Raw genomic sequence first — 72,089 nt, 5'->3', positions numbered from 1 at the left:
ATAAAATAATGCCCCTGAAATGCTAATTTTTGTTTCACATACTCTAGATAGGCATCTGATCAAATATATTTCAAAAAAATTTCAAAATCACATTTATTTTCTTATGTATTCTATTGTTTTCTAAATTTCTTATGTATTTCTCTGTTTTTCGACTTTTTGTTTTATATTGTTTTTCAGTGGAAATTGTCGGGGACTTTATTTTGACCATAAAAAAGATAAAATTGATTGATTTTAAGCAGTAAAAGGAAAAATAATGATACATTTATGAATTTTGGCTAAAAACACTATTTGCATTGGATTTGTACACAAATTCACGTTTTTGAGTAATTTTGGGTCTGCATGCACTTACAAAATGTTGCGTAATTTCGGAACCGCGTACCCGGGGGTCACAATTTTGGTCTCAAAAGTTGCGCGAGACTTGAAAGTAAAACGTCAGTGAGCGACGCGGTCAAAACAATTCGTGCGGCGGATTTATCGCGAAAAATGTCGAGGGGGGAGGCTGAATCAGCCCCCCAGTCTTTTTAGGGTTAAATTTAGAAGGCAATATGTACAATTGTGCAATATACAAATTTATAGTATTGTATTATAACCACTGGATCAATAATATTTAAAAACATATATTCCTTTTACTTAATAAGGACAAAGACAATTTAAAAGAATGCAAGAGACCATGTTTACGATCATGAGCGATTACACTTGATTGGGGGAAGCTGCTCGCATAAAAGTCACGACTCAAATATTTTATTAACTCTAAATACTTTTAAATCTTTGATATATTTTCTTTAAATCTTCGGAATTATGCTATTGGGTAATGCATTTGGGCATACCATTCACCATTAACACAAATGGCATTCATTAGGCACACACCACTAAGCCACTATGGCGTTACAATTATCCAACAACTATCCAATGATTATACCACTAGGCACATACTACTAAGGCGGCTTGTCAAAGGTGTGCGTGCGTTTTTACCTTTATATTCTGCGGCGAACCCGCTCAGCGTGCCATTGTCCATTTTTCTTTCCTACGGGTCAGTGCTCTTGCCATTTAAGACGACAGCGTTCCCTTTTGCAGCGAAAACGGAAGCGTGCGCTTTTATCTTTTCTTTTGACACCCCCCCCCCCCCGGTTGGCTTTCCGATAAGATGTTTCTGCATGAGCGCCCTCTATGTCCACGATATCGACGTCTTAGGCAAACTATTAAACGAGCGATCTCTAGTCACTGATCTGGATATCGTTGTGTCCTAGCTTGTATCGGTGTGCGTAGTTCAGTGGGGTATACATTTTCAAAAGTTACGCTTTCACATTTTTTTGATAATTTTTCGTTTCGGGTTTCAGTATATGGCAAAATTCAATAAGATTTAGATTTCATTTCTTTAATAGAACAATTAAGCTTTAGCACGAGCATGTTGTTTTATTTTGAAGAACATACCGTTAAGAAATTGAATTTCTGAAAGTAAGTGTTCAGGCGAGGGTAAGATTTTTTTCATCACACTGAGCCCGCACAATCAGCATTGTCGGGAGAAAAGGAAAGATATGGAATTGACCTTAACATCTTTGTAAACGAAATGCAAAACCCCACGCAAAAGATGCAATATAAATCATACCTGGGTCCCAAAATGATGGCGTTTAAAGCAATACACTGAAACGCTACTGTGAAAAAAACACTAAAAACATAAAATGCAAACGTTTTTTGGTGGAAAAAAGGCTGAAAACTAAGGGCAGCGTTGAAATTCAAATTTGAGCTTAACATAGGTCTATGTTTAATTTAGCCTTCTTGTCAATTTGTTTTTGCTGTGAAATGTCCTTTTTTGAGGACTCTTTTTGGGCGATTTTGCCCCCCCCCCCTTGTGGAAAATCCTAGGTACGCCACTGCATTTGTTTAAACATTTGAATTCTAGAAACTTATATATTCACACATAATACAGTTGCCGTGCAAAACAAACGAATAAAATATAATTTATTTGAACTTTAACAAATAAATTGGATGCTCAAGCTGTCATATCGGTCATTGTAGCTTAAATGCACAATTCTTGAATTTCATTGCCCGAAATTCAGAACAAAAGGTACTTTTGTTACTTTTTAAAACCATTACAAACATCTTTACCTTCGAACGAAATCAAAAGCACTTAAAAATGAATATTGAAATTATCAAAGTTGAGGTAGTCTTGACCATGAATAGAGTTGAGTGTTTATAAAGGAATTATAGCGTCTTCTATTAATCACATTCTACACTTTAATGACCGATGAAAAATATCGCGTGAATGAAAATGCAAATTAACACATTTAAGTGACTCCGACATGATATTGGACAGGAAAAGCTATAAAATCTTTTTACCTGGGATCCGTCTTTATTCTCTTATATAAATTTCCCCTGTGATCTAGAGTGCTCTGTGACCTAGTGTTCTTGATTACCATCCTGGAGCCACATAACCGAAGGGGGGTCTGGGGCTGAGGCCTCAACAAGTACCATGATTTTATGCATGGTGACCCCACCCCTTCAAACCAGCCCACTGGGGGAGGGGACTTAATTATTTCTTTCAATTTTCCTGTTCTACTTATAATATTCAATTTTGTCAACTTACTTCTGATGGTTCCTTTTTCATCCAACTTTATTTCTTCCTTTGAATTTTTCTAAAACTTTTCTATACCTATTCTTTTTTAACCTTCACGTTTGACTTGAACAATACGTGTATATTGCCGTTGGTTTCTTCTTCCTATCAAATATTTAAATTAATCTGCAATGTGTGTATGTCAAATTATTGCGAATTAGATTCCCAGTGTCTAAGGTAAACATAATTTACCGACGTAAAGTTAGTAATACGAAAGCCTCTTTGGCCTAGTTTCCCTTCCAACTTTGTACTCCACCTGTTAATCGTATAGCTGCATTCTGTATAGAATATATATCTAAATATGCACCAAAAAATAAATTAACGTACAGAAAATGGTAATACCTCGATCACATTTGATCTACGGCGGCCATACAGCGAGTCAAAAACAGCCGTTTTATCCATTTTATTAAAAACTATATTTAGAAGGTCCAAAAACTGTTAAAATGACTGTTTTCGACTCGCCTTAGAACAAATGTGACCGAGGTATTTAGCATACTAGATCAACAAGAATGGAGTGCATGCTGGTGCGGATCCTGCCGGAGTAACACAATACAATCAGCGCCGCATTTATTTTGAACAACAGCTGGGCTCTCAAAAGTATTCTGTTCTATTTTTGTGACCTCTACTAAAAGAAGTCAGTGGGTCTATACGGGGGTCTATATTCTGCACATCAGAGGGTACAGTTATGTAGTGAATCCCGAGAGGGATCATCCGGTCCGTGTGCCCCTCCCCCCCCCTTTGAGAGCCTTTATCAAATTTGTTAATGTAAATATGCCATTTTTACACAAGTGTGCCCCCTTTATTTGAAACTCACAACATGTATTTTAATGAGAACATGTCGAGGACCTTCACTTTAGCCTGGTAAACAGAGAGTTGGTAGGCAATAAATATAACTAAAATGTTCACATTAAGAGTAGACCTATAAAGAGGGAAGTTACATGGTTAATCAAAAATGTGTTGATAAAATATCAGTCGAACGTTATGTTATAATCTGCTTCGCCAAATAGGTTTTATGTAATATTGCTCTTTATAAAGGCAAGCATTAAAGTACATTAAATGTCGAAATGTTAAGAAATATAATGGAAACCATATCAAAATGCACATTACGAAAAGAAACAAAATCAAGGTTCTAGTATGGGGACAAAACGAGAACAAGAAAACTACCCATTTGATGCTCATTTTAATTCCCCGAAAGCCGGACGTTGAAAATGACATGGGCCAGCGCATTGCAAGCTGTATTTAACGGCTTACCCCATTGACAAGGTAGATTTAAATTACCCCATTCTTGATTGGGGAGATTAACGTATATTCTTGAACATAGAGGTGGTCTGACGGGTTGCGGATTTCAATAGAAAGATGACCTCTTGATTGGTAGGGGTATGTCAAGGGGAGATTATCACTTTGTCAGCGCGGGTGACTGTCTTGATACTTTGATGTTCCCCGATGTGCCTTCTATTCGAAAACCGTGTTTGCAACTAATCCCAATTATGAGACTATTTGGAATCAAAATGAGAGCCTAACTGCACCCTCTTTATAGATTTCGTTTGAAAATAAAATACTTACGTTTAAGGTAAAATTGGAATATGAGAAGGCGCTTCATAATATGTAAACCAAATGTTGTCACTTTTAAGCTTTATTCTTTTAAATCAAATGTAAAAAATATATGTAAAATAATCTCACAAGCCTAATCTAAATAGTGCGAGCACGAAGTGCGCGCTAATTTGTAATTTTTTATTTCATGTATTTTGTCCTAAAATAGCATTATGGCAATGCTTGTGATCCTAAACGAGATGAATGAATTTAGTACGCATTGATCGTTCTGATAAAAAAGAATCTGTTAACGGCTACTTTTAATTATCTGTAAATGAAAACGTTACATATTTCAACAATCAAATAATGCGAGCGCGAAGCGTGAGCTGAAAATATTTACTTTTCTACCTGAAGAATGGAAGTTCTAAGCAATCTTTGTAATCATGAAAAAGGTAAATACATAACTAAGCAAGCGAAGCGAGCGCGAGGAAAATTTGAGATTTGTAGAATTGTGAATTGTGAGTGGATATGGATCACAGTTAAAAGGGATCATATATGATTCATTATTATTACTTTGAGTTTTGACGCAGGGCCGGGATATTCGAAGAACAATATTCCATCATGTGAAAATTATGACTGTCTTCCTATTTCTCTTCTTATCAAATCGCGAGATGAAACTTTTTGATATTCCATTCTGAAAAAGGGACAATTTATCAATAAATTAATTCATTAATCTAATAAGCCTAATCAGAGCGCGAAATCTGTCAATATTATATATTTAAAGCACTTTTGTAATTATGAATAAGATGCCTGAGTTGATATATTTTTAACAATCAATGTGCGCGCAAATCGCCAGCCGAAAATTGTTGATAAACTGTCATAAAATGGAGATTTTAATTAGTTTGTAATATAATTAATATTGAAATTTTCATAACTCACCAATCAATATGCGAGCGTGCAGCGCTAGCTATGTTTTACAATCTGACATGAATAGGGATATTCTGATAACTAAAATGGAATACAGGAAAATAATAGGTACCTGACAAATCAAATTTTGTGAGCGTGCAGCGGGAGCAGAAAATGTTGATATTCAGACAATAAAAAAATATTTTTTTACAGAACACTTTTTAAAAATGAAAGTTCGATTTCCGAGTTGAAATATGTTATGTATATTGACTTCAAAATTTGATATTTTGAGTTCCATATTATGTGTAAATGACCTAAAAGGCAATGCGAGCGTGAAGCAGTAGCAAAAATTTTATATAATGACATGACATAATTTTTTTTAATTGTTTTCCCCTCATCTTATTAATTCAATCGTTTTCCTCCTATGTTTTTTCTCCACTCTCTTCCTCTTTTTGTCTTTCTTTTCCCGTTTTGTTTTTGCTCTGCAAATAGAGGCAGGAGGGAGGGGCGGGCCCCATGCCCCCCCCCCTAGATCCAACTCTGGAACAATCTAACAGAAAGTATTAAACAAGCAGATGCAAGAGAGAAATTCAAGTCAATGTTAAAACTTTTTTTTTTGGGGGGGGGAGGGTTAAATAGCCTTTCCCTCCGCATGTGAAGCCCCCTATCGTTTACAGCCTATTGTGAATTGTGCAAATACTTTAAATTTTGGTGAAATTCATTCTCTCTTTCTATTTGTTCCGTAGCGTTTAGATACATATTTTGTGCTTCACTTGTAAGAGGTATACAAATAATGTAAATGTAATACTATTAATGGCGTGCGTTTCCCGATCTCCTTATCGAAATCAATATTAATGAGAGAGCACAATATTGTTCTCACTCTAATGGAGGGGGGGGGGGGGTCAGTGTTCTATCAAGCAAAAGACGTAGGCCTATATGTGCATAAGTTCATATCATTGTTGTAATGATAAAGAACCTGATGAATTCTGTTTTGGTATATCGACGTTATTATAAAGTTAATGACAAATGACAATCAATATGATTCAGGCGTACACCGCTTTAACTGATATAACATGCATCCAGAAATCGAAATATCTGATGAATTCAACACGTACGTAGCAGGAATGGCATGCAGTTCGGATGTTACAGCACTCTAAATTAGAATAATCTCTTATTACAAATGTCAATTTTGCTAAAATGCACACAAACTCATAACTTGATATACTCTGGGGGATGATATCGTTGATATAAAAATCGCATCTACCTCGATATGCAATCATTTTTATACTGCATCGGACCTGACATCCCGCAAAATCCTCTATAATTAGATGACCATCCATTCTCTTTCTTTTTAATCTAAATATAATCTATGTCTTTCAGGATCATGATATGAAAACCCTTTTATAACAAACATGATAAATGAAAAACGCGTCTCAAGTTATACATGGTTCATTGCCGGAAATATACCAATCATCTTCGTTTGTTAATGTGTAATCATCAACATTATCACTGATATTATTATTCGTATTATCATGTCCATTAATATCACTTCAAAGTTCTAATTACCACCATCATCATCACTGTTATCATCATCATTCATTCATTATCTATTTCCAATCGTTCTCCAGTATCAAGTTTATAGTTTATATAATCCCAGTTGAGGTGAACGGGTACCCGGCAGGAAGAAATTCCTCGAATGCTCGAGCGCCCGATCAAGGTAGCCGTGCTAAAGCCGGGGTAATAATAGCAGGGCCCTCTGGGAGAACAGTTTTCGGAACTGAAGTGGCTACCCTGGGTAAATATGCCGCTATTATTATTATTATTATTAAAAAAATGAAAGATAATGGTAATGATTATGGTGATGTTGGTAATCATGAACATTAGATCCGTTTTGTGAGATAATTTATGCGATTTTACACGCTAATCGCTACTCGATGATGGTGAAAGAAATCTTTTAATTAGCACAACAGAAGTCGGGGCGGTAGTTACTGCATACACATACTTTAATACACTACATTATTACAAAAGATTCCCCATCGGGCGGGCCAACGGTCTTTTGAAGTAGGTTTATCTATTGAAATTACGACAATAATCACGGCAGCGGATATGGGGAATTCAAGACTGTGAGCTTCTAGCTCTCCTATTGTTTTCTGTGGCGAACACGCTGAGCATGCTATTGTCAATGATTCTCTACTATACGGGTGACTGATCTTGCTTTTTCATGATCATAGGCCAGGGCAATGACTAAGAACAGTTCGATGAGTGTCAATGCCAAGCAATCCTGAAAGGTCAATAATGTTCAATTCTCTATATGGAGAAGCTTATATCATGGCCCTATTTGCTTTTGCTTTTAGGCCAGTAAGTGTACTAACTAATATTAATAATAAATAATCACATTCCATCTATTTTAGAGCAATGACCTAATGCTAATATCACTCTACATATCTCCCTGCAGCTTACGGCCCCATAATTTATCTTCACCCGTGAATTACCGAATTTTGAAGCTTAAATTATTGAACATAATGGCATCCTAGTATTGTAATGATGTAATCACTGCAAGTGCAATATAAATAAAAACATTAATTTAATTCTACTCACATTGATTTTACTTTAGAACAAACTCACCCCCCTCTTCTACTTCTTCTGTTTCTCCGTCGTTATTCTTCTTTTCCACCTTATCATTCTTCTTGTTCTCATCCTTCACTCCCTTCTTCATATACTCTTCTTACGCCTCCTTTTTTTTTTTTAATCTTTTTTTTCTTCTTCTTCATATCCTTTGTCGTCTTTCATTATTCTTTTTCTCCACCTCATCCTTTCCTGCTGCTTCTTTCTTTTCCTTCCTCCCTCTCTTCTTGTTGTTCTTCTACCCACCTGCCCTTCTTATACATCTCCTACTGCTTTTCCTTCGTCCTTCTTCTTTTTCTTCTTGCGTCTCCTTTTTTTCTCTATCTTCCTTTTCCTCTCCGTATCCTTTCTCATCTCTCATTATTAATCTCATCCCTTTTTACTGCTCCTCCATTCTACATGTACGTCTGCTTCTCCTTGGTAATTCTTCTCCTCCTCCTCCCACCCCATCGATATGATGATAAAATTATAATGAAATAATAGAAATGTTAACGAAGATAATACTTATAATAGAGAAATGAAGATGATTGCGATAGTAACAGCGGTGATGACGATATCGATAACTATGGGAGGATATAGACCATGTACAGCACAACGTATCAGGCGCAATTTCAAATATAATTACATGACGATTTCGATCCGAAATATTGATCATAAATCTAGACCTAGTACATTAATATACACTTATCTTTGTAGAATAATGAAATCGCCGCTCAATATTGATAATTCTGATGATCACTAAAACAGAAAAGCATACGTGGGACAGTGTATTATAACATTGCCTCGAAAAATACCTGACATTTGATGGAATTCTGTGCTTATATCGCTCATTTCTCAGCACTTTTACGACTTTCTTTCACAGGGCTATTTGGCAAATATTTTTCATTTATACAAACACTTCGTTGGTAAATTTCATTGGATTCTGATCGAACAAATTTTCAGATCGTTACCACAGTTGGTATTTATCTTCAATTCCGAACATTACGTTTAATACGTTAAGCCAATTAAATGAAGTTATACTTTAGTCTGTTATATGTTGTTTTTATGTTGTACTCTCATACCCCGAGAGGGGATCGATAGGGTGAATAAAATGTAAATCTAAATCAGGGGCGGATCCAGCCTCCGCCAATATGGGGGGGGGGTGATTTTTTCACCCATATTTTCCCCGATCGGCCGCCCAAGGTTGATATTTAATTATTTCTTTGAATTGGTTGTCCCAGTGGCGTAGTGATTATTAAAATTATTTAATAAGTCTTCGCATCATCTTATTCACTCGCCTTCCTCCTCTTATGTTTTCCTCTTCTTTTTTTCTCCTCTCTTTTTTCTTTCTTTCCCTTTTTTTTGCTCCGCCAATAGGGGGGGGGGGGCCTTTGTAAATGTAAATCCAACCAAGAATCGGATCTATACAACATAATGTCTAAAGGTCAGGGGAGGATCCATGACAGGGGGAAAAAAGGTTCCGCTTTTAGGGGGGCACTTTTCTGTTTTGGCTGCATTTTGCATTACAAATTCTAATTGTGCCTCTCATAATGGAAGGGGGCAAGGGCGGCTCCCCCCCCCCCCTAAATCCCCAGTGATAGAAGGGTACAGGAAGTTTGAGGATGCTGATTCATTCATGGCATACAATTTTCGAAATAGACGACCACAATTTCGTAAATATCGAGTCCACGCGCATGCGTACTCTCATTCCGAAGACACAAGTCATAAAATAATTTCACCCCCACCTGATCACGGTTTCTGCGAGGACACAACTCTGCTTTCTCATGAATATTGATTTCGATGCAGAGGCAGAAATCGGGAGAACCCCTCTCAAATTTCCGAGTTTTTTCCACTCTTTCAACTGTATTTCCTCCATTTTTTTCACCCTTCCTCTTATTCCATCCCAATATTATTTTCTTATTTCTCTCTGTTTCCCCTCCCTTTTCTCTCCCTTTGACCTCTTAGTTTCTTTTTCCTCTTTTCACAATCCCTTTTGGTCCCGTTTCTTTAAAACATGGAGATAAAGAAAATAACGAGACAATATGTTATCCTGGGGAAATGGTTGCCCGTCAAAAATATGAAAAAACTATTTAAAACAGTTTCTAATAAATCTTTGTAAATCTTTTATCTTTCTATGCCTAATAGCGCTAAGCTGTTCCGGTCATATTTATTTTATCATTCTATTTCCTTCTGTTTTTTTTTTTTTTTTTTGGGGGGGGGCGTTCTTGACACCTGTTTGAGATGCGAGTAATAATCAATATTCCAAATCGACGTGAATTCTACGAATGGCTTGGGCCTACGAAACGAAAATATGTGGAATCTTATTTTCCCACCTAAAACATGAATTGACTGTCTTCCAATTGCAAAAAAAGAGGTTTTCATGGTTATTGCAACAAATTCGAAAGATCAGTAACGATTTTCGACATATGCGTGATTTTTTTTAAGCTACCGTGGCTTTATGAATGCACCCGATAGATGCGAACCACAGTTCAGAACAGTGACCCGAACTCTCGATCCGACAGTCAATATGAACATGATGAAGGCACACATTTGTTTTGGTCGTAGAGGGAGCTATTTAGAATAGATTCTTTGGCCTTTCGACAGAAATTAAGACTTGCAGGAAAGACGAACAAAAGAACGGTGGCATTAAAGGGTCTTTGATGGCGGCCGTTCCTTTGAAGACAAGGGAACGTTGGGCGGGAAAGCCGAAGCGAAAACCCGGATGCGGGAAGAACGATGAAGAACGGTGCATGGACTTTTGACAAGCTACCTAAGACACAATATTGGGCATATGGAATACCATTGATACCAATCATACCATTAGGCATATGCCACTGAGACTATTGGATATCACTGGGACACCATTGGGTATATGGTATACCATTCACCATACCAATCATACCATTATAGCGGCACATACTACTGAGACACCATTGAATACCTCTGAGACACCTTTGTATACCACTAAGACACCATTGGGTGTATGGTATACCATTCATCATACCATTACAGGCACATACTACTGAGACACCATTGAATACCACTGAGACACCATTGTATACCACTGAGACACCATTGTATACCACTGAGACACCATTGGGTGTATGGTATACCATTCATCATACCAATCATACCATTATAAAGGCACATACTACTGAGACACCATTGAATACCACTGAGACACCATTGTGTACCACTGAGACACCATTGGGTATATGGTATACCATTCATCATACCAGTCATACCATTATGGAGGCACATGCTACTGAGACATCATTGAATACCACTGAGACACCATTGTATACCACTGTGACACCATTCTTTACCACTGAGACACCATTAGGTGTATGGTATACCATTCATCATACCAATCATACCATTACAGGCACATACTACTGATACACCATTGAATACCACTGAGACACCATTGTATACCACTGAGACACCATTGGGTGTATGGTATACTATTCATCATACCAATCATACCATTACAAGCACATACCACTGAGACACCATTGAATACCACTGAGACACCATTGGGTAAATGGTATACCATTCATCATACAAATTATACCATTACAAGCACATACCACTGAGACACCATTGTATACCACTGAGACTCCATTGGGTGTATGGTATACCATTCATCATACTAATCATACCATTAGACACATACCACTGAGACACCATTGGGTATATGGTATACCATTTACCATTAAATAAACTACCAATTACCATTAAGAACTTACCATTGAAACATCACCATTCGCGTACCATTTCCCATTCAGATCACCATTCAACTACCATTCGGCACCATTCAAATACCATTGGCGATTTTTATAAGGGATTCCTTGAAATGAATCCCTAAACAAGTAAAGGAATGTTTAATTGTTATGGGTCCTTCGGCCGTCGGCTTTACCTTTACTATTTGGTTTAGTACAACCCCACCTTCTACACCTCGCGCAAATCGGACTTACATGTATAAAACACGAAGTGTTGGGGCAAAAAGGACATCCTTTATAAAACATTTTAATTTTGTTTTATCATCCCCGCAAATTCGACCCTAAATACGTTTTTTCCTAGCGAAGTAAATACCCTTTTTACATTATTTTTGTGTTTTTGACACCTTATCACGTTATGGCCATATCGTGAAAAAGACATCCTTTTACATGTACGTGTTTTTCGGTCGTGCATGGTATCCACTCGTCAATGTAAGTGCCCCCCGGGCATATCATCAATGTGCACTGCCTGAAGTTCTGATTCTTTCATCAGATACCTGGGACTGATCCTTTATTCCGATCTCTCCTGGAAAACCCTCATTGACTCAGTTGTATCACTTGCTTATCCTCTATTGGGATTCATAAGACTGGTGGCACGTGGTGCTTCTGCATCCTCCATATTCTGTCTATACAAATCAATAGTATTGCCGATCTAAAGGCCTGGTCTCACCGCTAAAGCGTTGTTGGAGCGGTCGTAGAGCGGTAGGGAGAAAAGGGGCGAATTTCGCTCACAAAATTGGGGAAAAAAGTCGAAAACAAAAAAGACAAACACTCGAAATCGAAAATGGTAAACGGTAGCGAGCGGTGATGATTTTTTTCTCTCCGCTCCACGACCGCTCCAACAACAATCGCGCGGCGTGACCATGCCTTTAGAGTATGGTGCCTTCATGGCATCCCACAACCTCAATACAGGTGGAAAAACCTGAGCGTGCAGAGAACAGCGTTGTTGGGAGATGTCCTACGAAGATAGGCTTAAACTTCTGGACTGGTCCTCACTTGCCTCCTGACGACATAACCTCCTATGTTCCTTTGCATTTCAGTTTCTTCATGGAATTTGCAAGTGTAAAGAGCTTAGTGCAAATACATGTATCGTTATCAACCCCGCCATCCTGAAACACTTTCTTTCGGTCATCTGCCCTCTAGAACTCAGGTCTACACGCCTTCCAAGAATTTGGGACACTTCCTTTAAGTGCACGAGATTATGCTTTTTCAACTTCCCCTTTTCTTTTCTCCCTTCTTTAAAGGGAGCACTCCTGTCCAACTCATCAATGCCATCATTTTCTTTCCATTACATTTTTTATTACTTTGTTTTTTATCACCTCATTATTTGTGGTATGATTTCTATAATGACAATGTTTTAAAGATTATTTTGTCTGGTGCAATACACAGTGCATGAATCCGTCCCTTTTTTTGTTGGGTTGTACCTCCAGAACATCTATACCAAATTTCAAATATTTGCCATTACACTTTTTTTTATTCAGATTTGATATGCCCACCATATAACTTAAATAATTTCATGTACTTTGCTTATTTCATTCTAAGATGCGCATCCAACAATTGTGTTTCCTGTTTGCTAATTTAATTCAATTATCTATCAGTAAACATTTGTTACGTAACTAGATTTCTATTTTTTTTTATCTAATTGATATTCAAAAATAATGTTTAATAGTATTCATTGAGTTGTTATGACCGTATCGGTCCAGTTTAAGTTTTTTTTTTAATCTTTCTTTTAACAAAACTGATGGGTGCACATAAAAATCTAAATATCATTACTATTCTTTGTCTTTTACGTCCTTAATTTCCTTTCTTTTCCTTCATCGAAGGGGGCGAGGTTCCTGTAAGTTGGGTGGGTGCTGGAGCCTTGTGAGTACACATTTAAGAATGTGGAGGCATGCTTTTGCTGTTATCTAGCCCATTTTTCTTAAGCTTCCTTGGTGCTTTTCAGGCTCCAGTACCTTACATAAATTTCATGCTATGTTTGTTAAGCATTAATCAGTCCGGCATGGGTATATAATTCCCCCTCTTTTATTTTGCCCGGCATTACACATTTGTCAATAATTTTTGTATAAATGTGTTTTTATTGAAATTTAATTACATGTAATTGTATATACCGGAATGTGCAATACTTTCTCAATGGTTTTTTCTGTGAGGGCTCGCATGCCTCTGAGCAATAGTACTCTTAATTTTACTTTTGCGATCATTTTCCCATGGACAAAACCAACATTTTCTTACTCTCTTCCTTCTTTTCCTTCAATTTCACTTATTTATGTTGAATTATTCAATTTCAGATTGTATTTTTGTCTTTACATTGTAACATTTTGTGTGTTTTTTGTGGCCAAATGAATAATAAGAAGAATAGAACGGCGTAACCTATTTGATGGAGTGAAATACTCGAGAATAGGTGAGGCATGAATCACGTTGAAATTGTTATACAATTTTAATTTAATAAAACAAGCAAAAAACGACTAGTGCTTGTTTTTTTTGCGACGGAGTCAACCTAGATAAAACCTCGGTCAAACATGATCATATGCAATCGTCGCGTTTTATATAGATTTGTTCCATACGCCATGTCTACTCAACTCAAAATTTGTGGCTCATTTTGTACTCTGCTGTCAATTTGAATTATTTCATTTTTGCTACACGCAATGTGAGGTACCTATGGCATTCAGAATAGATAAAGTGCATAATGACAATGATAAAAAAAGAGAACCGGTATTCATAACTATTCTCGATTTCCCTGTCGGTTTGCAATACAATTCAAGTTCAAATTTAAGTCGAGGGTAAAGTTAGTTTTAAGAATTGTTTTCCGATATGAAAATAGCTAGGTTCATATGTTTTGTATGATTGTTTTTGTTTCAGATTTTCCTGTGGGTGAGGTACTCATGGATGACAGGCCTGTCATTCTACGAGGATATGACGGGATACTGCATTGTCGATTTAGAGGTGAACCATTGGCTGTCTACTGGGAAAAGGGTAAGGGCATGGTACTGTCTTTGAATGATTGTTTAAGTTATTGATTGTTTGATTGCATTTAATGCTTTTTCAAATTCACTTCATATCAAAATTTATAATAAGCTAAATATAAAACACATCAATGAAACAAGGGAACCCATTTAAAAGCGAGGAACTAATTAAAATATATATTTCTTCCTTGAAATTTAAATCGTGATTAACAGAGTTCAATAGAGTAATGAAAATAATACTATTTAGGTCAAGCGTTTTATGCATATACACTAAATTTCAAATACTCCTAGTATTGTCATACAAATCTTGCAGGGTCGCTGGCGACATGAAACATCAGTCCTGGGGGGCGTTTCATGAAAGGACTTGTCAGACGTTTTATCCGACAAGTCCCATTTTATCCGACATTTACCATAGGAACAGTGCCTCTCAGCCAATCAAAATCATGGAAAGATGTCAGATCTGACAACTTGTCGGATGAAAATATTGATGAAACGCTCCCCAGATCTTAGTAACCGGGGTGCGATTCATCGCATCCGTTGTTATAATGAACCTCTGACTGATTACTAATGTTGTTGCTGATTGGGCGTATGCAGAGCATCAGTAAAAAAACCCCAACAAGTCCAGGAAAACTGTTCCTTTGTAAATGAGATACGCCTTGGTATATAGTTGCTATTTTCAATATGCTTGTATTTTCTCTTTAAGGTGCATCCCAACGTGATCAAATGAATAGTTTACAAACTCCACCAATGCTCCTATCGTTCAACGAAATTTAAGCCGCTATTTTGATTCACATGTGTTCACAAAGAAAGGTTAACAGAATGATGACTCTTCATTATTATATAACATAAATGTTCTTTATCTTTTCAGTAGGAAACTCTGCAGATGATTCTCTCAAACTGCTAATTAACTTTTATCTTTCCTTCTTTCTTTCTTTACATGACAACGAATTCTAGGGCCAGATTTGGCATCAGCAACAAAACTAGTCTCGTGGCATCCACCTACGGGAGGAATTCGTGTGCAGTCGTATGGGATCGGAAAGTACAACCTTACGGAAGACTTTTCCTTGGTGATCCATGACGTCGAGGATAATGACGCAGGACGGTACATATGTATAGTATCTGACTTCAGAGGTTACGAACTCAGCAATCACACTGTGGCCACAGTTAAAGGTAGAAACCGATGCTAATTGTGTCTCTATTAAAGGTCAAGTCCACCCCAGGAAAATGCTTACTTGAATAAATAGAGAAAAATCAAACTAGCATAGTGCTGAAAATTTTATCAAAATCAGATGTAAAATAATGATGATGTCAATTATGTCAATCACTCACTATTTATTTTGTTTTTATTGTTTGAATTATACAATATGTCATTTTTTTATAGATTTGACAATTAGGAGCAACTTGACTGAAACATGGTATTAATGCTTTTGTCACATGTTCATGGAGGAATTAATCGTTGTATCACTTGCCAATGAGGAGAAAATTAGAATATTTCATATTTGACATAATAATATACAAAGAAATAGTGAGGGAATGATGTCATAGTCTCCTCATTTGCATACCAGCCAGGATGCGCATATCTATTTTGTGAAATTAAGCGAAACTTTAAAATGTCATAACTTTTTTATTTTACATCCGGTTTTAATGAAATTTTTAGTGTTATGCTTGTTGGATTTTTCTCTTTTTATTTAAATCAACTTTTTTTGGGGGTGGACTTGTCCTTTAATAAACATACATGTAATATAAATTATCAATAACAGTACAAAATCACATTGAAACTGTGCTATTAAAATGCGAACTCCAGGGGGTTGCACTTAAAGGGGTACTCCAGGCTGAAAATAATATGAATTGAACAGATATAGAAAAATCATTCAAACAAACCTGAAAATTTCATCAAAATGGGATAAAGAATAACAACTGTACGCTTTAAATACACAATACATATTCTATCTACTTGTACACTCATTCATGTATTACGTTTAGGACGGTCAGAGAGTGGATTGGGCACCTGGTAGTCAGGGAAACTCTTTTATCTACCACATACCTCTTCTATGTTTTGCTTCCTTTGATACTTTTTCTCACCTAGCAACTATCAATTTTTTTTCTTTTCCTCGTCTGCCAGGTGCTCAATCCCATCATTATGTCCGTATGTTTGTCATTGTAAATAAAGTACACGTATTCATATTTACAGCTGCAGATAGCCTTACAAAGGACCCGTCTACTATTTTTTATTTCATTGGCATACGACCAATTCTGTCAAATATTTCATGTCATCCTTAAACGTCGCAATCGTAAAAAGCAATATAATAGACGGGTCTTCTGTCCTTCTTTCTTTCTTTTATGATTTGCTTTGTCTTCCTTGTCTTGTCTAGTAACCAGTGTGTCCCTGTTCTTGTAACGTTCTCTGTTTTCGTCCTTGTCCAGTTTCTGTAACCTTCTCCGAGCTCAGCTTTATTTTTTCTGTAACTATTTTTAGCTATCAATGATTACAGATTAATTATCTGTTAAGGGCCTATCCACAACAAGTTTTTGCTTTACTTCAGGTCCATCAACTTTGAATCAGCATTTATATTGTAATTATGCATACTATTTCGGAATGAGTTATATGTTTTTTTTGTATTTTGATTGATTTGTGGAAAATAAAATGAAATGAAACTTGTGGCATTTTAAAGCTTTGCATTATTCCGGTGAAAAATGCAAGGCATGTCTGCATGAATATTCAATGAGCAAACTGATGATGTCATATCCCCACTTGTTGTCTTGTATTTGTTATATAAAATTACTTTTATTCAAGTTTTCCCCCAAAGAACTAAAAAAAAAATAGATTGAAACGGAATTTAATGCATTAGATATCCATTCAGCTGCAACTTATTTCATATTTAGAGAGACGTATTATTCAGACTAGTGTGAAAAAATGAATTAATTTTGATTCCCTAATAACATAAAAATCAAAGTGAGGCTATTGCATCGTCAGTTCAGCTAATGAATATTCATGACGACCTGCATATCCATATTGATGGGACATTCCAGATAAACCCCCATTCCACAGAGAGCAAGACCTCTGAAAGAATACTGTAAGACCATGAAACTTGCTTGATCATTCAAAGGTCTTTTAACGAAATTTTTTAGATATCTGAGGTCTTTTACGATTTCTGATGGATCTTAAAGTGTCTTCACGGCCTTCTAAACTTTTTTAAACGGTTCAAAACAGCCTTTCTGCAGTCTTTCAGGAAAATGGTCTTTTGATGGTCTTTCGATGGTCTTTCAGTGCCTTTCAATGAATTTCAATGTTCTTATTAATTCTTTCCATGATCTTTCGGCAGTCTCTCAAGATTTTTGCGGAGGTCACTGTAAGACTCATGAGAGATCATTGAAAGATCATTCAGAAATCACTGAAAGATTAGGCAAAGTCCATGGACAGAATTCTGAAAGATCACTTGTTGCATAAAAGATCTCTAACATTGAAAAATCTCTATAAGACTAGTCTAAGCCCAGTAAGACAAAAAGTACCAATCACTTTATTAAAGTTCCTTGAGGGGTCTTTCTGAGTCATTCCACAGGGATGACAAATTTCAGTGATCTTGGAGAATGCTGTATAAAGACCTTGCAAATATTTGGTCTTTGAAAGGTCATTCGAAGGTCTCCCTTCAGTGGAATGGGGGACTTAGCGATTAATCGCTAACCTGTGTTCAACGTGGCCCATGAGTATGTTTCACCGATGTAACTATGCCATGATAGATAGTGTTACAGTTTATGTGATCTTCACTTGTTAATCGTAGTTCCACCCCAGGAACCCTTCCCAACAATTGACCAATGCCCATCAGGATCAACCGGAAGTAAGGCCAACTCGTGTACGTTGACCACCGAGATAGGTGATGACACGACAGCACTAACATGTCGTGCTCGCGGTGCGCCGAGAGGCGTCGTCTCGCTCTCCTGGACCCTCAGTAACGGAACTCTCTCCCAACAAGGTCTGCAAAGATCTGCCAACCCTGACGGCGAGACAGAAAATCTGATGCTTACAATTGACGCAACGCCAAGCGATGATTCTTACGTCTGTACTGCCATTCTGCCGGTGACAACCCATGGAGATGCGACTATCAGCGTCATTGTGAATCTACCATCAACTAGAAATGCAACAGATCCGTTCACTGGAGATCCCGGTAGTAGATCTTTAGGGAAAGGTATGGTATGAATGGCCCTTCGTTTCTCTTTATGCTAAAAATGGTTATTTATGCATGAAACCTTTGATACGAAATATTAATATCACTATAAATTTTGTTGTAGGTCATTTTAAGAAAACTGAATATGCAGCATTATTTTTTTATCAAATGACACGATGGTGTCATGTTCTTCTTGATATTGACTTCTATCTGCAAAATGGTTAACAAACGATAAATATTTTATCCATTGGTCAACGAATTTCGGAAACCGATTTTCATTCCTGTAATGAAAGAAGAAACAAATATTACAAGAGAGCACAATGACCATATGCGGCTCCATAGTACCGTGCCTTTCTAATTCCGTTATGATGATATATTTATGACGTAAATCAAAAATGCCTGGACGAATCTCTTGACTTAAGCGCGTAGAGGATATTTTGAATAAGAAATCTAGTGATCATACGATTTTTTTTTGTTTCAGTTGATTTACCTCAGTTTCTATTATGTGAAGTAATCATTAAAATTATTATTTTTGAATTGCAGTTGGCATCGCCATTATCGTCGCCATCTTACTACTCATCACCTTAATCATCATCTCCAGTAAGTTGAAATAACTTGACTAATAGGCTTTCCCGATCCAAACGTTTTTAAGAATAGTATCACAACGAACGACAAAGTAATTCATGGAGATTCCATTTTCTAAAGAAGTAAAAGAAACATGATGTACATCGACGCGTGCACTTTAACCTTTGATGGCGATCTGTGATGTCGCCACTTTCATGGGGGGGGGGGGGGGGGGGTAAACGGAAAGTGGTTTGTTTTAAAACACATCAACTTGTGCTATATACTGTTATAGACATGAACCAGAATAGCCTAGTGGTTAAGTCGCTGCCCGGAAAGCAATAGATGGCAGGTTCGAATCCCACTTGTTCCAATTTTTCTGACTTATGATTTTCATTACAGATTGACAATGCGATCTTAATTAGAGGTCAAGTCCACCTCAGAAAAATGTTGGTTCGAATCAAAAGAAAAAATCAGACAAGCACAATGCTGAAGATTTCAACAAAATCGGATGTAAAATAAAGTTATGACATTTCAAAGTTTCGCTTATTTTTAACAAAATAGTTATATGAACGAGCCAGTTACATCCAAATGAGAGAGTCGATGATGTCACTCACTCACTATTTCTTTTGTGTTTTTATTGTTTGAATTATACAATATATCAATTTTTACGAATTTGATGATTAGGACCTTCTTGCCTGAAGCACAAAATGTTAGAATAATGGAATTCCACATGTCCGGGGAGGAATGAAACTTCATTTCACATTACAATGACGAGAAAATAAAAATATTTAATATTTCAAACAATAAAAAACAATAGAAATAGTGAGTGAGTGACATCATCGACTCTCTCATTTGGATGTAACTGGCTCGTTCATATAACTGTTTTGTGAAATGAAGCGAAACATTAAAATGTCATAACTTTCTTATTTCACATCCGATCTTGATGAAATTCAGTGTTATGCTTGTTGAATTTTTCTCGTTTTATTCAAATCAATTTTTTTCTTGGGTGGACTTGTCCTTAAAACACATAAGAGTAGTGCCGAAAATGTGTCTACAAATTATAATTTCCTCCTATTAAAGCCTCTTTATTTACTATCTATTGTCCACGGCGGACTGCATTTGCATATTAATGAGTCAGAAAAAGAGGATCGAGGGTATTTGAATTCCAGTTTATCGTGATTTAGCCATGAACCAGAAAAGCCTGGTGGTTAAGTCGCTGCCCGGAAAGCAGTAGATGGCTGGTTCGAATCCCACTGGTACCATTTTTTTTCTGACTTGTGATTTTCATTAAAGATCGAGCATGCGATCTTAAACACATAGGTGTAATGCCGAAAATGTATTTAGAAATTATTATTTGCTCCTACTAAACATGCTAAAGCTTATTTATTTACTATTGTACTATATCATTTAGCACATTACTAAGTCAAAGCTTAATATTGTATAATGGCAGCTAAAAAATTGAAACTTTAAGAGCAATTAACTTTCGGATTTGCTTTGTTGTCACTGCATGTGAAACTGAGACGTTTAAAACTTTAATAGTATTTATTTATCCTTTTACAATGTCCTGTCCATATCATACGAAATAATAGCATAAGCACTCATATTTGTGTTTTTTTATCTCGAAGTAATCATCGTCTTCATTTGGAGGAGAAGAATAAAGAAGAGTTATGAACCGTTAAATGGAGATATGAAATTCATTAAAGGTAATATATTATACTAGTATCCGTTATACATTCTAGTTTGTCTCATTATTTATGTAAATGGTAATCAATCATAGACGTCCAGTTTACCCCGTGGATATACTCTTGATATATACGGAATGGAAGTTTAGAATGATATATTTTACCCGGGCATTTTACTATCCAGTACCCATCATATTTCTTATTTGTGACCTACTATAGTGAATGAATCCTGCTCATGTTTTAACAGACAACCATTTCAGTGAAATAATAATTTCATGAATTTGATTGAGCATGCTTTTTTAATTTAAGAGTTTCCATACAAATACCACGAATCCATATGGTACCATTAGTGGTAGCATTAATTTTTTGTAGGCAAGATTATTCTGTTTTTTTTGGTCAAATATTAAAATAAAACGGTTTTACTAGATAAAGGAACTTGCAACGGGACTTGCTTTTCATTTCAGGCCCTGTTTCGTATTTGGAGCTTTGGGAGCTTGTCGGAAAGTGTAACCCTGTGGCCAGGGAGAATATTGTAAACAGGTTGGTGAATAAAACTCAGACAGACTCAGGATTCGACGTCGTACGCTCTAACATGTCTAAAGCTGAGTTCTACTATGAACTCTGTAGATGGAAGGAAACAACAACAGGAGATCACAGTATTCTCTCCAGAGCCATAAAAAAAGTTTGGCTGAACGCCGAAATACATATGCAAGGTAAATTTATTCATTATATTATTGTGACCAATTTGATATGTATGAATATGCTCTGTGGACTTCAATTTGTTGAAAATGTGTCAAACGTTATTTCATAATCTATAGCCTTGCTTTTTTCAACGCGTTAATGTCAACTACTCAATTTTAAACACGACCAATGGGGTTGTTGAGGGAGCTGTGTATGTGCAAAGTTAGATGGTCCAAACTTGTCTTTAATTCAACTTGCAACATTTTTGGTAATGAGAATCTGAATTGATCAACGTCTCTGTTCAATCGAATAAGAAAATAAGTGGGTGAATGCACAATTAAAGTTCATGCAAACTTCGCAGAATGGCGATCCGTAATGGACAATCTACAACTCACCACCGTTAAAAGAACAATCTAACCGCCCTTTCACTCGGTTTAAAAAAGGAATTTGAACAATGATCCCAGAGAAAAAAATAAGGCTAATGACGATTTTGTTATGTACATGTGAAACCAAACTAGAATGACGAACGCTAAACAAAACCACGAATTCATATTCTACTCCGGAGGTGAATTCCAGTAAGTTTTACTCGAATTACGGTACAAATTTTACGTGTGAAAAGCTTGACCTCCAAAAAAATCAATTCATTCGAGAATTTCTAATTGCGTGGAGTCGTTTAACATTTTCTCCTAATTTATCTGATTTGAATATAAAGAATCAAGTGTTATGGAATAATTCATTGATCAGAGTAGATGGGAAAGTTATATATATATACAAAACAAAAAAGTGAGTCCTCCTGAATCAAAATGCTGTAACTTTTGAACGGAATAATTTTGAGATATAATATTTCGTAGGTGTTTTTTTACACTAACTAAGCAATTCCTGGGAGGGAATGAGATTAGTCGGTTGGGTAATGCATGAGTTATCAATAATTGAATTAAAAATGACCATTTTTGAAAGTCACAAGAGTCGTTTTTTTCAGATTGTGTAAATACAAAGTTGGGCAAAGGTTCTTTTTTTGGTGAATTTTATTTTGTTAACGTTGTTTTACTTTCCATCATTGAGCCACTCTACACTAAATTTTGATAACGTATTTTCATGCTTGAGTGAGCACATTTTTGTGACGTATCATCTCATAGGGGTTTATGGTAGTATCCTCTGTAACTTGTTAAAATATGTTAAAATTGGAAAATGTTAGTGGCTTTCCTCCCCCAATATCTCGGCACCTCCCCACTTTCAAATTCTGGATCCACCACTGATTTGTCCATAAACTTAACTGATACTGAGATTTATTTGGAAAAGAATGCATTTATGCAGTATTTAAAAGAGTATTAATTCCTAAGTTTTCGAGTGTGTTCGCTCAACCATGACAGTAGACAATTTCCGTTACCAAATTGAAGCATTACTTGCCAATGATATTTGAAAAGCGTATTTTTTTCATGAAATGTTCATTGAGCCGTGAAATGATGAATATTGTTGAATATACTCTTCAAAAAAAATAATTGTCATCATATTCGATAATTTTATCGATAAAAATGTGTAAACAATTCTAATAACAAACTTTGACTGTGTTTATTCAACCGTAAAATTTAGCCAAAAAGTTGTAGTCTTTTAGAAAGTACCTTTTACAAGCCTTCTGACTATTTTTCATGGTGAGAATGTGGAAGTCGTTCCAATAAACTGGAATAAAAGTCATGATATTTTGCTTGTGACTTTTAAAAAGTAAGTTTTGCATTCTGCCGGTGCTCACTGAAGCATGACATATACGTCCGTAACATTCACTAAAAGGATACCTTCTAAAATTCCCTACACGCTCATGTAAAAATATATTAAAAACTCCTAGTGGTTCGGAAATTATGGATGTTTGTTAAAGGGGATTACTTTTTTTGTGCATATAAACAACTTTGGCTAAAAAATTGGATCATCATTATTACACATTTAATGGATGAACAAAACAATTTTCTCTCACATACAACTTTTTTTTTTACAAAAGTACAAAATTAATTGTAATTTTCTTGACTATTACTCATTGATTTCTGCAATACCCAATGAATGGAAACATTTTCGTGAACATCTTGTTGAGAGTAGAAAAACTCAAGAAGATTTGTTGTATATTTTAAATAATGTTTTTAAGGTATGCAAGTTTATCCATAGAATTTCTGTTGATGAAATTCCCCGACTTTACAAACGAAATGGGCATCCATTTTATATGAACCGGTTAATAACTGGAATAAAGTATATATGATTCCCTTTAAATGCTGTCTTTCAACAAAACTCCGCTCCTTTCAATATAAAATTTTCAATCGGATAATGGGATGAACAAACATCTTTACGATATTGGCTTTTCTGAATCTAATTTATGTACATTTTGTTCTTCCTCTGTTGAAAGTATTTCACATCTGTTTTGGGGCTGCCCTGTAACTCAACAATTAATTCAAAACTTCCAAACCTCTTATTTGAACAATGACGTGTATATGAATAAGAATTTATGTTTGTTTGGTTGCCCTGACGCTCAATACTCTACTGTAAACCGTTATATTCTTTGCGCTAAATATTTTATTTTTCGACACATTGTAAGGGTGAACGGTTTTGTTTAAGCTCTTTTAAGAAGCGTATTGAAACGCTATTGTGAAATTGAAAGGGTTCTCAGTCAAAAACATCATAATATTGTTTTATCATTAGATAATAGTACGCATGTACAGATGTAAACATGTTCGCTTCATGATATTTCTGTAAATTGAATTGCTTTCGTGTTTGATTTTTAATAAAATCTTTTTTTGAAAGATTTGTTTTGGAGGCAGAGCTTACGTGTCCTTTCAAGCACTTCCGTCGATAAAACAATCGCCATAGACTCATCGTATCGATGCAGCGCTTTGATTGACAAGTCGCCAAGGACACATACCGCTTTCGTTCGGGAATTCGAATTCAAATCACAGTTTTCGAGTGAGCGTATGAAAGGTCCGATGATTTTGAGGACGAATTGCAATCATCAATACAATGATGAAAAGGCCCTAAAGCACATTAACATCTGCACTGGACCGTGTTTCGGAATTTTCTTAATCACTGCACAGATGTTTTAAATAACGAAGAGAGTCTTGGTCAAAACCCCTTTATAAATCGGTGAATCAAAACAGCAGTGCCGTCGTGGACTCTATAGATAAACGACATATTTGCAATATAACGTTCGGTTCGAATCATACAACGATGCGGTCTCCCGGTCATCCAACTTTCGACCATGGCATCTGATCTGTTCATTGTGGTTTGACGGGTATTTTCAAAGCCATTGGTGCGTTTTAAAAAAAACTTCTGCGTCGTGTTGCAAAACTACGCCAGCAGTGGCGTAACTACGGGGGCATGGGGGGCACGTGCCCCCCCCCCCCCCCCAATCGGCTGGCAAAAAAAAAACGGTGAAAAGGAGAAAAAGAGGGAAAAAGGAAGAGAAACGTAGTGGGGGAAGAATAAATTGTTGTTTATTATAGTGTTATATTATATTATGTTATATAACATAAGAAGCATTTTTTCATAACTTTATGAAACATTATTTGCTTAATTGTGTCTTCATTGTTCCTGGTGCTCGCATAGACTGTTTAACGAGATATATAAACCTGCTGTACTAAACCCTCCGGTTTTCAAATCAATATACAACAAAATAATATATTTCCTCGCAATTAGAGATATTATTGTTTTAGGTGATATATATATATATATTCTTCTTTTTCATGACTACTGAAAGTTATTGCCCTATTTTAAGGTCTTAATATAAAACATTTCCTGTCCGTGCTAACGTTCGCATTAGTGGATTGGTGAGATTTCTGCTCTTCATGAACTCCTAAAATCAGTCCTTAAAATGTCAATTTTTCTGATCTGAATATCAAAAAATTTTAGCTCACGCTTCGCGCTCGCATCATTTGGTTATTGCAATATATTGGGTCTTAATGAATTCCTACAAACAAGCCTTAGAATGCCCCTCTTCATGTCTGAATTTCCTAGATTTTCAGCTCGCGCTTCGCGCTCGCAGTATTTCATTAGTGAGATGCGTATGATAATCATGATTACAATGACTTCAAAAAGTGCTCCATGTGTTTAGATGTAATTCTAACAAAATCAGCAAGCGCTTGGCACTCGCATTAGATGACTATGGTGAGATATGTATACTCTGACTTAATGGATTCCTAACTATAGTCCTTAATATATACATGTTTGGGATCAATATATACAAAATTTTCAGCTCGCGCTTCGCGCTTGCATCATTTGGTTAGTCAAATACGTAGGGTCTTAGAGAATTCCTACAAACAACCCTTAAAATGCCCCTCTTCAGGTCTATATTTCCTAAATTTTAAGCTCGCGCTTTTGGGCTTGTAGTATTTGATTAGTAAGATGCGTATGATAATCATGATTACATGACTACAAAAGGTGCTTCATGACTGTGTTTAGATGTAATTCTAACAAAATCAGCAAAGGATGGCACTAGCATTAGATGAATATGGTGAGATACTGTATCTATACTCTTAATGGATTATAAAAAATAATCCTTAAAATTTCCTTGTTTAGGGTCAGTATATACAAAGTTTTTAGCTGGCGCTTCGTGCAATGTCGTGCTCGCATTGTTTGTTTAGCGAGACAGTTAAGTATCATGATTACAAATCAATTTGCTTATAATTTCCATTTTTAGCCCTCAATATCAACAATTTTCAGCTCGCGCTTCGCGCTCGCATTATTTAATCAGTGAGATACATATCCGTTTAATGCCACTGCGTATCCTTAAAATATCTCTATTAGGTCAGTATACCTGACAACTGAGTGCGCTTAGCGCGCTTCCTAAGTGACCCAAAATTTTGGCTGGTGCCCCCCCCCCCCCCCAATGCCGTGACCCAAGGTACGCCACTGTACGCGAGTGTGAAAACCAACAAACAAGAGGATAACTTATTCTAAAAAGTATAAGATACGTACTCATTTTGTGATTGTGCTGTTTGGCGACAGTAATTCAATAATCTTAATGGACCATTGCACCGGATCATTCTGGTTAGGCAAAGCTTTACTAAGGGGCCGAACTATCGTAACTTAAACTACGGTCCGGCCACCTCAAACTCTTGATCAGAATGTTCTGGTGCAGCAAACGTCCCCGAGTGTTGTGCTTTCTGTTTCAGATGTCCGTGATCGTACGTCAAAGGAAATCTCTCTTGATGATCTCAAGCACATTTGCTGGCACGTCCACGGTTGCAGGGAGAGAGTCAAGCCCATTCTGCGAGCATTGTACCCTCGGCATGAAGGAATCCCCAACTGCAAAGGTGATTCCTGCGATCATGGTAAACCAAGAAACGCCGAAATCAAGAATGACCTGCAGTTAATGAAGGCATGGAAAGAACATTCTATGACAACGAAACCTGGATACCAGGAACCTGAGGAGGATCACAATGAAGGGGAAAGAGTGCAGATGAGGTAAGAACTATAATCATGATAATCGCGTGGTTACATGTATAGTTTGTATATGTGAAATCATGGACATAGTACTTCTTTGCAGCCAAATTTCCAACAAAATAAACATTCCATAGATTGACAGGGCCTTCGTAATGTAGAAAGTGTTAGAGTTTAAAAGATAAATTGCGAATTTCTGCATCCATACGACTATTTGAGTTGAGGTATCTTTACTATTCATTTACTAATTTTGATTATACTTACAAGACAACCAACTTCCAGAGGGATTTGCTGCTGCCATAAACAACCTAAATATCGGCATGGTGATGACAAGAATGAGCAACAGCCAATGTTTTCTGCACAGTCCGAAGAGGTAGAATTGGGAGTAGAAAGATCATCACCAAACCAAATGATTCAACTTTGCTTAGCGTTAGAAAGAGCAGGAAAGGACGCACATGGACCTGATAAGGGAGTCTATATTCAACTGGCCAAAACTTTCTTCCGAAGTATGTTTAATTGTGCACCAGCGATGTTGTAAGGGGGGGGGGTGTTGTTAAATGGGTATCGGCATTACCGCTATAAAATGGATTTATTGTTGGAATCTTGAAAGAATAGCAAAACCAAAATTACATTGCAATGATTTTGGATGCATTTGAATTACTTGGAAACTATAGTTTTCAAACATTTAACCATTTAGAAATCCCTTGAAGGGTAGTATTTAAATCTGTCTGTATCACCGAAGTGAAAAGATTGGAATGTATCGGGGGAAATGATTAACTTAATTATTATGTACTGTTATGTAATGACCAGTTCTTGTAATATCAAACTATAACAGATTCATTTTCGTTTTTCTATTCAAATGCACAGTTGAAGATGAGTACAAGAGGGAATTGGACAATGAGGTCATCAAGGAGTTTGCTCTGAGTATCACCAAACAACACTACCAGAATCTTGCAAAAGCCAAGAGAATTTCAGCGGACTCCATTGCCAAAAGAAATGCTGAAGACCTCAAAGCGGTGTTCAAAACAGACGTTATGCTTGAGGAATGGGTACAGGAGCAAAAATGCAGTAATTATGAAGTCAGGTGCAGACTGAGGCAAGCAGCAGAACAATGCAATCGTCAAGACATCGCAGGTACAATCACCAGCGAAAGTTCTATTTATATAGCTAAAAATCGCTATTTGGTCTCAAGAAGTAAAAATAAGAATATAAGCTAATCTGAAAGCATAAATATATTTCATGTTGTCAAAATTTGATGGTGTAAATCTATTAAAGGGCCAAAAAAAAAAAACTTTCTCAGACACCGTTTTTCCTGACTGTTTGGACGTTTTTCTGAGATTGTACAGTGCCCACATCTCATGAGCCAAGTTCGTAGTTTTTTTTTCCTTATTAATTGAATCTCTCCATGGATTTAATATAGAAGCTCAAGTCCATTCAATTCAATTCAAGTAAAAATGGTTTCTTCAGATAAAAACTTCCATCGCAGCACAGAGCCGAATTACAAAAAGTTTTTACAATATAAAAGATTGAAATCATAAGGAATAAGCATAGTGTGGAATATAACAACGAAAAGGTCAAGTAGGTCAAGTATGATCTCGCCTCTATTACTCTCAGGGGCAGAACTAACACAGTTGGACTTAGTTAATCAAAAATAAAGAAGCAAGAAAAAACGACAAAGAAAAAATAAATAAGAGATTCAGAAATCCCTGCATAACAATATACCCCCTCCCTCGCTCTTCAAATTAGAAAATGACTTCACCTTTTGGTGACTGACCTTCATCCACATGGATCGAAATTGACGCCGTCACTTCTTTTGCGGTATTACTATTGCTTTCGTATTTTGATTATGATAAAGTTGTAAATAGACCTTATGTACTGACGTCACCACGCCCCCATCTTAGATTATGAAGCTATTGGCTTCTATGCATTAGTGATCTACCATTTGTGACTGCCGCTGGCTCATCTCTGACAACTCCCTTCACGTGTATTCCTATTTCCTCTGGGTGAGGGCGCTTTGAAAATTTGACATCATATGCATAAGGTCTAATGATTATGATTTGATTTTATTATTTACTTCTGCAATTACATCATTCGTATATAATACATTTTCCATAACATAACAAACATAGTATATTGAGAACTTTTTTGGCATGAATCATAACTAAGTGTACTAAAATTATCATTACAAACAAAACTGATATCATATCAAATTAGTTAACGTTTACAAGTTGCAGGAGAAGGATAGTCATCATAAGCAGATTGCTTGAAAAATGACAACCCCCGGTTAGAACTCATTGATTGATATAATACATTAATACAGCAGACTCGATATACAGTACATTTCATGAAAATCAGCAGTAATGTAATTTGAGCAATGAAGATGGAGATGATAAGGATGAAGATGATGGTGAAATGGTGAAGATGAAGGCGATGGAGAGGATGATGATGGTGATGATGCTTTAATGATGACACATCGACACAGAAATTTTACTTCAAATATTCTGATATCAACATAGATTTAACGTTTGCCTTAAATGAGTAAAGAGACGTGGATCTCTTTATAGATTCTTGTAGAGAGTTCCACAAATCAGGACCATGGTGTCTTATAGATCTCTGCGCAATAAGCAATTTGGGGTTGATTAAATGGAAATTAGAAGAGTTCCGCGTAGGGTATGAATGGATAGATGTGTTCATAGTATAAAAATTGTGAAATGAAGGTGGGAGCATGTTATTTACGTATTTGAACATAAGCAGTAAGCTTTGAAATGAATTTATGTCAAAAATAGTTAGAGTCTTTAGTTTATCGAATAATGGATTTGTGTGTGATAAATATTGCGAGTTAGTACAAATTCGAATTGCTTTTTTCTGTAATAACTATATTGTATGAATTTTAGTTTTTGCACACGTTGCCCAAACTATATTGCAATACGATATATACGGCAATATTGATGAATTGTATAGTAAAACAAGTGTAGTATGAGGAATTATGTTTTTCATTCTGTAAAGTACACCTGCTTTGACAATTCATGCATCCTCTACTAGCAAGGGCGTTCATTTAACTCCCTTGCCAGGTTATAATTCTACGTAGATTTATTATGTTTGAATGTCCGTTATCTTCTTTTTGATTACGTGACATCGACTCTTTACGGAACATCCCCTTGGATGATCTGGATAAATAGATTATTTTTTTTCCTTCAGAAGAAATTTATTTTCGGAACTTTCCCTATAACAGCTAATGACCTTGGTGAATGATTGATTCAGATTCAGATATTTTTAATGTCCATAGTGCAATCAAGTGCAAAGAGAAATTCACTTACTTCGTAGAAAACCTTTGAGAGTGTCTTATGATACACACAAAATTACATTGATGCATATAAAATACAAGTGAAATAAAAATAAAGGCCGGAGGGGTTAATACCATTTAAGGTTTGGCTATCAAATATACGAATTGAAAGAGGAACAAAACAGTTTACGAGTGCCGTTCTGCCGGGAGGTGATCTCAAAAGTTTGCCTGACTTCATCAAATCATATTTATAGAGAGCATGTTCCTTATTGGTCAGGATCTCTTTTGCTTTTTATAGGACTCTACCACAATTCTCGTCAAGAAAACACTTTTTAAAATTATTTCAGAGGCTTGCTTCTTTCCTACTTGCATGTGTCCAAAGAATTGAATTAAAACGAAGTGCACTTTTCACCCGTGCCTTATAAATGAATTTTCATTTTTTCCTAATACGAATCGGGACACCACGAACAAAAATAAATCATTGATAAATCAAAAAACGTAAAAAATAATATTTAGGTTCTTTGAGTTCCAAGGACATTGCCAAAGCTTCCCTCAAAATGGATTATGTAATTGAATAAAGTTATTGATTTCCACAGATATTTTCATAACCAGAGAACAGAGTGAATTCCTGATTCCCATTACAACACATCAAGCTTCCGTGACAATTACCAATGAGCGACGTCAGGGAGTTAGTGAATCAAGACAAGGTAAGTACGGACACTTATTTTCGCAACTCCTTTTTCAAAAGTTTCATCCTGCCCTCGATCTCGTTCGTTCCTAAACCTTTTTGTATTACGGATGACCCGTTTCGAAGACTTTGCACCAGGCTACAGTTATTGGATTTGTCAATATTCGATTTGACAGTCTCATCGACTCTTTACACAAACCTAGAAATGTTCTTTCTGATGAAGTTGTCCTTGATTCATATGCCTATGGGGTTCTAGAACAAATTTAGCTTGGTTGCACAAACGACAACTTTGGGCAATTTGCTAATTTACATAAATCCAAAATGGCCGCCAGATGCCGTCTTGAATTAAAACATAACTTTTGAAGCCCTAGCCCCAGAAAGATAAGGACTAACCCTTTTTTAAGGGTGTGTATAATTCATTTCTTTTATCATTTTCGCAATGTTATATATGTATAAGAATGAATATGTATTATGTGCACGCCGATATTTTATATTTTTGCTCCTTGATTATGCACATTTTCTTTATGTGTTGTAATTTGTATGTTTGCACGTAAACAAAATAAATTCCCATTAAGTTGGACAATAAAACTACAATATAATATAAGATTATCTTCAAGTCAAATACAAGATGGCCGCCAGATGCCATCTTGAAAATAAAAAAAAATGAACCCCTTGCCCAAGAATAAAGGAAAATCAAAGCAGAATCAATTTTCTGTTGATTTATTATGCAATGTAAGGGCACCTTCAGGTCAAACCCTAGGGGGCCGCCAGACGCCATCTTGAAAAAAATCACCTTCCTTCCGAGCTCATGTAAGGAGATTTCAGTAAGAATAATTCATTTCTTTTAATTTCTCCCGTTTTAGTTCGAAGTCAAGTCACATTATTCATGCGGTATAATATTTACGGAATACATCTCATTCGAACCCAGGAATAAAATTATTCAGAGTTCAAATTCTAGAGGAAATAACAGAAGGCGATCTAAACAAACCACAGACTTTACTTAAAATTTATATTGGATTAATATAAACCAGCATGGGAACTAGTTAAGAGAGATCGGACGAGAGCTCTGTAAAAACATTGAACAATGAAAATTATCCCCGATTCCGGTGTGTGCATTTTCCTTTTTGTACAGTTACAGGTATTTCCCAAGATGAACTCGAGCGTATTTGTCGCTATGGGGGACGAGAAGCTCTTTCGACATATTGGCATGAGCGGTACGGAGATAGAAAACATAAGAATCTGGACTTTACGATACTTTCCGACCACGAAATCATTTGTATGCTGAAACCGGTCATTGACAGTCAACATCACGATATCGTTATACAACAAAGAGATACACGTGGTAATACTATATTGTTTATGAAACAGCTTCTACAGGATAGGCAAAGCCCAAGATATATTCTAAGACAGAATCTGCAAAATGAAGCACCACACTATGGTAAGGAACATTTGATTTTTTTTTCAAAGATACTGCAATCACCAAGGTTACATGTGTGCCATTTTGTATCAGATATCACACTGAGTTGATTGAGCTCAACAAATTTTAAACTTGATTTACCGATATCACTTAAAGTAATTTTAACTTTATAACACGCTTTTTCATGTAATTTGATAGTCCATTATATCACACACAATACATGAACGGAATCCTGTATAGTGATTGTTTCAATTAGCATCATACAACTATCAGACTATAGTATAGAATATCAGGTGATTTGTTTTTCGACAATCGTTCTATTACCAAACTTATGTCATTTTCTATCAGATATTATAATAATTTGATATTAGTTTTGATTTACAGGTACAACTTAGAGTAATTCAAACTTTATAACACGCACGCCTTTTCGTGTGATCTGACGGTCTATAACATGAATGGAATCCTGTATAGAGATTATTTCGAATAGCATCATATTAGGTATAATGCAAAAATATCAAATTTTGCTTTGCCGTGATGTCAGTGTTGGACTGTTGCACTATTCCACCATTGACGTCACTGATCATGCAAGAGAGAGTCTTCGCTTCGCGACGCAGAACCAATTCAAGAACCCATGAAACAGATTGAAAATGCAGGTCACATCACAATGATCAGCCGGGAAGTCTAAGTTTCGGAACCGACAAAAAATACAAATATGCCGTTTTCCAGGGTCCAGGACGGAACTGTTATATTGATTCAACAATTGCCGTGAAAGACTTCTTGGTACCTCTTTGTCGTGAAGAACATTTAATAATACAATTCTATGCTCTTGAAAGCGTTCTGCATCGCGACGCCAAAACTCAGTAATCTCTCCGCACGTCAAACAGACCGGCGACTCTACCGAGAAAACCTTGCATTGCAATGGCGTACATGTAGCTATATATCATGTATATTAATCAGATTCCGCCTAACGTGGTGGCTTAACACCTCAGCGTGATATGTAGATCACGTGCCATTTACATTCAGTATTTTAGGTTAGTAGTTATACGTCATTCCTGAGATTAGAAAAAAAGAGATAGTACTGTGTATATTTCAGAACGCTTTTGATAAAGTAAGAAATAGACGAAAGTATTGATTATTTTGATTATTATTTACTTTATAGCGTGTCTTATTGCAAAAGTGAGAGAAGACAAAATATTCGATGTAGAACTCGTTGAATTAGCTCATCGCCTAGTCCTATCAGACGTTTATCCCATTGCCAAATCACTCAACATAAGTGATGCAGAGCTTACTTGTAACAGACATGAACTTGGACCAAACGTTCTGAGGGAAGGTACAGGAAAATTGCTACTCGAGATGAATCATACAGGCACACACGCAATGGGCATTGAAGAGAGGCTGGTAATGGTGAATGCTTTGAAGGTAGCGGGGTATCTTGAAGAGGCAAGGTCGATAGTGTTTGGTGAGTCACGAATTTCTCTTAAAGGTAAAGAAACTTAGTAGTTGCAAGAAACAATTATTTCATGAAAAATTCTTTAAAATCAAGGTTAAATGCCACCATATTATCATAGATCTAGTTCTGGTGCATTGAAATAAACTTATCCTTTCTGAAACTGACACAAGAGGGCATATTAAATGGGACAATGTTTTAATATAATTTATTTTGGAAAAAAAACAATTTATGGAATTCCGTTCTTATTTTGCTCATATCTCAACAATTGCACATTTTTTTGCAAAGTCATTTAGCACATAAATTCTAGGCACTTTTTTGTAGTCATGAAAAGGATAGGTTTATAACTAAATAATTGATGCGAACACGAAGTGCGAGTGGGAACAAATTGGCAGACCTAAAATGGGACACTGTATTCATGTTTTGCAAATCATGAAAAAGGATGAGTAATTGTGTATCTTCCATGAATAATGCGACCTGGATTCTAAGCATTCTAAATACGTTTCTTTTATTATGAAAGTCAATCATGCGAGTGCGGAGCGCGAGCTGAAAAAAAATGATAATCCGATGTGAAGAATGGTCAATTTATGAACTATTTCAAGCACTGTGTAGGGAAATTGTGAAGTGGATATGGATCGCAAAGAATAAATGTAGCGAGCGCAAAGCGCGAGCTGATATATCGATTGTGTTATTGTGATTTAGTACGGGGATATTTAATGACATAATGTCATCACATATGAAAATGATAAATATCTTCCAATTCTTCTTCCTAAGCTCAAGATGAAATTTGTCGAAATTCCAATCTGAGAAAGGTACAATTTGATAATTAGGAATAATGTCGTAAGGTATATTATTATCTTATTTATAAATCTAATAAGCCTAATGAGAGCGCAAAATTTGTTGATGTTGATATAACTGTGAATAGGATGCATGGGTTAATATCATTTTAAAAATGGATGCGAGCGCAAGTATCGAATCGAAAATTTTGATCAACTGTCATTGAAAGGGTTTTTTTTATTGTAGTTTGTTAAAATTAATTACTTGCACTCGCATGCATTTTTAAAATTATATTGACCCATGCATCCTATTCCCAGTTACAAAAGTTTATTTGCAAGTATTTTGGATCGACCTATGGAAAAGGGGTTTACAATTTTCTTGTTTATTCATTGGCAGAAAGGAATTATATGCCTATATGATGAGATTCCTGCCTAAATGCAGGGCCTACCTTAAAAAAGGTTGCAATAATAGATGGAACCATTTCCCGCGCGGAGAAATCTTGATTTTATGCTGTACTGTAACAGTAGATGTTAAAACTAAATTTTATGTTGTTTGGTTAATTTACTGATTTCTGTGTAACATTACAACTTTATCCTGGCACTTACGGAATAATGGAGGGGGGCAAAATGATATGCTTGCCACCCCAATGTTTTCATCGTCCCCCTTCCCCCCCCCCCCCCCGATCGACGCCTCTGCATGCACACACACACAAACCTGTATACAGCACACCCCCATATCACGCACTCCATGATGCTACTCATTTACCTTTATGTAATGAAATGCTTCTAACTCTTGCAATTTCTCCTATTTCTATCATCATATCTCAATTTATAACAACAACTTCTGAAGGTTTCCATGGCGAAAAAGAATAGTGTAGTAGGTTTCACCGAACACCGTGTATCTTTCTTTGGCAAATGTTAAATCTGAAAAAAAAGATCAGCCAAATGTTTCGACAAGTGTGTTCTTGTCGTCTTAAGGAGAATCACAACAAAAGTTTTATGAAGAAAAATAAAAGTAACTTATGTGTACAATTTTGATTTGATAGATTCATTGGGTGATGCATGATTGAGTGCATGTCAAAGATAAACGTACAACTTTTTTCAAAAGTCACTATACTGCAAAAATAGCATTTTACAGGGATTTTTATTAGTTTTACAGTGAAACTGTTATTTCGCTAAAATGTGTTCCGAAAAACCTGTAGTATATTGATGGGAGAATACTTGTTTTATGTGTAGCCTATGTATCTGAATGCGAAAGGATAGATCTTGTGTGGTTATATCAAGGGGCAGGTCATCCCCAACAATAGGTGTATCATTAAACGAGAAAAATCTTTTTTTTAGTAATAGCATAGAACGATTTTGCTTAATTTTCACAAAACTTTGCGGATTAGCATGTGCGTATAACTGTTTCTACTCAACTATTATTTAACCTCCTTTAACGAAATTCGAAAAGATATCGATATCTTCTACATGTTCTAGCTAGCATTAAACAATTGAAAATTGTATTGCACTTGCATCAAATAGGATTTGAAATAAGCCTAGCGGATGAAGCAGAAATAGAAGAGAAGCGAGTTGATCCAGCGAAATTAGCAAAGGAACTCGGTGTTTCTGATGATTCCAAGCCAGTGGGTCCTGATGGCAGAGAGGAGAGCTGTCAATCTGTACTTCAAAGATGGAGAAACATTGTCCGCCACTCATCATTCAATCATCGCATGGTTTTGGCTGATGCTATGTACAGTCTGGGCGAGAAGGAGCTTGCACTCGGTATTATCTCAGGTAACAGAGAATCAAAATCATGATTATGGGTTTTTACTAAGTTTTTACTCATTATTTGCTTATTCTTAATTGAGATGTTAACTGTTGTATTCCCTGCAGTGTACATGGTGTATCGCCAAAATAGTCCCCCCTTAAATGAATAGAACTTAGTTAATATACTTTGATAGTAAAGTTTGACTCATGTCATAGTCATTATTGTTATGATTAGATTGTCCTATAGATGAATGCCACTCCTAACGATTTCAAAGTGAGTTCGTACATAAATCAATCAAATAAGAACATTATTAAAAAGTAATGTTGTAGAAATTGTGTGATTGTTGACAAATTTGGAAAATAAGCACAATATTCGAGCGATGTGCTTATCTGTTTTTTTTTTTCAGATTTACAGTGCCTTTTCTCCAGCTTTGCTTTCATGATTTGACCAAGTTTAGTTTAATACACTTAATATATAAAGATCTAGATGATATCGTGGATGATATTGGGACAATTCATTTTAATTTTACAGACCTTCTTGTGAAATCAGTGTTTACTGGAAATTCGTTCTTTCATCTATAAACCTGTGATTAATTCAGGAAATAAACGAACATTCTCTTTCATTCAAACCATATTTCTCACTATGTATTTCTTTCTGTCTTTTACTATAAATATTTCTTCATTTCTAACGTATTCCTCTGTATTCCAAGGCATTTTAGTGGATTTGTATTTTCATATTTGACATATTTGTTTATACTCTTACTACTTTACTTTGCTGATTATTTCTTGTTTGTTACTTATAGCAAGGAGATATCACTTCTTACAGATGATCTCCTTTCTCATAGCGAGCCCTACCTACAAGTTCTTATCTTTTCACTCCCTTACCATTTCTTTCAGATATAATATTCTGTTGAATAGTAACTTCGAATATCGTCAATTTTTACTGTTTTTAATACCGGTTTAAATAACAAAATGAATAAAACTGATTAAATATAGGACTTGTATTGGACATGTTGACATTAGCCATTTATTCCATTGTCTTTGTAAATGAAATCCATGCATTCAGTTAATGAATTAAACGGTCCGTTAATGCATTAATTACTCAAGTTATCGCACACAAAAATGAATCAATAACTCACTCAATCACTCGTAATATAGGCATTTTTTAAACCACTATCCTCATTCTTCTTTGTCAGGAAAGTTTCGGAACAACGTCATAAACAGCCAAGTATCAAAAATGCTAGCAAAAACCATTCCAGAGGGAGTACAGGATACACTGACTAGAGGCCTTGGCAAGAAGTTGGAAACAGATTTAAACCCTCATGATATTATAACCGCCTGGGTGGCTGAAAAGAAGTTTTTTGGGTTTCTTCAAAAAAGTCCAATAACATTGAGCAACGATCTTCTCAAAGAAGGATTCTATCCATTTGCTCATGAGATAATGGCAGGTAAGTTGAAAGGATCTTATGGAATCTTAATTTAATGTCAGGGACCATGAAATGCTTTTAAAAGTTATAAGGGGGTGCGAGATGAACATGCATAGAATGACAAAGTGATGGTAATTTTCTTACGTTTTGGGGGAATGTTTACTAAAAAAAAATGCAGGGGTGAGGACTGGAGCTCCTTGCAGCTCAATCCCCATTTCAGCTGCCGTAAGCGTTATTGAATTTTTGCGACGTTTAGTGAAAAACGGTTATATGCACGTCGTAATGACTATAGGCTAATGATGTCATGTTCCCACTTTACCTTACGTTATTACATGATATCAATATTTATTTAATATTTCCATACATTTTTTAATGATATTTCTCCATTATGATAAATTATGTTAAAGCAATTAATAATTCAAGTAATTCCAAATAATGAAAATCTTTAAAATGGCATAACATTTGTATTCCTTGTCTAATTTACAATGTTTTGTTTATTTGTTTTTTCTTTATCAAATCTAATCACATTGTTATTCACCTTGGAGTACTTCTTAAACGCAAATAATTGTGTCACCAATAGACATTCTGATTATACCAGCTCTTCAAATGCATATATAATAACTATGTCATTTTTCATTGACTGTTAATTTAAATTATTAAATTATTCTAAAAATACTTTTACAGTAACACGCCCAAGAATAAAAACAAAACACGGAAGAAGAAACTGAAAATCATGATCCAAACAGTTATTTCTTAATGACACGACGAGAATGATGATGAGGCTGCAAAGGCTGAACTTTATGATTTTTTTTTCTTTATAAATCTGATATTATAATCCTTATAGGTGGATGGAAAGGAAAGGATGCGATCATAAGAGTAGAATCTCCAGCAGAGGAGGCCGGTGATGAGAACTATGACGCCAGCATGAGTTGTGATCTGGAAGATCAAGGTATACGTGAATTGATTTATTTCATTTTTTTTCTTTATATTCAGGGACGATAAATTAATTCTTATGCTGTCCTGCTTAAACGGAAATGGTGTAAAGTTTACTTAGGAATTAAACTGACTCTATGTTTGTTAACAGATCAGGATTTAGATGGCAGAGTATGTCAAAATGCAGTATTGCTAATGGATCTCTTTGCTGGCTTCATCTTACAAATAGTTCTGATTGATCTGTCCAGTCACACCTATAGCAAACCAGTATCACCCACATTTACAATGCATATATCTGTTAAAATATCTTGGAACTGGGAATGATAGTCTTGCATGCATAGTTTTCTCAACAAATGTGTTTTTGTATATCTTAATTAAGAGACAATTTCAAATTTCAATTAGATGGGAAATATGACATTGTTGGATTTCAATAGTCAAAATCCAACAATGTCATATTTCCCATCTAATTGAAATTTGAAATTGACCGGGCATGGTGGCTCAGCGGTAGAGCGTCCGCCTCATGAACGGGAGGTCGTGGGTTCGATCTTCGGCCGAGTCATACCAAAGACTTATAAAAATGGGACCTTCTGCCTTCTTGCTAGGCGCTCAGCATTTAGATTGGAGAAGGGTAATGATAACATGTTATGTTATGCAGGGCCCGCTGGTAGAGCAGTTTCCTAACTGAAGTGGCTACCCTGGGTAAATAAGACGTTATTATTATTATTATTAAAATTTAGTGGATTAAATACAATTCTTTGTCAGACGAGGCCCAGATATTTATTGCTAGTTTTTTCCAGCATTTATAGTGTTTTTTTTGGCAAATGAAAATATAATTGGAAATTGTGTCATAATTTTCCAGCATGAAACAAATAAGAGAACTGAAAAGTGATACCTTAAGATCGGAATAAGGAAGCCAATTTGGATCCAACTTAATTTATTGCCAAACGCTCCTGTATATATTCCAAATTATATAACTACAGTAGACTAATGAGGCGGGAGTTGACATTTTTTTTTTAATTTGTATTTCATTGGTGGATCCCCCAAAAAAGAGGAAAGAAAAAAAGGGTTAAAGAACATGAAAAAGGAGAAAGACGAGTGAAAAATATAAAGTGAGGGGAAGACATGGAAAATAAAAAAAAAATATTTCATGTCACTACATAAAATTTTGGATCGCGATGTTGTGAGTTGGAATCCCTACTCTGCCATTGTCTCCACTTTGACAAAAAGGCCCGAGAGTAATATCTTTCGTCTATAAGGTCAGCCACTCTGACTGATTCGGGAGTTACCATAAAACGAATTGTAATGTAAACACTACACTGGAATAGACGAGTTCGGGATTTCTTCGAACCATTTGCATAACTTGGATAACAGAAAAATAACAACTCGCAATACTTTGGAAAACCGAGCATATGGACCCCATATTTTAAATGTCTTAACTTCTTCAAAATATGTTCCTCTACAAATCTAGAGAGTATGATGAATATGACATGGATTTTGAATGTTTAGGACAAAACTACGGAACCATTCGCATTTTAGACGCTATATAATTAAATACATGTATATTAATTTTCACGGAATATCACATTAAAGTCTATCACGAAATTTGATTTTTGTAATGAACAAATCGAAATTTTAACTCGCTCGCAACTTTTTGATAAATTTTACACGGTATTCCATATCTGGCCGCTCATAAATTTTTGCTCATTACGCCACTGGTGACAACTCAAGGCACATTACGACGTAGTAATAAACTGTAATAATGATTTCCTTTGGGGGGCGCTATGACTTCAACTAGATTTAGGATGTTTGTATATTTTGTGATTATTTGCCAAGTGTGATAATAATGACAATGATATGTCCAGTCTCGCATCAAAATATATCGCCCCTATTTAAGCTTTATGGTTTTCATTGAACAGGTGATGAACAAAATGAAACAAATGATAATGGGATAAAGGAGAATTCGCAACCATCTCTCTCGTATTCGGAAACGCTAGACCTTTTCGGAGGCCCAGATGATGATAGGATTGCCTTTCAGGCCAGAGCTATGGTTCACTTTTAACTATTAAAGTTGACCAAAGATGCTGGACATGTTGGATGACCAGGTACATGCTCCGAAACTAATGGGAATTGCCCTTGAGCACTGTGACCACGTGGTATACGTAGCTTGGTGTGGCCTTTAATCGGCCATTAGCAAGTTTTCACACCGGTAAGCAGAACAGATTCAAGAACACGGTAAATGTATTGAAAACGCCCGCTAAATAACAATGAACAACTGGGATGTCTTCGTCGAGATCGATGAACCAGAACAGCAATTCCTCCCTAAGTTTCGGATCTTACGAAAAACGGCAAATCTGTCGCTTGACATGTCCAGGACGAAACGGCTGTTTGGATTCACCAATTTTCGACAACTTGATGGTTTCTCTTTGTTATGAAGGGCATTTGACAGTACATGTACATTGTTAATCTTCTTGAGCGCTCTGCTTCGTGGTGTGAAAACTCTTTACTGTTATTTTAGCAGCACGTCGAGAAAGTGAGGTGTACGCCAGGGGGCCACCTATATTATTATTTTTATTATTGTATTATTACATTGACGAGTTGATACCATGCGCGAACAAAAAAACGTAAAAGGATGTCTTTTTCAAGATATGGCACGTTACGTACGTAACGTAATGAGGGTGTCAAAAGGGGTATCTGTTTCGCTAGGAAAGCTACGTGTTAAGGGTCAAATTTGAGAGGGTATAAAGAAGAAAATGTTCTAAAAAGGGTGTACTTTTTGCTCCAACAGTTAATACTACGTGTTTAGAGTACGATTTGCGCGAGGTTTGGAAGGTGGGGCCGTACCAACCCAATGATTTGGGTAGAGGTAAAACCGACGACCGTGACATAACAATTAAACATGTCGCTGTACTTGTTTAGGGGTTCAATTCAGGGAATACTTGCTAAGAGTATCTTTTTGTTCCAATACTTGTTAAGGGTAGGGTTTCACACGCCGATAGTCAAGGGTGCATTTTCAGCATACGGAAAATACTTGTTTAGGGTGTTTTTTGATACCTAATATCGCGCATTGTATCCACTCGTCAATGGTAGTTCATCCTGGCATGACTGGAGAGCCAGTGCATGAACACTTACGGCACTTGCATTGTGCTTAGCTGTTCTGCTGCAGAATGCCCTGATGTTGTTCTTGTTGGATTCCAGGGGAAACCAGCATAACAGTGTCAGTCAAGCTGAATGTGGGAAATCTACCGTACTTCATCGGCCTACAGACCTTCTTATATACAGAATAATGCGACATGACCTTGCCTGGCAGAGATCCCAACTTAAACCAGAGAAAGGTTGGCTAAGGTCAACGAAAATGGATAATCTGTCCTTTATCAGGCATTCGAACCTTTCGCATCTACAACGGAAACACTCTCTAAAACGCACCAATTCCTCTGAAAATGCAAGTCAAATCACAATGGAGAGCTGAGGGACGTTTTGTCGAAAGTAGGCAGACGGGGACAGCATGGGAATCTCTTGACGCTGGACAGCGACATTTGCAATTGTTCGTCCGATCTTCTAATGATCTGCTGCTCCAGTTCACCAATTGTCTACAAAAGCCTCTCGCCTCTCCATTGTAATTTTAATTTCCATTTTCAAAGGAGTCGATGCGTTGTAGAGAGTATCCCCGTACATGTAGTAAATGCGAAGTCACCTTTGCCCTTCCTTTTATACGTAGATCAGTAAATGGCAGCCTGTTGCGATATGCAACCGAATGAAAAATATAAATCTAGATTTTGTTTACAGGTGCCGCTTTTCCTACGGCATCGGTGGCGTCAACCTCAAATATTAACTTAAGGTTAAGTTTTTAAATGACATCATAACTTATAGTAGTATATGGGCCTAGTTCATGAAACTTGGACATAAAAGTAATGAAGTATTACTGAACATCCTGCCTTGCTTTACGGTCACATGACTAAGGTCAAAGGTCATTTAGGGTCATGAACTTAGACCGTGTTGGGGGATCAGTATCAAAGTCTTAACATAGGGTTCAGTGTTTGAAATTTCATAACTTTTAAAGTATATAGTCCTAATTCATGAAACTTACACATTAAGGATAACATTCTGCCATAGTTTCAGACCAAATGCCCAAGGTCAAAGGTCATTTAGGTTTAATGAACTTTGAACACGTTAGGAGAATTTGTTTAATTTCCATTGTAACTTTAACTTTTTATTAAGCTAGTGATTTGGACAGAGTAATCAAGTATCACCGAACATCCTTTGCGAGTTTCAGGTCACATGACCAAAGTCAAAGGTCATTTAGGGTCAATGAACTTTAGCAATGGTCTTGGTATTTGTTCAATTACCATTACAACTTTGAAATTTTATGAATCTAGTTCATACAACTTAGACATAAGAGTAATCAAGTAACACTTAACATCCTGTGCGAGTTTCAGGTCACATGGCTAAGGTCAAAGGTCATTTAGGGTCAGTGAAATTTGGTCATGTTGGGGATATTTGCTGAAATGGCATCATTACTTTATAGAAAGTCTATAAGTTGTAGTTCATGAAAAATAGACATAAGGGTAATCAAGAATGAATGATTATTTCACACACATCTTAGATCACATGATCATGGTCAAAGGTCATTTTTGGTAATTTGGCATACTATTTCATTATCATATAAATGTTATATTTTGTGAATAATTATTCAATAAATATTTTCAAAGTCATTACTGATGCTATATCGAATCGTGTAATGAGGTGAGACTGCTAGACTTGTCCACGTCCAAACCCTTGCAGAACTTCCTTATATGACTATAATTGATATGTGTAAGTTACGCACAGTGTATAAATGTCAACCTTATCTTTGGTTCTCCTGGGGTCCGGTGCAGAAAGAGTTGCGTTTAAACGCAAGTAAAAAAAATCAATCGCAAGTCCCCAATGCTTAGTTTTGATTAGTTTAAAAATCAAGTTGTGCATTATTTTTAATAACGGGCCCCTGCTCTGTTTGTTTTTTTTTGTATGTGTATGTGTCCGATCTCCTTGAATGCTAATTTTATAATCCTTTTTAAGGAACCGTCAGACGTTGCAAGTTCTGTTTTTTTAATGCAAGTTCCTTCATTTTTTAAAGATTTTATATATTGCCTTTGTCATGATCTTCTATATTCTGTATGATAATCTAATGTATCAACTTTTTGTATTATGTTGATATTTTGTTATATATTTTGTGAAGTATGTGAATAATTTTAAATCGGAATAATGCCGAAACCTTTGTCATGACAAGCTGCGTAAAAATAACAGCTACATGTACTCCTTGGCTACAAGCTACATACATGACATAGGAAACATGCAAACTTTGCACAGAAATGGGCATATATCAATTCCACATAAAAAGAAGTGATGACTGATGACAGCATTACTTTGACTGTTCAATTCTACAAACCATGTCACATCTCCCCATGCCCAAACCTCGGCGTTCAGTGCATTTCAAGGAATTGTTCCTGCCGGGTACCCCCTCACCTCACTTGAGTTGAGTTAAGCACAATGTGGGTAAATTCCTTGCCGAAGAAAAACACGCCATGACTGGGAATCGAACCCACGCCCCTGTAATGGAGAAACGAGAGTCGTAACCACTAGACCACATACCTTAATACCGTATTAAAAAAATAAAAATTATAGTTCTCGATATCACTATGTCTATTTCTATGCATTTTTATATCATCATTGTAAGATCCTGCATATTGGCAGACAAAGGAGATGATCACTGGCAACTGACCTGGATAAATGGTATTTTCTGAATTTTCTTATGAAATAAAGAAGACTTGTATCTATCTTTTTTAAATTTAGAAAAAAAAAGTCAACCAACTAATGAAACAACAGGTATTGTACCACTTGCGTAAACTACATGTATACCACACTATCGGTTGCATATCGGTTGCATCAATTGAATGTCAATTCGTCCAAATGCCAACTCGTCTACTTTCATTTGGTCTACCATCAGTTCATCAAATATCCACATGACCTAATTGCCATTTCGTCCACTCCCCAGTTCGTCTAATAACCAGTTGGTCCAATACCCATTTAGTCCATAAACCATGTGGTGTAATTAGACTATGTGTTTATTGGGCGAAATGAATGAAAATAAAACGAATATTAGACCAAGAGGTTATGAAACGAGGTGATGATTGAACCAAATGGTTGCTAGACAAAATGTTGGTGGACAGAATGGCATTCGAATAAATGAAGGTCGACCATGTGGTGAGTGGACGAGTTGGCAGTTGACGAATTGGCAATTTATCGTGATTACTGACCACCTTCATTCATGTCTCTCCCAACTTGCTATCCTGTTTAGAACATTGAAATGATTTTTATATCTGCCGTTTTTGTATTTCTTCTTATCCGGCTTTTTTACACTCTCCATTTGTACCGTTTATTACTATGTTAATCAAATTTGTTTACTATATTCTGTAGAAAAACTGTTTTTATTTGTTTACTATATTGTACATACACTTTGTTTGGGTAAATATCTACATGTTATTAGACTCCTCATTGGAAATAACTTTCTCGAGCATTAATTTTGTAGGTTATCATGTCCAAGCTTACTCATGGTTAGTTTGATATACAATGCTTGGGTAGTCAAAGATGTAGAATGAAGGAATCAATCGAAGTGTCGAGGCACAAAAAAGAAAAAAAAACCTCAATAAAATCTACATCAAATGTACGGGCCTGTACTACTGATCTAGATAATTTGCCATCGGGAAGTACTTAAGGGCGCAAAAAGTAGCGCGCTTTTCTTTATTTTGCGTATGCATGAGTGTGCTGGTCTTACGATTGGTATAATTGTATATTGAATCACTTTTGCTGTAGCTTCAAGGTCGCATGTTTGAAAATTTGAAATTCACATGAAAATGTGAATAAAAGTGGCAAAGAAAAATCACCTTTTTAATAAAAATAGATTGGATTAATTTTAGTTTAGTTGCAAAAGGGGGTAGGTCCACAAATGATAATTTTTAGAAGAATATATATATATATATATATATATATATATATAAATGTAGACAGGTAGATATCATTTATACCTAATTTAATGTTCACATGATATGGTAGTATACCATGATAATTTAGTTTCTCATAAAAATATTGCAGTAAGCTAGAATTAAAAAAAAATTGTTTTTCTCGGAATGGTAAAAAGTGGACCTTACCCCTTTTACAATTTAACTCTTCATATATATTACTAAAATCTCTACTGAAAAGAGGTTTCAATATCTGTATGATCAATATGCATTTTTTTTCAACCTCATTGTTTTAGGTGTTATCCAATGAAAAAAAGAACTTATAAACAAAAGGTTACGAAGTAGATGTCAACAGATATAGCATGCTATACTTGTGCGACACATTTCGTATAAGGACTATGTTTTTAAGTGTTCAGGATTTATGATGTCGAAACACTGCAAGATAAGAAAAAAAAAGATAGAACCCCCATTTCAGTATTTGGTGTGAAAAAATCCTTTGTTCAGCGTTGTTTCAAGAACATTTGCCTTAAGTCCATGCTGGTTTAAAGTGATTGATGATATGAAATCCTAAATTCAGCGAATTCTTATTACAAGAGTTAATTAAACATACTGCGATCATATCCCGAAGATATTAGCGACCTCTATTTTCTTACAATAAATGCGACTTTAGATGGAGGACAATGTTTCGGTTATCCAGTGTCATTTAAGTCTTTATTGGTAATTTAAGTAAATATCTTTGCAATGTTTTCCTTTGTTGAAATAAGTTGTGGTGATTTATTGACTTTGAGTATGAACATTTATTTTAACATTTCACAGATATCGTGCTCATGTTTCAATGATCATGTCAATATTACTATTTTTCTTAATAAAATTCTGCACAATTAGAAGGTGGATTGTTTCTACTATGCTTTGAATGGACGCACTTTGAACTTCGGCCTGTAATAAAGAGAGCTTCTGGAAAACGCTATGGAATTGTAAGTTATTTAATGTCATGTTAAAAAACAGAAAATTAAATCAAGCATTTTTTAATGATAAGAATACAGATATATTTCCTGACGTATTTCTGTCATTTAGACCCTTCTTTATTGTGCCTAATCATGCTAATGGCCCGTATTCTGCACTCTAAAAACAAATCAGTCAAAAATGACTGGTTAATAGGGTCAGCTGGGAGCAACTGTTATTCTAGTCATATTTGACTATTTTCTAGTCATATTTTACTAAAACAGAGTTATTTCTGACTAGAATATATGTCAGAAATGTGAATATCAGTGATTGTCATATCAGTTGCTCCCAGCTGACTACTGGTCTAGTCAATTTGACTGATTTGTTTTAAGAGTGTGAACACTGCTTTATTGCAAATTCTGGTCTAAGGTTGCGCTTTGATTATGAATATCCACTTTTGTCACAAATCTCTACCACGTCAGGTTCAATTAACCAGATCATTTTCACTCGAATAATTAATGTCTTAGAATCATGACAAACTAGTTTAATTTATCATTAAAACATGAGGAGGAAGCATAGTAAACACAAGATACATGTACATACGATGCAACGTTTAAGCATTTTGGGCTTCCCATAATTTTAGCACAAAGTTAACCAGTTAAACTGGACTTTGGAACACGGGCCGATGTGTGTGGATTGCATGTGAAGAACTTGCAATTTTGCTACATATTATCAGAGATATTTTTCATGATGATGCATGATCCAAGGAAATTTTGATGAACTGGGAGTCAAGTGATACATGATAATAGTGATAATAAGTGATATGATAGTAATTGATACTCCTTTTTCATTTGACCTATGAAAACAAGTTGGATTTCCTTTATTGAACACACATACAATCTATATAATAATGGCGTAAAAATGTTTGTTGTCGTCTATGCATGACATTGTTGAAGGGTGAGGGTGTGTGTTTTGCTAAGTCATGATAGTGACGTGTGCACACATATTGGGTGTGTGTTTTGCCAAGTCATGATAGTGACGTGTGCACACATATTGGTAATCGCCGCATACAAACAAACATTTCGCAACAGCAGCAGAGTTCCCCGTTGGGATCCCAAGAAATAAAAGGAAATTATTTTAAATAATTGTCGTTACACAGTACATTTTATTTATATAGTTCATTCCATGGAGAGTTTTATCTTTTCGATTGGTTTATTGGTTTTATTTTTTTTCGACAATGATTTGACCATGAGAGTAGGCATGAAAAAGGGAGAAAAGAGAGAAAATTACGGTTATCAACATAAATTGAATGATGAGATCGGATTCGACCGCTGAATTCATCTGGCTGAACAGCCTCAGATTTTTGGGTCGTTTAGAGGGTGTTATTCTGTTTTATCTCAATAATTGACTTCTGGATATGTCCCTTGTCTCTCTTTCTCTAAGTGCCGTATCCGGAGAGGTATGCGATCATGGTTTCAGTGCCACAAATCTCTGTTCCTGAGTGTTTGAATCACCTACCACTGGCCCCACGCCTATGTAATCCATTGCCATAACTACGGGGGTGGGGAGCACGTGCCCCCCCCCCCCGTCGGCTGGCCAAACAAACAAAAAATCGGGGGAAAGGAGAAAAAGAAGGAGAAAAAAAGAGGAACGTAGTGGGTGGAAGAAGAAATTATTGTTTTATATTATATCATATTGCACTTATATTTTTTCATAAGTTTATGAAACAATTTGTTTGGGGCCTATGTGTTCATCATTCCTGTTGTAGCATCGTCTTTCTAGTGCGATCAAGGGTATTAAATGGTACTGAAACATCCCGTTTTAAAGTCAATATAGACCAAATATATATCCTTCCACTTCGAGCTTTTATTATTTGATGTAGTGGCATATGCTTCTGTTTCATGACTTCTTAAAGTGATTGCCCCTTTTTACAGGCGCGTAGCCAGGGGGGGGGGGTGGTCGCCCCTCCTTAAAAAAAAGTCCCCAAAAAGAAAAAAAAAAGAAGGGAAAAAAGAAAGGAGGAAAAGAAAAGGGAAGGGAGGAAAGGGAAGAAAGGAAGGTAGCTTTGTGTTTTTTTCATTTTATTCTTTATTTTTTTTCAAAAGAGAAACTCCTTCACTCTTCTTGCTCTAAATTTATATATGAATTTTTCGTCCGCGCTGCGCGCGGTTAGATGACAATATTGAAGTTCTCCATTGTTTCCCCCACTTTTTCTCGAACCCTGTTTTCCACCTCAGCTATGTGCTTCTTGCCAGTTAAAGTTAAATTGTATACATTATAGGACATGAATTTGAATAAGGTTAGGCTGAAGTAAATATATGAAGTTATCTTTTTTCAATTGATTGCGCAACTTCTGGTCTGGTCGGCTCCGGGCGGGTAAAATCTTTATATCAGTTTCTGCCGTCACCTCCATAAAGTCAACTTCTCCCGCTTTTCAGCTCATTACTAAACAACCATAATTTTGGGGCAAACAGGTTCCTAATTTAAAAAGAGCGAGGTATGAAATTCGTGTCGTATCAAATAAAAAAGTACAATATTTTTTTATCAAATTGTATTAAACTTCATGTCATTTCCCTGTATACATTCATCTCCTGTCCTGTTTTGCGCCCTCAGTTTAAAATTTTGAATGACACTTAAGTTTCTTTATATTCAAAATAAAGCGCTTCAGGATAAGTAAAAAAAATAGGCATCCTTTTTTATATAGATAGATAGTTTCAATAAATCGCAGAAGTTTCAACTTTTTGCGCACTATTTTCCTTGTAATGAAGTTTAATAATCTTAGAAAATCAATTGAATTAGAGCCGATTGGGTATTCATCTACATTTGATGAAACGTCCGCCCTTTGAAATTTAAGAGTTTCATTGCTCTGCGCGGGGAGGAATATCTTCATCTACTAATCTTCTTCTCTGTTTTGCGAGTTGAAAATATGCAATGTTGCTAAATTGTTTGTAATCAAATCTGATCTTTCCAAAGAAAGTATTTAATATATCTTTGAGTAAACCCTTTTCTCGGGACCCTTTTTATGGCAAGAAAAATTGATAGAACGCTTTAGCTTCCGCGCTTTGCGCGGAGTTATTATCATTTTAATTTCCTCCATTGTATACCTCTTTTCTGCATTCACAATCTTTTTTGAAAACAAGGTTCAAAATCGCAATATAGTCAACCGAATTGGAGGTACTAGAGACAAGAGAAACGGCTCCTTTTCATTTTAATTTATGAAACACTAAAAGCTTTGCGCTTCGCGCGGGAGGGGGAAACTCCCTGCACTCCCTCCCTGCACCAACCCCCTAGGGAGCGCGCTTCGCGTGCATTAACCGCCCCCTCCAAAATGAAATCCTGGCTACGCGGTTGCCTTTTTAAGGTCCGAGTATAAAACATTTTAAGTACGTGCTTAAGTTCATATTAGGGGATTCGTGAGATGTTTGTGCTCTTTTTAATGAATTCCTAAAAAAAGTCCTTAAAATATTCTTTGCAGTCGCAATATTTGATTAGATACGTATCATGTACAGGATTAAAATACTACAAAAGGAGCTTTGTGGTTTAATTTAATTCTTTAAAAGAATCTACACGCGCTTGACGCTCGCATGAGATTAAAAAGGTGAGATATGTATGCCATTAATGAATTTCTGAAAATAATCCTTAAAATGTCTGGTTTGGGGTCAATAAATACCAAAATTTGGCTCGCGCTCTGCGCTTGCATCGTCTTTTTTTGACATGGTTAAAACTTATCATGATTACAAAAAAATGTTTAAAAGGTCACTTGTTGGGTCTGAATATCAGACATTTTCAGATCGCGCTTCGAGCTCGTGTTATTTGATTAGTGAGATAGGCCTTAATATCTATTTAATGGCACGGTCCTTAATTTTTCTTTTATGTCAGCATATCCGGCTATTGAGCGCGCTTTGCGCGCCCGCTAAGTGACCGAAACTTTTGTTGCTGGTGCCCCCTCCCAATCCCGTGACCCACGGTACGCCACTGCTGTAATTCATGCATTCAGGCTGGTCAACAAATTCATCAGTTTCTTTCTTTACCCATCTTTTACTCTCCCGTCAGCGCTGAATATTTGGTGGGGAGAAAGTGAGGAGTATTAAACGGTCGGGGGAAATTTGATAGGGATCAATTAACCTAGAAAGAATGTGCTCGTCTGGACAAGGTCGATAATATCCTCTATTATGTCTGTTGTGATTTGACGAGTATTTTCAATAATTCGTCAATGTTCTAAAAAGTGTGTGCGAAGTGGTTGCTAAAATACACTATTGGCATCTGAATGGCTTGTAACTCCCAATGACCGACTCAAAGCCTCTACAGTACATGGTTCCGTAACACAAAACTTAGCAATGATCATAGAACACTTTTGTACGATTGATTGCATTGACTACAATGTACAATTAATCGTGAAAATCTAGCGTACGATCAATCGCTAACCCTTGTATTATGGGACCCAGATCCTAAATAATTTGTTATTTGTATTAAAGGTGCATTCTAGGAGCAGAATGACACCTGGGGCCCGTTGCGTAAAACTTTTACCTGAGAAAACTCAGGTTGTTTTTACCGGGGGTTTTGCCCTGTGTTAAAGTCAATGGCAGAAATCAGACTAACCTTAGTTTTCAGTTTTTACCGGAGTTTTCTCAGGTAAAAGGTTTTATGCAACAGGCCCCTGGATGGTGTAGAATTATGAGAATGATAATGAACGTCTTTCTTTTCACTTTAACTGGTGTAGAATGGCTCATACATGAGAGCATATCTACTTATTAATGGTTCTTCTGAACTCACAAACAATCAGTTCCTGTTTAGGGGGCGGAGATTCTAGTGGTGTTCGTGGGTCTTGTGCTTGCTCCCTACGAACTATTATATCTGACTTGAAAGTCACAGAAATATGTAAACATGGTCCAGATTGCGTCTGTTGATTGGGACCCTTTGCCACGTTTGTAGAGGTGTCCATTTTATCCGTCTCTTCTGCGTTTTGGCCGGACTCTTCGAACTCCATCGGTTCAGGCAAGAGCCTTTGACATCCAGCAGGATAATCTACATCCATTGGTTCGTCCATCACGGAGATATATATATAGTTCAAAAGAGAGCAAGCACGCGTATCCACGTTTACAACCACCCAGGCTATACTTTCAATATAACCATATATCTGGGAATCACGATCAACTGAAGAAAAATCCTCCTTTTTATACATTTCAAAAGTAGGCGTGGTAAATGGATCATGTGTTGGAGTTCCCGTTTTAGACGATTTTTTTTCGCCGTGTCATGATAGTGCCGTGTGCAAACATATTGGGAAATACCCAATACAAACAAGTATTTCGCAATAGCAGCAGAATTCCCCATCGGGAATCCCCAGAAAGAGCAAAATATGACATATGACTCAATTATCGAGAATGTCAAATTGTTCTTACGCTTCTTACAAGTGCTCTTGATCTCCACGAGTGAAGCGAGTATAATAATCAAAAGGAAGTGCTCGTGTATGCAGTAATATAAATGTAAATAAAATAACAATGCAATGAATGCTTTACAGAGGAGTTGGCGTGGTATAATGTTTGTCAGAAGGAATAAGATTGAGTATAAAAGAAATCTACCTGTCTTCAATTTTTTCTATATATTTACAAAAAAATGTCACTGGACCTAACCCTTCTGCAAGTACACTGAAATGAATAATTATAATGATAATTGACATTCATATAGCGCTTTATCAAGCTACAACTGTTCAATGCGCTTCACAATTATTATTCGCTACCCAGTCACTGGATTCATGGCATTCCAAGCTGCCTGTTAGGCGCAAACTTGCTAAACAAACTGCAATGACGGTTGTTTCCTACCAGTACCCAATTAGCACCTGGGTGAGAGTGGCAAGTGTGGATTGACGCCTTGCCAGACAATTTTCATGAAATGCATAAATGAATGCAGCTAATCCGATTATGTTTCAATTTCACTGGAAGAGGAACCTTTGTCCTTCACCTTCCTGGCCAAGAGAAATACTGTCTAGATTTTTTTTCATATGGGTATCATTATCAGACGATCATGACGAACATGTAGTAAATGGTAACACAAAGAGGGAGCATTGAAAATCCCCGAATGATACCATGTATAGTGTTTCCCATAGAGAGGAAAATAATATATGTTCTTATTTGATTATTGTAAAGCAACGCCAATTTTGCAATTTATGAAAATTGTATTCAAGTCAAATAGACATCATTGCTGCCTGTTTGTAATTTGGATCCAAACAACCATTCAAAAGGACAATCATTTTTGTCGCCTCTTACCAGCTCATTTCGTTAAAGTGTTAATTACGTTGGTTGGCGGTAGTAGTCTTGATCATATTAATCAGTGATGATGAAAGTATACTGCATCTCCGAAAAAAAAAATTCCGAGGGAACAGAACTTTTTTACCTCCTGACCATTTTCTGTGATTAAGGTATCAAATAAAAGAGTAGATATTGAACTTGTTAGGCATGTTATTTTCTACTTGATATTCAGACACCCCCGCTAAATGGGTTTTTGGTATTCGTTTTCATTTTTTTTTTGGCTCACTCATTCTTGAATGAGGAACAATCTAGAGTAATTTTAGATAAAATAGGAGATTGTAAGCTTTACATTGGTATGTCATTCGTTTTATTCGTTTGTTATTTTTTTGGTGGGACGCAATGTATGGTGTATATACGATTTACGCATTCTCTTAACGTGTCATTTTTTTCTATATCTTTATCTCATTCTCTCTTCCTCTTTATAAAGGGTTCTGCTCTTTGACTGTTTTTCATAAGCATGATAAGGCGTTCACGGATTACTGCGATATGTATCAAATCATTTATTTCCACAGTAATATAAAAACACTACAAAAATGTACAAAATAGGAAACAAACATAATTAAAAAGGAAAATGAACCGAGTAAGGTAGATCAATAAATAGACATGTAAATATTCAAATAAATAAATATATATTAAATCAACTTGACCTTAGCTAAGCTAGTTTGAGGATCCACGCATGGTTATCAATATCTCCACCCCAAAACTGCCTCTATTCATTCGGTTTCATTGCATTATATTAGACGATCATGCCTAAAGTATTAGCTACGGATAATAGGAAACTGAGGACGCACGGGTAAAAAAGAAACATGCTACGAAGTAGCAGTGCTTTTGTACATAGAGTTGTATTATAGGAGGAAGTTATTGGTGTATTTTTCTGATATATTGCAGTGCTCATTGTGCAATGAATGAATAAATTTAAAAAAACATTGCCACGTTCGTCTATTTAGATGGGATCATTTAGAACCGATTTCAATAATTTATTTGTTCAATTTGTATATGTTCATTCATTAAAGTACTTAAAGTGATTTATTATTCTATTGGCATTAGTAGGTGCATGCTGCTTGCTTTAAAAAATGTTTGCTTCAAAGATCAATGCTTATTCTTTTCTTAAAAGAAATACATGATAATATATAAGTTAATAATGGAAGACGGTCAGGCGACATTATGTTCATGGCCAGCTATAGTCACGCATATTCAGCATGAGCTCCTATTATTAAAAAAGGGAATAAATTTACGCAGTGTCCGATACGTTTAATTTCTTCTGCTTTGACGAAGCGATTTCCCTTATAAAAGACTGCTCTTGTATGACATTTACTAAAATTTAGAGCATTATGACAAAATTATCATTCATGTTAAAACCACTTTAAATATTTGGAGTCACATAATCAAGTATCTGAAATAAGCTCTTCATCAGCAGAAAAACCAAATGAATTATTATGAATAATTAAGATTTGAAATAGGTAAATGTATGTATATGTATGAGCAACCAATTATTATGTAATCATTATGTAATATGATAATTTGGAATTCACTCCTCTCCAACACATTCCCTTTAGCTCACAACATTGGCTCCGTAACACAGAGGTTTGCGATGAATTGCAAATATGAAAGAACCGCACTGATTGGTTCCCGGCCGGTATTTTAAATAGAGTGCGCATGCAACGATGATCTTGCTTGGTATTTAGCGATTGATTTCAAGCCTTTGTGTTACGGAGCCCTGGACAGATTTAAGAATAGTGTTTATCCATAATTAGCTTGATGTAAGACCTTGTATTTTAAATTTAATTATGGTTTTTACTTGACAGTCATTGGCCACTTTTTATCATTTTACGATGGCAACATCAGGCCCAAAGAACAAAATAAAAGAAATGTTTGTTCAGAAAGGCTCTTAATAAATACCGAGCTACTTCTATCTTTAATGCCTTTGTTGGTTGTGAAATAGCACATTTTACTAGGACGAAAGACAAACTTAGAGAAAGAAGAACAAAGATGAAATGGTTACCGAGCCCGGGGGCCACTTCCATTCACGAGTGGATACCATGCGCGACCATGGGGTCTCGAAAAGCACCCTTAACACGTAATTTCCATATTCTGAAAATGCACCCCTTAACAAGTATTGTTTTGAAACCCTACCCTTAACAAGTATTGGAAACAAAACGATACTCTTGGCAAATATTCCCTGAAATGAACCCCTAAACAAGTACAGGAATGTTTTATTGTTACGGGTTCTTCGGTCGTCGGCTTTACCTTATTTGGTTAAGTACGACCCCACCTTCTACACCTCGCGCAAATAGGACTCTAAACACGTAGTGTTGGGGCAAAAAGGACATCCTTAATAAAACATTTTAATTTTGTTTTATCATCCCCGCAAATTCGACCCTAAACACGTAATTTTCCTAGCGAAATAGATAGGGGAAGGCGGGGTAAGTTGAGCATAGGGGCAAGTTGAGCCACCAGCCCCAGGCCAATAATGAATGAGTCAGACATTGTGGTGGTGTCATGTATTGATGACCCATAGCATAACCCCTAACCCCACCACATTGTTTCCAACTTTCAAACAAAAAGTAGTTTTTTAGAGGGAAAAATATGAATTTCAGCCAAAAAAGTAAAAAAGAGTGTGAAATAGATAAGTGCTTTATAAACACACACGTCTTTAAATATAATAAGGACATGATAACAGCATTATTAGTCCAGGTATGGATCTTCATTCTTGTCATAGTCTTTTATATGATGGATGCATAATAAATGTGTGGATACAAAATTATCGCACTAAGTTCGGACTGGGGTAAGTTGAGCCAAACAGCATGGGGCAAGTTGAGCCATGGTAATTCCTATGGTAATGTGTCTTAAAAAACAAACAAACCATAAAAATCGATTGAAATGCAGGCTGAAAGGAGCAAATTTACATGACTGCTCTTTTCCTTTTACAGGATGTTAGTATTTATAGAGAATTAGCAAGTGAAAAGACTTTAAACAAAAAATTGACATGCTGGTTCTCCCCCATACATTTTGTACATAGTTTTTGTGGCTCAACTTACCCCAGAAGGTGGCTCAAACTTACCCCATATATGGGGCAAGTTGAGCCATTTGACATCGTTTTTTTCAAAGGTCATGATGACTTTCAGTGTGGGGATAGAAAGTTATATATAGGTGGAAAATATTTCAGAAGAATTAAATTTCATGGCAAGGTACTTATTTCGACAAGATTATTAATCATATCAATTCTAACATGTAAAAAGCAAAAACTGTCACAACTTACCCCGCCTTCCCCTACCCTTTTTCATTATTTTTGTGTTTTTGACACCCTTATCACGTTACGTACGTAACGTGCCCTATCGTGAAAAGGACATCCTTTTTACGTGTTTTTTTGGTCGCGCATGGTATCCACTCGTCAATGTAAGTGCCCCCCCCCCCGGGTTACCGAGCTAATCGCTTCATGATACATCAATGCCCACAAATCAAATATCATTTTTGCAGAAACCTAAATGGTTGTGTGAGCATGTGTGCGCATGTACATGTGTGTACATTCGTGTGCATGTTGGGGTGTGTGTGCATATTAGGGAGTGTGTTTGTTTGCATGTGTATATGGATGTGTATGTTGAAGCGTGTATATGAGGGTGAGTGTGTTGCGATGGTGTGTGTCTGTATGCTTGCTGTTATGGTGTGAGATACGTTTCTAAGAGACGTGAGATCGTGTCTACGTACGTGTGAGATATGTTTCATCATGTACGACAATGATACAATAATGCAGGCTGGAAGCCTAAATAAAGCCGTCATATTCACTGGTAAAAAAAAGAAAAAAAAGTATATGTTTCTAAGAGAGGTGAGATCGTGTCTATGTACGTGTCACAGCACAGAAAAGCGGGGGAAAGTGGGAAAGGGGAAGAGAGAGAGAGGGGGAGGGAGAAATAAATACACGAGTTGTGTGAGTGGATGTGTGAGCGTGATATGAGTCTTCATGTACATCATAATGATTGTCCCGAATGTGATTTACCCCCAAATCACACCCGATTTATAATCCAGGAACAATTAATGGGGGCCAACGCTGAAGGATCATTGCTTCGGGTGGCTGCTCTGATCTACAGCTGAAATCGGAATCGCGACTTGAAGCTTTACACATCCAAGCTCCAACTGCAATTGAATGTGAGTACTTTGGGCATCTTTCTCAATGTCCACATCCATTGGTTCGTCACCAGCAATAGCATCGTCCATGCTTGCAAACACTGGAGGATCTATTTCCATGGCTTCGTCAGACCGAAGCGTACGTACCTGGTATGCCTCCATTATCTGTTTCGACTGATTTCTACTTCTTATACAAAGGAAATCTCGAGTATCAATTATGCTTTCTTTGTAGGTGCTTGGATAAAGTCAACGTTGAAAGCGCAATATAAGTACCAATAATGTATTGTAAAAGAAAGATCTCACTAGGCAAACCACTGAAAGTCCACGCATAGATCAGAGCAGCTAAGACGAGCAACGAACTATCAACGAAGGGTTCAAGGACCAATACGCCTTTTCCTATGGGCGCCTCAACATTTATACCCTTGCTCCCAACAATATCAGTATGGTTGAAGTGCGTGATGCAACAATTGGGCGTGGCAAACGTTAATTTTACCGTGTGCAAAAATATTGACACGCTTCATGGTGATACAAGAGTACGGAAGCTTTAAAGCGCAATCGGACTGTAGAGATGGCAGGATAATCTCGCTTAGTCGACATAACACGTTTCAAGTTTCCTTTATTTCATTTCAACTCAGCATAACACACAAATATAGTAAAAGTTCAAATCATTCAAGGGAGTATACTTTGTAAGCAATATTACAAATTACAAATAAAGTTTCCGGTCAGCAATAAACAATAATGATAATCATATACACCTATGATATATACAATGGGGCTAAAGAAAAATCTAGAACAATCTCGATTGAACATCTGCAAGGTATTTTTATTCATCTTTTTAATAAAATAAAAGTTGAGAAAGCAGATTTTGCGAAGTATAATTAAATAACACAAGATATGCCTTCAGGATGTTGGCTTTAACTTATTGCACTACACGTTATTATGTCAACATCACGAGATATGCCGACATGTCAACTTGTCGACTAGACACTTTTTATCACCAAGTCGACAAAGAGCTAAGAAAAAGTTTGTCAATTTGGCCAGATATATTTTATCGCAAAGTCGAATGGAAAGTTTTATTTCAACTTGGCGACATATTATATATCGCCAAGTCGACATAATGATATTGACCGGTGTGCTGTCTCAGTTGGTAGAGCGTCGGTCTCACAACCAGGAGATCGGGGTACAAACCCCGGTCACGTCAGACCAAAAGACGTTTAAAAATGGGAGTTGCTGCTACCCTATTTGGCATTCAACGATTAAAAGGGATAAAGTCTATCGCTACACAGCGGCTGCCGGGCTTACGATCAACTGGGAAAAGCAAATTTTCGGAGTATTTCATTTCATGTCAATTTCGAACAATAAAATATGGATTTTTTTATCAATCTCACCAAGACGATAGATGTAGGTCAACTTTGCGACATACTTGCCTAGTAGACATATAATAACATTATCATGTCGACTTGGCGAGATAAATTATGTCGCCATCTCTACAAGTCGATGGCACTTTAAAACTACCGTAGACGAGCTCGATCTGGATCTCCACACGTCACCTAAGTGAAGCGTGCGAAATACTCAAAACGGAGGTCTTTAATCACAAAAGGAGTAATATAGACTAAAATAACAATTAATTCGTTGCAAACGGTTGGCGTACTAGTTGGTGCTTTTTGATGGGAGGGAAACCCAACTATCTCTGGCTCAACGCCAAATTTTATCGATCGCCTTATGATCAAGCTAGGGAGAAGGTTTTGGGCTTTGAACAGCAAGAAGGGTGACAGTTTGTAGAGACAAGATATAATTGTACAGTCGTGTCCTATAGGTTTTGGCACTGTTAATGATTTTCAAATTTCATACTTATGTGTTGGTTAGAAAAGAATGTGCAAATGGTGGTACCAATATAATACTTTCTATATTTGAGATACGATAAAATGGATCTTTCAGATGAAAAAACTACTGCTCTTGAGCGTAAATATCCCCCAAAATGAAACCCCGAACTATTGAGGTCAGGCGCTTTATCATTTGACCACTTATCCTAAAAAAATAATGTTTAAATCGTGAGCCAGAAATAATCAAGAAACACATGCACTCAAGCGAGGTAGGTTTCCGGATTGAACCTCCTTGCTTATATACGTACACCGACCAACACACGTGTGGCTCTATTTCTCTCACACATACACACACGCACATACTAAAGCACACACCCAAGTTGCAGACATTCCACCCTACAACTTCTTTTGTAATTCTTAACCGCGTGTTCATGGCGTTGACATTCATATACAAGTGTATGTACAAGATTCATCGCATTGAATTAATGGAAAAATGAATTTGCCATGAGTTGTCAAGCTTTTCGTAACGACTGCCAAATTCAGCAGCATTTGTCGACGTGTTATATAATTCAAAATTAATCATGTCACCCCATACGGAAAATGTATGACTCATGACTTCGTGTTAATGGAGTTCCGTTTGAAATTGTTTTAGTTATTCAAACTTTTGTTCATCAGAACCGCTTCTTCAGGGTACTAGGACGACCACTGTGCTTTCCCTTGCTATTTTTCCATCTATTTTTAAGGCTATTCGACACTCATTGTCAGTCAGTCGGCAAGCCCTGAAAAAGTAGCTTCTTTTATCCAAGTGATATTCATGACTATAGGGTTTTTGCATTATTAATGAGTTTGGTGCGAACGAAAACACCTCTTTTTATTCTGCCATTGCTGCTCTAAATATTAACCAAATTTCATGTTTTTGGTATCTTTGTAAAGAAAAAGAATCATTCTTTCAGGTCATGTGTTTGGAATTTAAAAAAATGTTGTAATAAAGGGAAAACTTTTGATATAAAACATGAAACAAAATGATTTTTCTTCATGCAACAAATGTTGTTTTCACACTTGATTTCTGTTTGAGCACAAATGATTTTTAGATTATAATAAAACTGAAGATCTACGCTTTAATATAATTTGTATAAGAAGATGTATCTTAGATGGGTCAGCAGCCAGCTTTTCATAGGCCAAGTACATTTAGCAGCTCAAAAACAAGAATACTGCACTCTGATTGGTCACAGAGACCACACACCCACGCAAATTCCAATGTTCCCCACACTGGGCCTCTGCAAGGTCACACTCACCATGTGGTAATCTATTCAAATAACCCGCACCTGTTGTTGTTTAAACATTATTCAGCCAATCAGAACTCTGGATTTTATGTTACTCAGAAATTTTAGAAATCTCGTCTTGCATCTTGATGGAAAAAGCTGGCTGCTGACCCATCTAAAAGATGCCACATATCAAGAGTGACATTGTAAGAAAGTATAGAGTTTGAGCTTTCTGATGATATAAATAATGTTGGTGCCTAAAACACAAAATGTTGCACAATTTGCAAGTGAAAACAGAGGAAGAAAATTCTGTTTGATGCATCTTTTCGGGTAAAAAATCACTTATTTATCAATATATTTTATTCAAAAAAATAACCAATATAAAAAAATAACATCTACTCTTCCCAATGGTACAAAAATAATCAATTTTACTCCAGGAGAAAGTGGTTAAATTCTTTGAGAAAGAAAGTCTCACAAACCACGAGATTTTGCGGGGACATGAATTCAGCCACGAGAGGACTTGGATAAATCTTGCCCATTTGCTCATTAACACAGGAGCTTGCCGACTGACTGTTGTGGTTGAATAGACCAAGAAGATTCTATGACTGGAGTTCCAACAGGCAACAAATTTATTCAAGCAACTGTTCATTTCTAAAGAAGCACAAAAGAAAGAACGGCAATAAGGACCTTTTGATGTCCGTCTTCGAAGCCGCCAGTTTTAGTGAAGAAATCCGAGGGGTGAATTTTTACGAATATCCATTTGTATCAATTTTTTAATAAACAAACTGAAATTTGAATGCATGAAAAACATCAATAATCAATCACTATTACGACGAGATATTTGACCAGATTATATCAATTAACCTTTAATTAGTGAAAAAGAAAGAATTTGACCTTTACTGAAACCAGATTTTAACACTTTTCCGATCGTTTGCGGCGAATAAAAATTTCAAACGTGGTCGGTATATAGTTGTTCATTACTTTATATGCCAAATGAGTGCCCGCACATGCCAAGTCGAGCAAATTTGAGTCATATTTCAGGACATATTGCATAGTTTGTTTTCGCATGCCTTCGAATTATGTACTACACATATAACCAGATGAAGATGCAGTGAAAAGGTAATTATCATCACAAAAGCATATTTCATTTTATGTATGACCTATAGCTGCGGAGTCATGCGGGAATCATTTGTCTACACAATTGCACGAGATGTTGATCTAAGTGCATGCCTTACATACTTTCTGCTGGCGGCTTTTAACCTTGTTCAAAGAGATTTTATTTGCTGTTACTCCATCTAATTTGAAACCTCCTTGAATAGACTACCCATTGACACTTCCCCGAAAGATGCACATGGAGTACTGATAACACAATGAAGGAGCATTGAAAATCCCCCAACGATACCATGTACAGTGTCTGCCCATAGAGATGAACATAGGTTTCTTATTAGATTAATGTAAGGCAACGCAAATTAATCAATTCATGAAAATTGTATTCAAGTCAAATAGACATCTTTTCTGCCTGTTTGTATTTCGGATCAAAACAATTATTCATAAAGACAATATCAAAAAAAATTTCTCGCGTATAACAGATTTGGCAATCCAGCTTTGAACGTTAACCACTCATTGTTTAAAACCCACCTGCACCCGACAAAAGAAGAAAATCTGTCAATCGGACCGGGGTCGCCCTTGCCACCACCCCGTCTCTGTCGTCTAGTGTTTAAGGCACCGGCGTTCAAAGCTGGGGGCCCGGGTTCGATTCCCAGCATAGACAGTTTTTGTCATCACCATATTTTTCCAAAGGGCAGATAGCTCTGGGGAACCTTTATTTAAGCTACGCCTTCCATTGTTCTCTTCATCCATTTCTTTCACAAAATTATGTAAGTATAACTTTAAATCACCACTACAATATTATAATATTTTTAAACATATTTTTTCATAGTTAAACAACACAGTAGCATGATGTGTCTAGTGGTAATCGGTTGATGTATATACACTACCAGTCACAACTCCCCGACCCATCATTATCTGCCTAAACCAGAGAACAGCAAATTCATTCCACCGAATCTATTGTTCTCTGGCCCGAGCAGGCAACAGTGAGCCGAACAGCTGCGTCCGATAGTCCATGTGGGCTATATGATTTTTTAATTTGTGTAATGCAATGGAGCCACATATAATCTTTCGACATATTTTGCCTTGAAAAAATAATATATATATATATATATAAAGAGGAGAATCTTATATAGCTCAAACTTTGGATCACAAACATGTATATATATATATATATATATATATATATATATATATATATATATATATATATATATATACATGTTTGTGATCCAAAGACAAGTAGAGCCAACATGTATACTTTAATAAACATTAAATTATGTCGGTTGTATGTTAGTGTTGTGTAAATATTGTTATATATACATGTAAGACGAATTGTAAGAGCAATTACATTAATTTATTTAGTTATTTTCTCTTTAAGAATATTCCAGAATGTCCTGGCACTCAAGCTTTATTAGGCGCTATATTTTGAGATAAAATAATTTCTGTTTTTTCTTCAATTTGCAAAGATACGTGATAGAGAAGGCCACACAATAGGCTTAGGAATTTTGTTATTTAAGGCAGACAATAGAGCTTCCTCGGGCAGTGGGAAAGAACAATAAGATTAGCTATGTTTTTTACATCTTGTTGTTTTCACTGAGGTCAATTAAGAATGTTTTAGAGTTTGATTGCTCCTGAAAGAAGGAGAATGTTCTTTTTATATTGAATAATATAAGCCTCTAGAATAATGAATAATTTGTATATAAGCTGGCATCATCATATCATCATATCAGATCAGAGTTTCACGCCAGACTTTATGTCAGAGCAGAGTTTATTTCCACCTGGAATATTTATCTTCTGTGGAATTATTTGCCCGCCATCAATGAACTGTTTGCAGTTATTTTGAGAGAGGAATTCTCAGTTCTCATCGAGATTATCAACCGGTTTTAATTAACACTCTTTAACCCATGGATGGCTGGAATTCACTGTTAATCATCATCAACATCGTCTTCACGGACATTTCAACTCATGACAGTGACTCTTGTTATTTATCGTGCTTCAACATCAGTTTCATTATCGTCATCATTGTGAACTTTAATTTAAGGAATCTTCGCCAGCCAACTTGGATTTTACTTTGGATTATATCTCAATTTCAAGAGACGAGAGACCATTGTTTTTTTTTAATCAACTTCTTGTAATAAAAGAAAAGGAAATAAAATTAAAAAATATTTCATTGTTATTGGTTACTGTATCGTAACAATATCTAGTACACTTAATTAATGTTGTTGGTCATACACTGTAAAAAAAAACCTGGATTTTACAGAAAAAAACAAAAGATTTTGCAAAAAGCAATAATAGAATCATTCTGTAAATTCATGAAACATGATTTTTCTGCAATTTAACAGAACAGGTCCGTTTAAAAGGGGGAAAGGCTGTTTTATTTAAGGAAATTTGAAAGGTTCCATACTCGAAATAGCAATTTCCTGTAGTCTGGTAAGATTACAGGTGTTCTCGAGACTCTGCTGCAGGTACTTCTTTGAATTTAATGATAAATTTTCTAACAATGTACCTTATTTTTCAAAGAACACTTAGTGTCAGTGAACACATAAATTGATGTTATTGATCATACCTTATTTGTCAAAGAACACCAAATGTCAGTGTACGCATGTGTCTAGTCCACATTGATCGTTGTTATTGGTTATACCTTATCTATTGTGATTTGTTTTTGACTGTTCTATGCCTGTCTTCAAGTATACCTGCTGGAAAAATTTGAGGTTTTTTTACAGTGTAGTTTCTTTGTAGTTTGAGTAGATTCGTTTTCAATTTTTGCCACACTGCAGGCCTAACGCCATTTTGTACTGCTTGTACTGTGCATTGTATGTGTAATATACTGTGTGTTGATGTAGTTCACTCTTACTGGCATTGAAATTGCATTCTTTTGTACTTAATGTGTTTCTTTTGTATAGTAGCACTCAGCTATTACAGACCTATTGTCACATAACACCTTGTTGCTTTCAGTATGTATCCAGTGGCTTCTCTACATGTTCAAAGGGAAAGTACAATGGGACTCTCATATTATACTATACCGACTCTGGTTAGATTACTTATTTGTGGGGACATTAATCCCGATCCAGGTCCTTCTAGTGATGTTCCCAACCTAAGTTTGGATAACGGTTAGATTAATTATACTAATGAATTTCTGCATTCTTGTTGTCACATGGGCGGACTCCAAATAAAATTCAAGTAAATCTTAATGTGTACCAAATCACAATTTACAATTTATTTCAGTATACAAAACTCCAATATCAAAACATCTCTCTTCGAAGTTCAATATTGTCCAACGTATGAAGTTTAAAAGGGAAATAAAACTGTAACACCTCTAAATGATAAAGTATTCTGAAAAGTACTCTAATTCACAAGTTAACAATCAAAGGATCCTGCATTGATCCAAGCTATATTATTCAACTCTCGATCTGTCTCTAACTCCAATATAACTGAAAAGATCCTGCACTGATCTAATCACCAACTTCAACGTTCAGTGTATTACATTTTCACCTGCAAAATTACCTCCAAAAATATCAATTAAACCCTTAAACTTTGTTTCATTTTGTTTTCACAATAATGACTACCAAAAATTCCTATGAAAGGATCCTGCATTAATCCACTTTCATAGAATTCCATTCTCACCACTTTGTATCTCTTATCACAACATTTTTGTGATTACATTTCAAAATCCTTCTAACTCCTGAACTTCAGCTTAAAAAAATTATGCACCCAAATTCTAGCTCAAAACTCTGTTAAACGACATATCTTACACGGATTCAAATTCGAATAAACTCTTCTCACTATCAAACTGTTCATGTTCAGTCATCTTCATAATCAATGTCTATTTTCTGAAATGTCAATTTGGAAGACTTTCTAGTATTCAGAAAGCTAGTTTCAAATTTAACGAAAAGTCTCCTGCTTTCTCTCTCACTGCTATTTACAACTTATCTCTCAGGTGACATGTTGACCGAAGACCTCCAGAGTCAGCACTTTATAATGTCCAGCTTAAAACAATTCACCAGTCTTCAAAGCGACCCGGTCTTTGGAAATGTCCCGATCCTGGAAATTATCCGGTCTTGGAATATATCCCGATCTTAAAACCATCTAAAATTAAAGACAAAACCAAGAATCTCTCTACGATATATCCTAACAGTAACATCATCTTGGGGTCATTTTCATGTCATATTAATAAAAACTTGTTTGAACATTTACTCTGAGGGTCAAATCACATTCAAGAATATCATTTTATAAAGTATGAATTCACTGTCACATAAATTTGTAGAATGCCATTCTTTTATGATATTTATATTCTTCCTCACAAGTGTTGAACTATTTCATAATCTACATTTCAAATCATCTCTGAAGTCTTTCTATCCTTTTTTTTATAAAATAATTAAAAAGAAATCACAGATTAACTTACCGATGGCTTCTTCAATACAGGCATAAAAATAACAGCATAAATTCAGCTAAATCTGACCTCATACAGGTATCTAAAATTTCCAGCCAATATCAAACAAGAAAGGCTGCTTTTCTGTTGAAATTCAAAAAGTTGAAATTCAAAATTTATCAAGATGGCACCTGAAATGGCGACTGCCCCCAAATTGCATAGGTGTGTGTTACACAAAGTCTCCAAGATGCAATGCCAGAAAACTAGTGGAAAGCTAGTGGGGTCTCCACCCAATTTTACAATTTCCCCAAAAGTATCTTAAGCAGCTGTTAAAAAAGAAGGGCTTTCTGAGCTCACTAAAAGGGACCTATACAAGACTACCACCCTGGACACAACACACAATATGCAAATTATCTCAATTCGATTCTAGCAAAAAAATCTCACACACACTTCTCTCCTCTCCTACTCACTCTTGCAGAAGATCTACTCCTTGTCTCTTAGCAACCTGGCTGTGGAGTGAAACTTAGATAAGATAAGCAAGCTTTGCTGAGGAAAATAAAATAAAATAATTTCATTTTCAATGTGACACTTGTAATTCAGGTAATAAATCTGAAAAATGGCGTGAAGAGAACATCACAGCCTGGAAGAGGATTTTGTCCCTAGGTATTGCGCGAGGGCCGAAGACACATCAAGGAAAAAGAGCTGGTCAGGACAGATTCAAGAACTCTCTAAAAATATGTACTTTAAATGCGCGCTCCATGCGTGATAAGTCCACCATCTTTGAAGATTTTGTTTCTGATAATAACTTTGATATAGTTGCTATTACAGAGACATGGCTGACTCAGTTAGATGATGCCATCATTGCAGATCTCACTTCCCCTGGTTTTGCTTTTCTGCATGACCTAAGAGTCTCCGGGCGTGAAGGACGTGTTGGGTTCTTATTCAGAAATAATCTCTTAGTCGTCATTAATTCATCTAATGCCTGTACATCTTTTGAATCTATGTCACTTATGGTATCTAATGGCACTACTAGTTTTGAGACTTTAAAAATATATAGACCACCAGGTTTTCAATCATTCTCTTTCTTTCTTAATGATTTTCCGGTTTTATTGGATGAGAAATTGTATAAATTGTCTCCATTGATTATTACTGGAGATCTAAATATACATTTAGATGTCTTCATTCCCGCACACTCAGAAATTCAACGATCTCATAGATGGCCATGGGATTTCCAAGCTGGTGACTACACCTACATATGATCATGGTCATATTCTCGACGTTATTCTGGTTCGGAACTCTGACAGGCTTTTGTTTTCCAACCCACGGGTCTTCACTGGAATTTCAGACCACTCCGCTGTGACCTACAAGTTATATTTCGACACGCCGAAACGGAAAGATGTAACTTCTTCTTCTCGCAATATCAAGGGCATTGATAAAACTGCATTCGCCAACGATATCTAAAGTAGCAACATTATGGCTTCATGTACAGAAGGCGTTGATGACGCTGTCACTCGTTACAATTCAGATCTCTGCAGATTACTTGACACTAATGCCCCAGCCAGGACTAGCAAAGTCAAATTACATCAGGAAAGTCCATGGTATAACTCTGATATCTCTGATGCAAAGAAGATGCGGCGGAGAATCGAAACTTAGGAGATGGCGCAACAACGGCAAGCTCCAAGCAGACCGTCAGTCATTCTGTCCTCAGCGTGACCGTGTGAACTAACTTGTTTCACAAGCCAAGCGCTCATATCACACCAGACTCGTCGAGAACTGTGGGAATGATCACAAGAAACCTTATTGGATCGAGAAACCCTGAAGACTTATCGTCCAGTTTGCAATCTTCCCATCTGTGTAAGATCCTTGAGAGAGTTGTGTTCACTAGACTGAACGATTATTTGTTAGAACACAATTTACTTGACCCTTTTCAGTCGGCTTGCCGACTCCACCACAGTGTTCAGACTCTACTCATAAACGTTTCTAGTTTAATATTGCAGAAAATTGACTCTGGATCCGCTACAGCAATGGTCCTATTAGATCTGTCTTCGGCCTTCGATAGTGTAGATCACAATATACTTCTCAATACTCTTGCAGGCTTAGGTATCCTTATTTGTCAAAGAACACTAAGTGTCAGTGAACAATTGATTGATGTTATTGGTCATACCTTAATTGTCAGTGATCTCATGTGTGTAATACACATATGCTACTGGCCATACCTTATTTTTCAACGAACACAAAATGTCAGTGAACACAATTTCTAGAACACATTGATTGATATAATTAGTCATACCTTACTTGTCATACATACGTGTACAACACATTTTATGTAAAGGAAATGTGTTGCTGATTATTATCAATTTGTAAATCGTAACATACATTATATATATTTTAACAAAGTACATCACATCGAGATTATCGAGAACCATGTAATGACCTTTTAACAATTTATCACTCAATATATCATGTTGTGTGTTCAACAATCTTTAACATATATTTTCAACACCAACATGTCTGAAAGACCATACCTTGTATTACACAAATTAAGAAATTGCAAATCACCCAAACATGCATCAACTGTTAATCACATGACACGTCATTTTAGTGTGTTTAAATAATAATGAAGAAAAATAAAATAATACAATAGTGTGATTATGAAATCAACTATATTTACACTATACACTGATACATACTAAGTTTTAATGTACTATTTACACAGCACTAACATATAACCAACATAATTTAATGTTTATTAAAGTGTACATGTTCGATATATTTGTCTTTGGATCACAAAACATATGTATATATATATATATTTATATATATATATATATATTTATATATATGTATATATATATACAGATATATATATATATATACTTCCAAGGCCAAATATGTCGAAGGATTATACATTGTATTACACAAATTAAAAATTCATATAGCACACATTGACTGCCGGTCACAGCTGTTCGGGCTCACTGTTGCCTGCTCGAGCCGGAGAACAATAGATTCGGTGGAATGAATCTGTTGTTCTCTGGTTTAGGCAGATAATGATGGGTCGAGGAGTTGTGACTGGTAGTGTATATACATCAACCGATTACCACTAGACACATCCTGTTGGTGTGTTGTTTAACTATTAAAAAACCTATAAAAAATATTATAATATTTTAGTGGTGAATAAAAGTTATATTTACACAATATCGACATTAGCATTTGTAATTCACTATTATAGGAATCATACAAGAAACAAACCCGCATAATTATGTACATGCTCAATGTAGTTTAGGATTACCTTGTATAATTTTTCCCAAAAACCAAAACCCAAACGATCATCAATTATATCACATGAAATGAACAAAGCACAAACATATTACACATCAACTATATAACCACGTGACACATCATTTTTGTGCGTTGTTTTACTATGTGTTTGAAAAAATACTACACAATGAATTTATGATATTTATAATTCAACATTGTGAATCACATTAATGCTCACTTTTTAATAAAATGTACGCTTTCACTGCAGTTTTCCATCACACAACACAATTATCGTTATTTAGGTATTCCTAACTGAATAGCAAATATGTCAAACTAGCATGCATTGTATCATACAAATTAGGAAATTCCAAAGTACGCACATGCATTTCAAATCTTACATGACTGTATTACATGAATTACGATAAAGCAAAGTACACATACATGTACATATAATTTTAATTCTGTCATAACTTTAAAAAAAATACAACTGGCGTAGTATGGCTGATTATGGCTACGTATGGATGCACATGTACATGTTATATTGTCAGTTGATGTCAAAATAGATTTTTCACCTAGACTTGTGTACTGCTTGTACTAAATCTATTTGTTAGCATGAATTATGTATTATTCTTTTTTTAATATTTCCTTGTTGTTGCTTTTTGTTTAATGAATCAAAGTCTAACCGTTTGTCTTGTCCATGCATTTTTTTTAATCTGATCTGTTACATGTATAATATTCGAAGGCATCAGGAAAATTATTATGGAATGTACTATGGGTGATATTGATGGTATGGCTAATAGAATATCCCGCGCCGATAATAAGTATTACACTCAAAACGAATTTTCCAATTTAATGAATAATCCTAATACAATAACAATACTTTTTGAAATTGTTGAAGCTTTAGGCGTAATTTTAACAGCTTGTCTTAATGTATTAAATGCTAGGAACAATACTTCAATATACAAGATTTTTCGTTCGTTACTAATAACCGTGATAACTAGGGCGGGGTGGAGTTGGCATATATGTAAATAAGAACTTAAAGTTTAAAAGGATACCCGATTTAGATAATTGTATAGAGAGTTTATTCATCGAAATTCACATAAAGTCTTTATGTATCATAGTTTCAGCCATTTACAGACCTCCTAACAATCATTTGATAAATTCTTAGAATCTGTTTAAACCCTTTAAGTAAAATCTCAAATGAGGAAAAAAACGAAAATGTATTATCATGGGTGATTTCAATGTTGACTTAGTGCACTTAGATTCTACGACATATACTCACGCTTTTGTGAAAACTTTTGCTACGTTTTCATTAATTCCTTTGATGAATAAACCCAAAAGGATAACACATAACTCGTCATTCTTATTAGATAATATTTTCAATAATCAGCCTGAAAATGTATTGGAAGCTGGTATTATTACAACAGATGTAAGTGATCACCCAACTCCTTTTGCCATAATCCGTTATTTGAACAACAATGATCCCAACACCCATTACACGGTAAGATACTTTGTGGAAAAAATTATGATAACATTTGTTATGAAATTACAGTGTATTGATTGGAAATGCTTAAATAATACAAAAGATGTTAATGAAGTTTATGATAGATTTTTAGACATTTACAAATAATTATACAGCGAGGGTTTCCCAATAACAAATGTTAAAACAAAACAGGTTTCTGCCGAAAAGACCTGAATTAATACGCACATCAAGAAAATGTGCAAATGTAAATACTTACTATACAATAAAGTTTTAAGAACCCAACATCGCACAGGGAATATGTATGTAAAGTTACAGAAAGACTGTTCATAACTTCATCTGTTAAAAGAAACATGAATTTTATCATCATGAATTTGAATATGAAGAATATGATTCTCGATCAACATGGAAAGTAATCAATAATATTTTAACAAAAGATAAGAATCGATATGCCGATGACAGTATTGAAAACAATGGAGTATATAGTTACCGAAAACAAGCTAGAAATTATACAAATATTTAATGACTTTTTTAAGTAGTATTGGATCTGAAGTACACACTCTCTCTAGCCGCTGAAGAATGCAAGCGAGCCGGAGAACAGGAAATCAGAGGCAGAATAGAAAACTATTTAAGTCCAGCTGGACTTCAACTCCACTCTTTCAAATCCACTAAAGCCCCGAAAAATACTTATTCTGAATACCAGACAGCCCGAACGCCTTGCAACCATTCAATTTGAATTCCTTCACTACCACATTCCAAACAAAGCCGGCCTGACCCCAAAAAACTGGCAACTGAAACTAACACATTATAGAATGTAAACAGTGCAAAAAGGCAAACGAATTGTCTACCGAATCAAACAAATCTCTATTTTCCGCCCCGCTATATAATTCCTATTATAGTCAGAAATTCAATTTATGCGACAGTTTCCCCTTTATGTAAAATTGTCAATATGTCACTCGAAAATGGTGTATTGTATTTCCAAACCCATTAAACATGTTAAAAGTTGCTAAAGTAATTCCTATATCAAAAATGGCAATGAGCTACTAGCAAAAAAATTACAGACTGATGTCAATCTGATCAGTCTGTACTAAGTTATTTGAAAAAAAAATAGTATATGAAAAAATTAAAGCATTTATTTAGAAATTTAATATGTTACATAAAAAAACAGTTTAGCTTCACACAAGGATGCATCACTGCTCATGCGTTATGATAATAATAATAATAATTGTATAAATTATTATTAGTTTATATTGTGGGAGATATGAATATTAATTTATTGCAACAATCGTTAAAATGTATAAATGAACTCGTCGATATTGTATATAGTAATTCATTTTAGCCAGTGATTGACAAACCGACTAGAATATCAAAATCTTCTGTCACGTTTTTTACTTGATAATATTTTTACGAATACCAGCTATGATACATTTAAATCAGGTATACTTTACAGTGATGTAAGTGATCACTTACCGGTATTTCTTTTATCTGTCAATGACGAAAAAATACAGCAATATTAATCACTCCACTACTGAAAATACTGATGCTTACTCAAGGAAAATAAATGATACTACCATAAATGAATTCAAGAATGATTTGTTGGTCACTGACTGGAGCGAACTCTTATCAAAGTCAACTACAGAAGATGCTTATAATATTTTCTGTCTTAAATTCAAAGAACTATATGATAAGAATTTTATTTGTAGAAGAATCAAAAGAAAGAATACTCCTCGTAAACCATGGTTAACAAGATCGTTATTGAAATGTATCCATAAAAAAGATCGTTTGTATAAGAAATTTATTCACAATTCTTC

At 35.8% G+C, this 72,089-nt stretch overlaps 1 protein-coding gene across 1 annotated transcript; it reads left to right on the top strand.

The window, feature by feature from the left end:
• The first annotated feature begins 12,293 nt into the window (after positions 1-12,293).
• Positions 12,294-42,502, top strand: LOC121419542. The gene is made up of 17 exons (XM_041613998.1): positions 12,294-12,342; positions 14,290-14,403; positions 15,348-15,563; positions 18,173-18,577; positions 19,100-19,156; positions 20,746-20,823; positions 21,267-21,515; positions 26,628-26,919; positions 27,163-27,401; positions 27,763-28,029; positions 30,775-30,885; positions 31,999-32,304; positions 33,443-33,742; positions 36,031-36,282; positions 37,452-37,703; positions 38,527-38,631; positions 40,532-42,502. The coding sequence occupies exons 1-17, from the start codon at positions 12,294-12,296 to the stop codon at positions 40,672-40,674; spliced, it is 3,435 nt and encodes a 1,144-aa protein (XP_041469932.1). The 3' UTR covers positions 40,675-42,502.
• The last annotated feature ends 29,587 nt before the right edge of the window (positions 42,503-72,089 follow it).

The sequence above is a fragment of the Lytechinus variegatus genome, chromosome 8, assembly GCF_018143015.1.
Source record: "Lytechinus variegatus isolate NC3 chromosome 8, Lvar_3.0, whole genome shotgun sequence".
NCBI classification, from domain to species: domain Eukaryota; kingdom Metazoa; phylum Echinodermata; class Echinoidea; order Temnopleuroida; family Toxopneustidae; genus Lytechinus; species Lytechinus variegatus.
Note: the sequence above shows the minus strand (reverse complement) of the source record. Positions and strands in the feature narration are given on the sequence as shown.

Bases quoted from the DNA above. Each gene is read 5' to 3' on its own strand.
- LOC121419542 (XM_041613998.1), top strand. From the start codon at position 12,294: ATGCCTTTAGAGTATGGTGCCTTCATGGCATCCCACAACCTCAATACA. The intron at 14,404-15,347 runs GTAAGGGCATGG...AACGAATTCTAG, and splicing joins GGCTGTCTACTGGGAAAAGG to GGCCAGATTTGGCATCAGCA. The intron at 33,743-36,030 runs GTGAGTCACGAA...TGCATCAAATAG, and splicing joins GGCAAGGTCGATAGTGTTTG to GATTTGAAATAAGCCTAGCG.